Source organism: Miscanthus floridulus, chromosome 13 (genome assembly GCF_019320115.1).
Source record: "Miscanthus floridulus cultivar M001 chromosome 13, ASM1932011v1, whole genome shotgun sequence".
In the NCBI taxonomy this organism is placed as follows: Eukaryota; Viridiplantae; Streptophyta; class Magnoliopsida; order Poales; family Poaceae; genus Miscanthus; species Miscanthus floridulus.
The window spans coordinates 54,901,500-54,973,588 of record NC_089592.1 but is presented as its reverse complement, the minus strand read 5'-3'; the positions used below and the strand labels follow the sequence as shown (position 1 = coordinate 54,973,588).

At 43.4% G+C, this 72,089-nt stretch overlaps 1 protein-coding gene across 1 annotated transcript; it reads right to left on the bottom strand.

The window, feature by feature from the left end:
- Positions 1-58,746: 58,746 nt before the first annotated feature.
- LOC136500953 (uncharacterized WD repeat-containing protein C2A9.03-like) lies at positions 58,747-65,183 on the bottom strand. Its single transcript, XM_066496433.1, has 10 exons — positions 64,974-65,183; positions 64,652-64,846; positions 64,352-64,519; positions 61,612-61,698; positions 60,368-60,502; positions 60,166-60,270; positions 59,984-60,075; positions 59,795-59,900; positions 59,632-59,718; positions 58,747-59,529 (listed from the first exon to the last, which is right to left on the bottom strand). Exons 2-10 carry the CDS (start codon positions 64,790-64,792, stop codon positions 59,116-59,118), a joined length of 1,335 nt encoding a protein of 444 aa, XP_066352530.1. The 5' UTR covers positions 64,793-64,846; positions 64,974-65,183; the 3' UTR covers positions 58,747-59,115.
- Positions 65,184-72,089: the final 6,906 nt, after the last annotated feature.

Below are 72,089 nucleotides of genomic sequence, written 5' to 3'. Positions count from 1 at the left end.
AACACTGGCTCCGGTGTGACCGGACGCTGGCTCAGAGTCCAGTCAGTTCATTTGACCAAGGTGAAAGCGTCTGGAATTGATCGGATGCTATGAGGTCATGTCACCGGACACTGAGGGCCAGCGTCCGATTGACTCTAGTAAGGTCCCAAAGAAGGAGAATCCTGATCAAATGCGTCTGATCAATGTTGACCAGACGCTGATCAGGTTCTAGGTTACTGACTGGACGCTGCTCAGTAAGTGACCAAACTTTGGGGGTCCAGCGTCCGGTCGATATCAGTAAGGTTCTAGTGAGGGGAAAACATGACCAGGACACGTCCGGTCAACTCATAAGCACTAGAGCTCAGGGTATACTGACCGGTGCATTCGATCAACATGACTGGAGTGTCCTGATCACCCCACAGAGGCACATAACAGTTCATTTTTTAGCCGGTGTTATAAATACAACCTCTGCTCATGTGTGGGGGTACTTTTTGCTCATTCCAACAGCTGAGAAACACCTTAGAGAGTGCCAAGAAGAGCAAGGTCCTAGTGAGGTGATTGAGATTTGAGAATCCCAAAGAGAGCCCTCATTAGTAAAGATCAAGAGTAGCAAAGTGTGCATCCACCTTCTCATTAGGCTTGTCATGGTCAAGTGAGAGTTCATGCTTGTTACTCTTGGTGATCGCCATCACCTAGACGGCTTGGTGGTGATTGGGAGTTTGGTGATCACCCAACGGAGCTTGTGGGTGACCCAACTCATGTTGTGAGTAGTTGTGGGTGATTCACCGCGATGGAGTGTCAAAGAATCAACCCATAGAGAGCACTTGATCCTTGCATAGATCAAGGGGTTGCCACACCCTTGCGTGGGTGCCCCAATGAGGACTAGTAGGGAGTGGCGACTCTCCGATACCTCGGCAAAACATCGCCGTGTTCCCCCTCTCTATTTACTTTGAGCATTTACTTTGAGCAATTCAATTCATGTCTTTACATTCATAGAATTACCATGCTAGAGTAGGATTGGAACTTAGGTTGCAAGTCTTTTGTGTGGTAGAACAATTAGAAACACTATCTAGGCACAAGGGGTTAATTGGGCCTAACCATAGGATTTAATTATTGCAAAGAAATTTAGAATTAGCCAAATTCACGCCCCCCCTCTTGGGCATCTTGATCCTTTCAATTGGTATTGAAGTCCTCAGTGCTCACGTATTTAGGCTTAACCGCCTAGGGCAAGATGTCTCATGGGGATGGACCTCCTCCTATCTTTGAGGGAGATGACTTTCCTTATTGGAAAATTCGCATGGAGGCGTATCTAGAGGCTCTAGATGTTGGTATACTTAGAGCCACCTCACAAGGCTTCCCAAAACCTTGGGATGCTACTAACCTACAAGGTGATAAGGTGAATTACTGAGAAGTGGAATGCAAAGGCTCGAAACACCATCTTTAGAGGCCTTTGCAGAGATGTGTTCAATTAGGGTGAGGAACCACAAAGACGCCCATGCACTATGGTCGGATGTTTGTGCGCTCCATGAGAGAACTAAGAGTGAGCATGAGGAACGCTATCATCTTGTCATGAAAAAGATCAACTCTTTTGAAATGCTTCCTAAAGAATGTGCTAATGAAATGTATTCATGTTTGAATGTTATTGTAGAGGAAGTCAATGGGCTTGGACTCACTCAAATACAACCATCCGATATTGTAAGAAAGATCTTGAGTGTCCTCCCCATTGAAAAATATGGGCATATTGTGACTGTGCTACATCAAGGTGATCTTTCCACCTGCTAAACCGACACAAATCTTAGGGAAGATCAATGCTCATGTGATGTTATATGCACATCACGCCACAAGATGGCTCATCCTCTACCAAGAAAAAAGATAAGGACTTAGCATTCAAAGCTAGCCAAGAGAAGGGCAAGGCAAGACTTGAGTATGAGAGCTCAAGTGATGATGAAAGTCTTGCTCTCATGGTGAAGAAGACCACCAAGATGCTAAAGAAGCTCAACAAGAGTGGCATCAAGTTTGATGGCAAGAAGTTCTTCACTAGCTCTAGAAGGAAGCCAATCTCCGAAATGGATTGCTACAATTCTGGAGAACTTGGTCATCTAGCCCACCAATGCACAAAGCCCAAGAAAGACAAGTTCAAGAATAAGAACAAGGGTAAGAAAGATGACTCAAGCAATGAAGATGAAGATGAGAAGAAAAAGAACAAGCCATACAAGAAGAGAGATGGCAAGAAGAAGGACTTCCACAAGAAGAAGAAGAGTGGAAAGGCTTACATCATCGGTGATTGGCTCACGGACATTGATTCATCTAGTGGATCATCCGATGATGATAGTGACAACAAGAAGGTGGCCGCCATTGCTATTGACTCATCATCTTCACCGCCACCACCACCATCATCCTCTACACACCTATGCCTTATGGCCAAAGGTGAACAAAAGGTATCACATGATGATGATAGTAGTGGTGATGATAGTGATAGTGATAGCGATGATGATGAATATGAGTCACCTACTTATGATGATCTTGCTAAATTGCTAAAGAAATACACTAAGATCATTATAAAGACTAGAGCTAAAAATGAAAAGCTTGAGATTAAGAATGATTCTCTTTTAGCTAAATGTGAGATAGCCGAAAAGGCTAGTGTTGAGCTTAGAGAAGCAAATGATGCTATGTCATCCAAACTCTAAGGAGCTCAAATCTTCTAAGAAAGAGCTTCAAGATAAACATGATAACTTGAGTGGGTGCACAAAGAGCTCATCACTAGCCATAACAAGCTAAAAGATGAATATACTACTCTCAAGATTAATCATGACAATCTTGTTATTGCTCAAGAATTTTTACCCAATGAGCCAAATGATGCTACTAACGATGTTGTTAAGATTGATATAGCTACATCATGTGATGATTTAATTGATGAGAGCATTGAGCAAGGATCTAGTGGCAAAGGCAAGCAAGTGGTTGAGTGGCAATGACTATGATGAGTATGTCAAGCTCAAGCATGACAATGAAAAGCTAAAGAAAGAGTTTGAAGAGTTCAAAATCCACAACACCATTGTGCTAGAAACTCTTGATCATGATGGTGACTTGATTCTTGAGAATGAGAAGCTAAAAGAAGAAAACAAGAAACTCAAGGAAGAGAGAAACAATGTTGCACTCAAGGAATACTAAAAGTAGTGATGCACTCAAGGAAGAGAACAAGAAGCTCAAGTTGAAAAAAGAGCATCTCAAGATTGGATTGAGCAAGTTCACTAGAGGCAAGTATCTTCAAAGTGAGCTTCTAATGAACATCATCATGAAGATGGATAGAAGTGGTATTGAGTACATGGTACAACAAAGAGAAGAAGGCTCAAGCTCAACAACAACAATCAAAGCCAAAGCCAAAGCCAAAGAGATGCTTGGAGTGTGGACAAGAAGGCCACTGTGCTCATGACTGCCAAACTCCACCACCACAACCCTTGCCCAAGCATGCTAGACCCTTTGCCTTCAATGCTCACTACATGCTTAGAAAGGATTCTAGTGGAAATATGAAAGTGATGTTCTTAGGACCTCCAAATAAGAATAGGCCTAAGAAAATTTGGGTTGCAAAGTCACTTGTTGAGAAGGTGAAGGGCCCTCAACAAGTTTGGGTTCTTAAAGCTTGATCTCTTGTGTGTAGGTGAACTACAAGACCGGTGGAAGTCATTAGGTTATTGATAGTGGTTGCACACAACATATGACCGATGATCCTCAGTATGTTCACCTCACTAGATGAAGAAGTAGATGGGCAAGAAAGAATCACATTTGGAGATAACTCAAAGGGCAAGGTCAAAGGATTGGGCAAAGTGGCAATATCAAATGATCATTCCATCTCCAATGTGCTATATGTTGCTTCTTGGAGTTTCAACTTGCTATCCAGTTGGACTAATTGTGTGATCTTGGCTTCCAATGCTTGTTTACCAAGAAGAAGGTTGTTGTATCCAAGAAGTATGATGATCATGTGATATTCAAAGGATTTAGATACAACAACCTATATCTAGTGGACTTCACCTCCTGAAGATGCAAACTTAAAGATGTGCCTATTCACCAAAACAATACTTGGGTGGCTATGGCATAGAAGACTTGCTCATGTTGGGATGAGCTCACTCAAGAAGCTTATGAAGAATAATTTGGTGAGAGGATTGAAGGATGTGAAGTTTGAGAAGGACAAACTTTAGTAGTGCATGTCAAGCCGGCAAGCAAGTTGCAAATACCCATCCAACAAAAGATTTCATGTCAACCGCAAGAGTGCTAGAACTCCTCGACATGGACTTATTTGGACCAACAACATACAAGAGTTTGGGAGGAAATCTTTATTGTCTTGTGATTAGTTGATGACTATTCAAGGTATACATGGGTATTCTTCCTTCATGACAAATCCGAAGTTGCATCTTGTTTCAAGAAGTTTGCCAAGAGAGCACAAAATGAATTTGAAGTGAAGCTCAAGAAGATAAGAAGTGACAATGGGAAAGAATTTGACAACACAAACATAGAAGCTTATTGTGATGAAAGTTGGAATCAAACATGAAGTCTCTACAACTTATACTCCTCAACAAAATGGTGTAGTTGAGAGGAAGAACCAGACATTGATCACTCTTGCAAGAACAATGCTTGATGAGTACAACACCCCTGAAGCTCTATGGGCAGAAGCAATCAACACCGCATGCTATGCATCAAACCGCCTATTCCTTCAAAAGTTCCTTGGCAAGACACCTTATGAGTTGCTCAATGGAAGAAGCCGGACGTCTCTTTCTTTAGGGTGTTTGGTTGCAAATGCTACATCTACAAGAAGCGGCAACACCTAGGGAAGTTTCAAAGACATTGTGATATTGGTTTTCTTGTTAGGTTACTCATCAAAGTCCAAAGCATATAGAGTATTTAATCATGCCACCAGGTTTGGTTGAAAAAACATATGATGTGAAATTTGATGAATCTAACGGCTCCCAAGGAGCACATGAGAATCTTGATGATATAGGTGATGAACCATTGAGGGAGGCTATGAAGAACATCCTGGTTGGAGACATCAAGCCTAAAGATGATGAAGATGATGTACAAGTGATTGATCCACCTTCTTCATCAAGTGTGCCACAAGATGGTGAAAAAGATGGGAGAGTGGAAAATGAAGATACTCATGTCTCCCATGAACAAATGGTGGTACAAGCACAAGATGTTGATGCTCCACAACCTCCCCCTCAAGTGATCCATAGAAGAAATACACCTCTACTTCAAGATCATCCACAAGATCTCATCATAGGGAGTCCATCAAAGGGTGTAATGACTCGATCTCAAAAACTTGCTTCATTTATTGCTCATCACTCTTTTGTCTATTGCTTTGAGCCTACTAAGATAGAGGAAGCTCTTCAACATCCGGATTGGATCAATGCCATGCATGAAGAGTTGAATAACTTCACCCGCAATGAAGTTTGGACTCTTGAAGAGCGGCCAAAAGGTGCAAGAGTCATTGGAACAAAGTGGGTGTTTCCAAAACAAGCAAGATGATCAAGGTGTTGTTGTGAGGAACAAGGCAAGACTAGTTGCAAAGGGGTTCTCTCAAGTTGAAGGTTTGGATTTTGGAGAGACCTTTGCCTCGGTTGCAAGATTAGAAGTCATTCCGTATCCTCCTTGCATATGCATCACATCATGAAATAAAACTTTATCAAATGGATGTGAAAAGTGCATTTTTAAATGGCTTTATTAATGAACTAGTCTATGTTGATCAACCTCCCAGGTTTGAGGACCCTAGATATCCTAATCATGTTTATAGGTTGTCCAAGGCACTATATGGTCTTAAGCAAGCCCCAAGAGCTTGGTATGAGCGTGTAACACCCTAAATTTTACAACAATTGAAACTAGAGAAAAATTGATTTACTAAGCATTTTTGTGAGCATTTAAATTTAGGAAGAATAATAAAGTTTACCAAATTAAAATTTAATATAGGTTAACAACAATGAATTTGCATTCATGCTGCTGCATATCAATTTTTGGAATGGTTTGATTTGAACTCAAGTTTGAATTCGATTTGAATTCTTGCTTTCAAAATTGCTTTGGAAAGAAATTGGAAAAAAAAAGAGAGTAGAATCCCTCCTCCTTCCTCTTTTTGGCCCGAAGGCCTGCTGCTGCCACAGCCCATAGCTTTTCCCGCGCCGGCCTGCGCCTCTCTCTGCTCCGCTCGGCCCACTCCAGAGCCGGCCCACGCTCTTTTCCGCTTGGGCTGAAGCTAGGTCTCCTCGGCCCAGCCGCTCCCGCTGGCCTGCACGCCTTCCTCTACTGCTGTCCATTCGGGCCCACAAGTCAGACACGCCCCCTTCCTCTAGCTCATAATCTGGTTGGGCTCCTCCTCCGCACCGGTGCCGAAGTCCGCTCCTGCCACGACCCGTGGTGCCATGACGCCCAAGGGACTCGCGCCCATAAATAGCGCCAAGCCTCCTCCTCCTTTCAATCACATCTGACGCTCATTTTTTTTCGCCCAAGCAGCCGTAGCCGAGCTTCGCTCGAGCGCAGCCGCCGATGTCCGCTGCCACCGAGCGCCATGCCATCGTCGCTGTTTCCCGCCCCTGTTTTCTGGTTCGGGTGAGATCCCCTTTCCCTCCTCTCTCTCCCTATACTTTTATTTCATTGAATCGTGCCCTTGAAGCCGTGTACCACGAGCACCAGAAGCTGCCCATGGCACCGCCATTGTTCAAGCCGCCGTCACTGCTCCGGCCGGCTGGATTTTTCTTTTTCCGCCAGATTAAATCCAAAGCCATCGATTTCTAATCCAATGGCTCAGATCTAAAGATACCCTTTTGATGCCGACTTTGCAGATACACCCTTACAATTATTCTTGGCTTAACCTACGGTCCTTTGCGTGTTTTACAGTTTATGTTTCTTTCTTTCGAAAGCGTATTTTCGTTTGGTTGGACTGAAATACGTTTTCAATTATTTACAGTTTTGTCATTCAACTTGTTTTTGCCATAATTTCTCTGTTTTAACTCTGATTTGATCTGTTCAAGTTGCGTTAGGTTCGTAATTAAGTAATCTACATGTTTATGTTATTGTAAAGTAGATTTCCAACTTTCAAAATTCAAGAGCAGATTTAATCTATTATTTTGCTAAAGGAAAGCTTGTTTAATCCATAACTTTTCTGTTTTAGATCTGATTTTCGTGATCTTCGCGTCCGTGTGTTTGTAGCGAGACGTAGATTCATTTTCCAAACTTTTCATATTGATTCTTTGCTGTTGGTGTACTGTTCTAATCTGTAGCCTTGTTTGCTTTGCATGATTGCTCCTGGATGCTTGTATGTTGATGTGGTTATCGAGTATAGACGGTGAGCAGTTCTCGGGAGGTCAAGGGTACGACTTTGACGAGCAGGACCAGCAGGAGTACGTTGCTCAAGGAAAGTATAGCATGGGATCATTCTTGTTTCCTATTCACTTTAATTCATTAAATTCATGTTGCATGTGTCATCTTGATAGGGATTTCCTAGAATTGAACTACTACCTTGTCACCTATGGGTTATGCATTTGGGTAGCTTTGCTAGTGCTCAATTAAACCATGATCTTATAACTTGACTAATGGTATATGCAATAAACATTAAAACGTGACTTTTAGCAACATGGAAACAGGGGGCTGGAGTGTTTAGCTACTTTCTAAATGCTTCAGATTCCTCTCCCTAAGGACTTATCTATAAGTGATCATCCAAGACTTACAGTACAGCTATGAGGGCTACATGGCTCTGGCTTTAGCTCAGTATGAGGACCTTTTCTAGCTTGTTAGTGGTTACCTTCATTGGTGTAAGAATGGCTTGACTGAATCAGGGTATAGAGCAACCTCTATCTCTATGTGTATAGGCTGCGTGTCAATGTGCCATCGGGAAGGGGGGCTCTACATCTGTTTGCCTGAGTGAATCTAATGGCCCTAACTTGTTAGACAAACCTTTGAAAGGCTTCATAGTGACCCTGCCTGCTCACCTTAGGAAGTGTTTTGGGAGTTATAAACCTGAGCATATGGGTATCACGACTCACAGTGAAAGTGTACAACCTCTACAGAGTGTAAAACTAGTATATCAACCGTGCTCATGGTCACAAGCGACCTTGGAACCCTTATGGAATAGATGATCACTAAGTAATATCTGTTTATGCTATTCATTACTCATGTCTACATTTGATCATGTGTTTTGCATTGGGTATTGAAAACAACTTGTTGCTACCCTTAAGCTAAAATTGCGACAACTAAAAGCTAAACGCTGTTAAACCTGTGTCTAGCCTTTTGAGCCTCATGAACCCCGTGTTACACTTGTTGAGTACGACATGTACTTACGCTTGTTTATTTTTATTATTTGGATAAAAATCCTAGATGGGTAACAGATGACTATGAGTATGATGATTTTCCTGAGGACTACTAGACTTGTGGTCAACCAGTCGATGTCCCTGTGAATTGGAGCTTCCGCAAGAGATCTTTTTATTATTTCCATTATACTTATATAATAACTGTCGTAGAACCGACCAATTTATAAGAATACAAGTACAATGGCAATCCGCAAGCGGTCGCACTGTCATACTTGAACCCATATAAACCCGGTAGTCCATCGAGTACCGCAACGGGCCTCGATAAATGATTTACAACAACCAAGATCGTACCGGATTCAACATACGTGCCACATATTACATAAAGTTCATAGATACTTTTCATCATCAGAGTACGAATAAAAGTTATTACAAATCGAGTTTGATAAATAAAGCGGAAGCAAATAAGTTCGAAGATAAAGTTTCCAACATAGTTTGATATAGTGCCAAGCCAGATCACGGTCCACAAAAGCAAGGATAGGAATTAATAAAGAAGCCTTGCCTAAGGCTTACTCCTCATCCATGGCGGGATAGAAGCAACTCTTGCAATAACCATGATACACTAGTGCCATCTGCAACAATGGGAAAAATAAACCCTGAGTATGAGGAGGTACTCAGCTAGACTTACCCGTCATGAACCAGAAATAAAATGACTCCAAGGATTATGCAAGGCTGTATAAGTGGACGTAACTCGACAACATTTTTGCGTAAAAGCAATTGAGTCATGGTACAGTTACAATTTATTTATCAGGTTAATTATAACTATCCATTTCTAGATTAGCAACTATCATGTGCCAAACATGTGGTATATCATTTAGAAGCATACAATAGTAACCATAGCAGGTATTGTAATTCTATATTCATCCAAACCATCATGTTTCATAACATAGTTGCTATGATGTTGGGACTAGCCAAGTTTCTCACTATCCGGGAGAGACGGTGATTCGAATCGATTTCAACCAGCTAGGAATTTATTCCTAACACAAACCCAGGTCTACCAGCCACGATAGCCTTAGGTCACCTTTGGTACAACTCCGGTACACATTTTGCGGGTCCGTACTACGCCGCACAATCTGGAACACCAGATGCCAGGATGCTCAGGCCAAGCTTCCCTTGGGCTTAGTCTGATCGTTCCCCAGAAGGAGCGCACAACAGAACGGTTCCCGGCCTGAGTTGAATTACTCGGCTTCGCGGTCAGAACGAGTTATCCGGCCAGCTAAGTGAGAGGCATGCATTCAATCTTGTTAGAAGCACCAACAATGGTACTGGTCCTTAATCGACACAGACGAGGGATAAATCCACACCCAAGACCTCCATGTCTTGTTGCTTCTCTATCGAACTTCCCTGTCCTGGTCTCGATTTACTTTTACCCCATGGTTCTGTTCCATGATAGCAGATATAGCCAACCGTGCTCCGATATCCACCTACATCTCGTAGGTGACAGGACATCACCCGACTTCTACCGGTCTAAGCATGGCTAAGCATATATTCGATCCTGGACCTATACCAGGTTAAAGGGTTAATATCTGGACAAGGAATTTACATGCATCAAGTGGTTTCATTCAACTCTTATAACCTAATGCATCAATCATAAGTACAGTAAGTAAACATTTGTAAATTACTGGGAGACTTATAATGCTTCGGGGCTTGCCTCACAGAAAGGAAGTAGGGCGGTGGTTAGGACACTCTGGAAGCTCCTTCAGGGTTCTGCTCCACGCCTTCGGGAGCTGCGGCTTGCGGATCCTCCTGCTGGTTCCCTTCCTCTGCTTCTTCGAATTCCAGCAATGTGATCTCTTCCTCCGATCCTAGATGCATGAGTATGGCATAAGTATTATGAATGCATAAATGTTAACAAGTGCATCATGTTTATTGAGTAGGTGCATATCTCTTCTCGATTATTTAATTAACTATTTCTACAATGCATCGATTATGCCCCAAACAGTAGCTACTTGTTTCACTCATAACTAGAGTTCTACTAATCCTGAATACAGTGATCCTAGGACTTTCTGGAAAGCTTATCAAATTCTCTACAACTTTGTTATTAACCATTTTTACAGTACACATCATTTTCAATATGCAACTCCTCAAACTATAGAATCTGTCCGCAAACTATTCAACATGCAATATAAAGTAACACTACTTCTACTTCATGTAATCATTCCAAATTTGACAACTTAAAATCTACCAACAGTGTAAGCATACCAAATACATTTTATATAATATAATGGTGAAGTTCAAACTATTTATTTAAATGCCTTTATTATTTTATTTAGATATCTAGGTTAAATAATAAACATATATCAGATGTACTTCATAAATTCTCACAAATTTACAGTGCCTTACCAATGCTATCAAAGGACTACTATAAAATTTCATGTCATTTTACCAAGTAGAACATCTTATACAAAAATGACAAGGAAGCAAGGCTTGAAATAGCATAAATGGAAAATACTATTGAAAAGTGTCAAGCAACAGATTTCCTATTTTTCCTAGCATCCATATGGTACTAGGATTACTTCCAACAATTTTCATGAATTTTGGACTCATAAATAATTTATAAAAATTCATGCAAGGATTAACTATTCATAAAATAAAAATCTATAACTCTAAATATACACATGCACTGATCCTCAAATTTTTACCAGAGTTCATACATGACAAGAATAGCTTACCACAAAAATTTCATAATTTTTGGAGCACAGGAACTCTAGATATAAAATAAACAAATTTGAATGCATTTAAAAGCACATTTCAAATCCCTATTTAAATCCCCAAAATTTTCTACTGTAAATGTTAAAAACATATTTTTCCTAAATACTACACTTCCTAATGAGCACTACCAAATTTATTTCACAAATTTAGGAGCTACCAAACTAAAGATACAAAAATCACAAATCCTACTTGAATCTAGAATTTTTGAACTAGCCCTCAACACTGCTATCGCTGACCGGTGGGACCTACGTGTCAATTGGACCCACATGTCATCGAGACAAAATAGAGCAGGGGCGCTGCGAGACGATGGTGCGGCCAAAGCTCGCCGACAGTGAATTCGCCGGCGGTGACACCTTCACTACGTGATCTACGTGACCTAGCGCACCGGTTGAGCTACTCGGTGGGACCTCTCGTCGGGGCTATGCACGGCGGCGGTGCCTCATGGCGACTCGGCGGAGTGGGATGACGGCGCTACACCGGTGGAGGCCACAGTGAAGCAAGCTCAAGCACTGACGAGCTTCTACGGACTCAGTCGAACCTAGCGCACAAGAAATCACAACAAGAGGTGTATGGTGGCCTCCTAGCCACGGTGACAGACTTGGCGGTGGAGCTCCGGCGAGCTCGCGCACGACGCTGGCGCTTATCGAGTGCTATTAGCAGGGCACGAGAGGAGGCAGTGGGTTGTTGGGGTGGCGAATGGAGTGCTGCGGTGGTGAATGGAGTGGCTAGGCGCGAGCTTGCGCACGGCTATGGCAACGGCGGAGCTGCGGGAGCTCGGCGGCTGCTGCTGGCGCTGCAAGACGACTGAAGGAGGAGCGGGGAAAGCGAAATGAGGGCGCTGGGCATTGCGGGCGGGTGCTGGCGTGTTGAAGCCGTGCTTCGGCTTGCCTTGGCCACGCTGGGCAGAGCGCTGGCGACGCTGCGGCCACGCTCCTGCGCCACACGGCGATCATGGCCTGAACCGGTCGGCCACTGAAGGTTTTAATTTAGTTCGTTCAGTGAACCGAAACCGTGCCTGACGACGGGTTTTCACATTGAACAAACTCTTAATCCGTGGACTTCTAGCCAAAACTTCCTAAACTGAATTTGTAGACCTATGTACCAGCTACAATACTTGTTCAAAGCACTTGTTCTAATTCGCAACAGAAACAGAGTAAAATCATGCTCAAGGTCGGCTTGTCAGGCTGTCAGTGTTCATGACTTAGCACAAATTTCATAAGTGTTGAAATCATGATTTTGCTTATTTTCGTGGGGCCTATTCAAGCATGTTAGAAGCTAAATCAGTCCATGACCCAAAAATAAAAGTTGTTCCTTATGTCAAACACTACAACTTTGCTTTAGTGATCTCCTTCATGCAAGGTCTCTAACACCTAGTTCAACTTTGGTCAAACATGTCACTTTTAAAAGATGAAACACATCAAAGCATGGCTTAATGACCAAATTAGCCCTAGCCCTAAATACCAAAGTTGTTCATGATGATATCCTAAACATGTTTAAGCTATTTGCAAGGTCATTCAATCATTTCACATAGTAGTCACTCATAGGGCCATTTAAAGTAATCACATGAAACATGACTTAAAGGCTTGATTATGAAAAGTGACTTTCATGAACAATGCTCCTAATTGCTAACCCAAGTGTGGTTACATGTTTTTGTGACTCACAACCACCAAGTACATGTTTTCATTCATGATCATTTGCATATACACATGGAGACATGAAATAACGAGAAAGGTTGCATATGATAATGAAACATGTGATAACAAGCAAATGTTGTAGATGTTTCAATCAAATGTTTCAATTGTAAATGCTTGTTTATGAATGCGTGATGATCATGCTCATGTTATGCAAGTCAAGTTATGCAAGGCTAACACCCGAGGTGTTACAGCCCCTCCCCCTTATAAAAATCTCGTCCCGAGATTTGCAAGACCTACCATTCTTGGAAAAAGGTGGGATAAACTTCTCGTAGATAATCTTCTCTTTCCCACGTAGCATCTTGTTCACTATGATTGTTCCACACCACCTTATAGAACTTAATAATCTTACTCCGTGTTACTCTCTCCATCTCCTCTAATACTCGAATTAGCTTTTCTTCATAGGTCAAATCCGATTGAAGCTGCACGTTGGTGGGTGCAATAGCTTCTTCAGGTACTCGAAGACACTTCTTTAACTAAGAAACATGGAACACATCAAAGATTACACTCATCTCTGGTGGAAGTTGTAACTTATACGCAACATTTCCTTTTCGTTCCAAAATTTTGTATGGCCCTACATATCTTGGTGAAAGCTTCTTTTTCATCCCAAATCTTTTCACACCTTTCATGGGTGATACTCTCAAGTATACATGGTCACCCACTTCAAAAGTCAGTGGTCTTCTTCTTCTGTCGGCATAACTCTTCTGTCTTGATTGAGCTGCCTTCATGTGTCGTTGGATGATACGTACTTGCTCTTCGGCTTCATTGACAAAATCAATACCAAAGTATCTCCTTTCACCTGGCTCAATCCAGTTCAAAGGAGTTCTGCATTTTCTGCCATACAAGGCTTCAAATGGAGCCATTTTGATACTCGCTTGATAACTGTTGTTATAGGAGAATTCAGCTAAAGGTAACCATTTCTCCCATGAACCTTTTGAAGATATGACACAAGCTCTAAGTAAATCTTCTAGGATTTGGTTCACTCGCTCTGTCTGTCCTGAAGTTTGCGGATGATAAGCTGAACTTTTGATTAGCTTGGTTCCCAAAGCCTGGTGTAAGTGCTCCCTAGAAATGAGCTATGAACTGTGGTCCTCGATCTGAGATTATAGTCCTGGGTACTCCATGTAGTCTCATGATCTGGGAAACATATATCTCAGCGTATTTCCCGACTATATACCATGTATTCACAGGTATAAAGTGTGCTGACTTAGTGAGACGATCAACAATTACCCATATGGAATCGTGACCTTGTGGCGTCATTGGAAGGCCTGTGATAAAATCCATGCTGATTTCCTCCCATTTCCATCCTGGAATAGGCAATGGCTGAAGTAATCCAGCAGTTTTCATATGGATAGCTTTTACTCTACTGCAGTTATCACACCTAGCAACATAGGCTGCGATCTCTTTCTTCATCTTAGTCCACCAAAAATGGGTTCTTAAATCTTGATACATTTTACTACTACCCGGATGGATAGACAATTTGGACGAGTGAGCTTCCTCTAAAATTTGATTCCTTAGCTCACGGTCTTTTGGTACCACTAGCCGGTCCTCAAACCATAATACACCTCTTTCGTCCAATCTAAAATGTTTGGTTTCCTGCTCTTGTATTTTTCTCTTGATGTGACTTATTCCTACATCTATCTGCTGTAGCTCTATGATTTTGCCCTCAAGTGAACAACTGATTATGATATTGTGTAGTACAGCAGGGTGTAGCAAGTTGAATCCATCTTCCAATAATGCTTCCACAGTGTTGCAATGGGACTTCCGACTGAGTGCATCGGCTACTACATTAGCTTTACCCAGATGGTAATGCACTTCTAAATTGTAGTCCTTAATCAATTCTAACCATCTTCAGTTGTCTCATGTTTAGCTCTGGCTGGGTAAAGATATACTTGAGACTTTTGTGGTGAGTATAGATATGACATACATTGCCCAACAAGTAATGTCTCCATATCTTTAATGCATGGACAACGGCTGCAAGTTCCAAATCATGTGTAGGGTAGTTGACTTCATGTTTTCTCAATTGCCGAGAAGCATATGCAATTACTCTTCCTTCTTGCATAAGCACACATCCTAAACCTATTCCTGATGCATCACAAAATACATCAAACGGCTTTTCAATGTCTGGTTGTGCTAGCACAGGTGCTGTAGTCAACAAAGTTCAGAGGGTGTGAAAAGCTGTTTCACATTCTGGTGTCCATTTGTACTTCTCATCTTTCTGAAGTAGTCTGGTCATAGGCTTAGCTATCTTTGAGAAATCTGGAATAAACCGACGATAGTACCCTGCTAACCCTAGAAAACTCCGAACTTCATGAACCGAAAGTTGGGGCTTTCCAATCCATGACCTCTTGTACTTTTGATGGGTCTACTGAGATTCCATCTCTTGATAAAATGTGACCTAAGAAAGGTACTTTGCTCATCCAAAATTCACATTTGCTAAACTTGGCATATAGCTTATGCTCCCTCAGTTTGGATAGGACAATCCTCAGATGCTCTTCATGATCTGATCTCATTTTCTGAATAAATCAATATGTCATCGATAAACACGACCACGAACTTGTCAAGTTCGGGCATGAATACCGAGTTCATCAGGTACATGAAATAGGCTGGAGCATTTGTTAGTCCGAAAGACATAACCAAATACTCGTATAAGGCGTACCTAGTGGAGAAAGCAGTTTTAGGTATATCCTCCGGTATGATCTTTATCTGATGGTAACCTGGATCTCAAATCAATTTTGGAAAATACTTTTGCCTTTGCTAACTGGTCGAACAAGATGTCGATGCGGGGCAATGGATATTTGTTCTTGATGGTCACAGCATTGAGTGGTCTGTAATCTACACACATTCTCAGTGACTTATCCTTCTTTTTCACAAACAAGGCTGGGCATCCCCACGGAGATGAGCTAGGTTGGATAAGACCCTTATCCAATAGATCTTGCAATTGAACCTTAAGTTCTGCTAACTCATTGGGTGGCATTCTATAGGGCCTTCTGGATATGGGTGCGGTACCTAGGCACTAACTCAATCTTAAATTCCACGTCCCTATCCGATGGTAGACCTGGTAATTCTTCTGGGAATACATCCAGAAACTCACAAACCACGGGGATATCACATATTGTGGTGGTTTGGATAGCATAGGCTAAATGTTGGGGTTCGAAATCGCGGGAGAGTGGTACTAGAAAAGCATTCCCTCCCGTGGGTTCTCTCAACATGATAGTACTGGGTGCTAGTGTCAATAAGAGCACCATGATACTTCATCCAATTCATGCCTAAGATTACACTTATCGACAACCCCGGCAATATTATCAAATCTGTTGTGTACTCCCTCCCTTGTATCGAGATGAGTACATTTTTGACTATCTTTTTGGTAGTAACAGTTCCCCCTGGCTGAACTTATGTTAAAACCCCCTTTGCTTACTTCGATTATTTCTTGATCATGTCTAGATGCAAATGCTTGACTCATAAATGAATGAGAAGCTCCCGAATCAAATAAAACAACAGCGGGATGCTTGTTGACGAGAAACATACCAGCCATGACAACTTCTCCGGCGGGCACTTCCTCCACAGCGGTATAATGCACTTGCCCCTGAATGTGCCCTGGCATTCACCTACCTCTGATTGTTCTGATTTGGGTTGCCATCCCTCTTGGGATGGGGGCACTCCTTGGACCAATGACCCAGTTGGTTGTAGTTGAAACATGGTTGATTACTTCTGAATCCGGTGGAGCTGTCCTGATTGCCATTTCCTTTTGGTAAGGCAATAGTGAATGCCTTACTGAATGGTTTCTGTGGCCTATTATTCTGAGTTTTCGGTGGTGGGGGCCTGAACTTGGGTGCAGGTGGACGGAATTGTGGCCTAGCTGTGAAAGGCGCTTTTGACTGGAAAGATCCGGATGCACCGGCCTCATATGTCCTTTTGCGACCCTTAGCAACTGCATGCATGTTGTTGTGGTTTTCTTGGGTCAAGGCATCACTAATAAACTCATTGTACATGGCACATCTAGAATTTGCCATAGTCTTCATCAGTTTGGTACCCAAACCTCGCTTGAAACTCTCTATCTTTTTCTCTTCAGTATCCACTGAAACTGGGAGCATATCTTGACAAGTTGTTGAATGCGTGCATATATTCTATGAGTGACTTCATTCCTTGAGTGAGCCTCATAAATTCGGCTGCTTTCATGCGCATCAGGCTCGGGGGAATATGGTGTCCCCTAAAAGCCAGCTTGAACTGTTCCTAGGTCACTCGCGCATTAGCAGGTAGAGACGACAGGAAGTGCGTCCACCAGATTCCTGCTGGTCCTTGCAGCTGATGAGAAGCATATTCAGCTTTCAGGTGCTCCGTGACCCTTAGCAGACGGAATTTCTGCTCAATGGTATTCAACCACTCATTGGCCTGCAGTGGTTCCTCAGCCACTTTGAAGATCGGAGGCTTCGTGTCCAGAAACTCCTTGAATGTACTATGCTGATTTGGCTCGGCCCCTGGTTGATGTGGGTGGCCACGAGCAGTGTTTTGCGCGATAAGGCGCAAAGCTTCTTCCATTGTCCTCTGGCTCCCTAAGAACTAGGTAAAGAATTCCTGAGCAGACGGCGGCGGTGGGGGTGGCAAGTCATCATGGTTGCCATCCTGGCTGCCACCAGCTCTAGCACGGGTGCGCGTCATCTGCGAAGTTGCAACAATAAGCGATTATTGGTTGATGTCAAGAGATTGCAGATGAATTAAGTACTCATGCCAAACTAAAGTTACTAGAGAAAATTCTCAAAAGCACAATAAAAACAAAGGCATAACAATTCATTCCCGCAACATGACATCACCAATTTGACCACTTATCATGCTCATAACGCAAGAAATTTTAAGTCGTGATTACCGACAAAAGACTGGAATTGCATTGATGTTCAACCAAACGTGCGATTAATCAACATTACATGATAGTCGGGTTACTAATGCCAAACTTCGAACTACAGGTCCATTACATGAATAAAGGTGATACATTAGTCCTTCCACTAAGTGCTAAGCGATCTAATCCTCATCATGATCACTATCGAGGTCAGACGTAGGATCATCTCCTTCCTCAGGTTCTACTTCTTCTTCAGGCTCCACTTCTTCTTCTTCCTCGTACCCTTCTAAATCCATTTCTATGGCTCTAGGTGGGACATAAGGGTGGAGCTGATTATTTCAGTAGATGAACCTCTTCATGTAGATTATCAGTTGTATTCTTCCGCATTGGCCAGCTGCTGTCCTAGCTCAAACTGTCGAGCTCTCAGGACATCTTCCCTAGACCAAGCTGCATTTCGCTGGTGAGTTAACCGAGTCATCTCTTTAGTGAGCCTCTCAATCTCGGCGTCGTGCTCCCTCTGAAGCTGACGTCGGTCCTCGCGGGCATGACCAAGAGCACTAGACACACGTCTGAGGCTACCTTCTACTCCATCTAACACTCTCATTACTATGAACATGGCGCTCATGGAAGGGTTATCACTGTTCTAGCCCTTCTGCTGCACCAATCTCCAAAGATCTTCCTCTTGCCTACTGCCACGAGTCAGTGGAGGGGTTACCTCTCGGAAAGACTCCAGCCAAGGCTGGCTGCCAGCTCCTAAGGAAAACGATCCATGATATTCCTCAAGATCCCAAAGGCTGCCCTGCCAGCTGCTTCTTCAGCAGTCCTGCCTAGTTGACTCATAACACCAGCCTGTCCACTCAGAATCGTCACCTCGGGGACAAACAACTGGCCTCCACAGTAACTAAGAGACCTTCTCCCAACCGCTCATTCACCCAGAAGTAGCGGGGTTCCATTCCATCAGGATAGCCTACATAGCTGAGCACTCTCCACAAGAGTGTAGGCATCCCAAACTCTCCAAGAAACATATGACGTTGATGGGTACGTGGAGCAAGCTGACTGGCTGGGAGCTCTAGCCTCCGGTGGGCTTGCTGAGCAGTCTGCTTGGTGCGTGCCATCTGCACCATTAACATGTACCCTTTTGGTGAGACAATGCCATAATGGATAAGAGTTACATAACCGAGTAAGAATTTTATAAGGGGAGGAACAATGTAGTTATGTGAATGGCAATTTAACATGATGCATGCTCGTGCCGTACGTCCTCACAAACTTAGGAAAAATTTGTTTCTAACGGTAGACACTGGTGGCATACATACGTTCTCTCATAAATAGCGTAACTAGTCGAGCTACACGTTTTGTTGTTAGTGTACCTGCATAAAATTTCATTTCAGCCCTAAACCAATAATGAAATATGCAGAATGTAATTATAAATACTTCCATATATGTATACCCATACATATACTTCCGTATCAATCTACCCGACAATAATTTAAACCCACAATTAAATACATACCATATACACATGCAAGCATGCATACATAGCCGTACCAAAGCTAACTCTTCCCGACCGCACTCTCACATCTTGCGGTCATACACTCATCATCTTACCTTGGCGTAGAGGCATTTGATCCATACATTACCACTCAAGTGAATGGCATCCATACAATAGCACGCCATATGGACGACGAAGTAAAAACCCCCATGTTAGTACTTAAATAGCCACCTAATAGTCCTTAATTTGGGCATAAGGAAAGTGATCATTGGCACACTTTAGATTTCAAATACCTATTATATAACTATTAGTTGCTAGAGATGGGTTTTTGGAAAACAAAAACTTTTGTTTTAAATACACTTGTGACAATTAACGTTGAATCTTGCTCTGATGCCAGCTGTCGTAGAACCAGACCAATTTATAAGAATACAAGTACAATGGCAATCCGCAAGCAGTTCGCACTGTCATACTTGAACCCATATAAACCTGGTAGTCCATCGAGTACCAGCGACGGGCCTCGATAAATGATTTACAACAACTAAGATCGTACCGATTCAACATACATGCCACATATTACATAAAGTTCACAGATACTTTTCATCATCAGAGTACGAATAAAAGTTATTACAAACCGAGTTTGATAAATAAAGCGGAAGCAAATAAGTTTGAAGATAAAGTTTCCAACATAGTTTGATACAGTGCCAAGCCAGATCACGGTCCACAAAAGCAAGGATAGGAATTAATAAAGAAGCCTGCCCAAGGCTTACTCCTCATCCACGGCGGGATAGAAGCAACTCTTGCAATAACCATGATACACAGTGCCATCTGCAACAATGGGAAAAATAAACCCTGAGTACGAGGAGGTACTCAGCTAGACTTACCCATCATGAACCAGAAATAAAATAACTCCAAGGATTATGCAAGGCTGTATAAGTGGACATAACTCGACAACATTTTTGCGTAAAAGCAATTGAGTCATGGTATAGTTACAATTTCTTTATCAGGTTAATTATAACTATCCATTTCTAGATTAGCAACTATCCTGTGCCAAACATGTGGTATATCATTTAGAAGCATACAATAGTAACCATAGCAGGTATTGTAATTCCATATTCATCCGAACCATCATGTTTCATAACATAGTTGCTATGATGTTGGAACTAGCCAAGTTTCTCACTATCCGGGAGAGACGGCGATTCGAATCGATTTCAAATAGCTAGGAATTTATTCCTAACACAAACCCAGGTCTACCAGCCATGATAGCCTTAGGTCACCTTTGGTACAACTCCAGGTACACTATTTCGTGGGTCCGTACTACGCCGCACAATCTAGAACACCAGATGCCAGGATGCTCAGGCCAAGCCTGCCCTTAGGCTCAGTCTGATCGTTCCCCTAGAAGGAGCGCACAACAGAACGGTTCTCGGCCTGAGTTGAATTACTCGGCTTCACGGTCGGAATGAGTTATCTGGCCAGCTAAGTGAGAGGTATGCGTTCAATCTTATCAGAAGCGCCAACAACTGGTATGGTCCTTAATTCGACACAGACGGGGATAAATCCACACCCAAGACCTCCATGTCTTGTTGCTTCTCTATCGACTTCCCATCCGGTCTCGATTTACTTTTACCCCATGGTTCTGTTCCACGATAGCAGATATAGCCAACCATGCTCCGATATCCACCTACATCTTGCAGGTGACAGGACATCACCCAACTTCTACCGGTCTAAGCATGGCTAAGCATATATTCGATCCTGGACCTATACCGGTTACAGGGTTAATATCTGGACAAGGAATTTACATGCATCAAGTGGTTTCATTCAACTCTTATAACCTAATGCATCAATCATAAGTACGTAAGTAAACATTTGTAAATTACTGGGAGACTTATAATGCTCCTGGGGCTTGCCTCGCAGAAAGGAAGTAGGGCGGTGGTCAGGACACTCCGGAAGCTCTTCAGGGTTCTGCTCCACGCCTTCGGGAGCTACGGCTTGCGGATCCTCCTGCTGGTTCCCTTCCTCTGCTTCTTCGAATTCCAGCAACGTGATCTCTTCCTCCGATCCTAGATGCATGAGTATGGCATAAGTATTACGAATGCATAAATGTTAACAAGTGCATCATGTTTATTGAGTAGGTGCATATCTCTTCTCGATTATTTAATTAACTATTTCTACAATGCATCGATTATGCCCCAAACAGTAGCTACTTGTTTCACTCATAACTGGAGTTCTACTAATCCGAATATAGTGATCCTAGACTTTCTGGAAAGCTTATCAAATTCTCTACAACTTTGTTATTAACCATTTTTACAGTACACATCATTTTAAACATGCAACTCCTCCAACTATAGAATCTGTCCGGAAACTATTCAACATGCAATATAAAGTAACACTACTTCTACTTCATGTAATTATTCCAAATTTGACAACTTAAAATCTACCAACAGTGTAAGCATACCAAATACATTTTAGATAATATAATGGTGAAGTTCAAACTATTTATTTAAATGCCTTTATTATTTTATTTAGATATCTAGGTTAAATAATAAACATATATCAGATGTACTTCATAAATTCTCAAAAATTTACAGTGCCTTACCAATGCTATCAAAGGACTGCTATAAAAATTTCATGTCATTTTACTAAGTAGAACATCTTATACAAAAATGACAAGGAAGCAAGGCTTGAAATAGCATAAATGGAAAATCCTATTGAAAGGTGTCAAGCAACAGATTTCCTATTTTTCCTAGCATCCATATGGTACTAGGATTACTTCCAACAATTTTCATGAATTTTGGACTCATAAATAGTTTATAAAAATTCATGCAAGGATTAACTATTCATAAAAGAAAAATCTATAACTCTAAATATGCACATGCACTGATCCTCCAATTTTTACCAGAGTTCATACATGACAAGAATAGCTTACCACAAAAATTGCATAATTTTTGGAGCACAGGAACTCTAGATATAAAATAAACAAATTTGAATGCATTCAAAAGCACATTTCAAATCCCTATTTAAATCTCCAAAATTTTCTACTGTAAATGTTAAAACATATTTTTCCTAAATACTACACTTCCTAATGAGCACTACCAAATTTATTTCACAAATTTAGGAGCTACCAAACTGAAGATACAAAAATCACAAATCACACTTGAATCTGGAATTTTTGAACTAGCCCTCAACACTACTGTCGCTGACCAGTGGGACCTACGCGTTAGTTGGACCCACATGTCATCGAGACTGAAATAGAGCAGCGGCGCTGCGAAGACGATGGTGCGGCCAAAGCTCAGCCGATAGGTGAATTCGCCGGCTGGTGACACCTTCACTACAGTGATCTACGTGACCTAGCGCACCGGTTGAGCTACTCGGTGGGACCTTTCGACTGGGGCTACGCACAGGCGGCGGCACTCATGGCAGCTCAGCGGAGCGGGATGACGGCGCTATGCCGGTGGAGGCCACGGACGAAGCAAGCTCAAGCACTGACGAGCTTCTACAGAACTCAGTCGAACCTAGCGCACAAGAAATTGCAGCAAGAGGTGTATGGTGGCCTTCCAGCCATGGTGATGGACTTGGCGGTGGAGCTCCGGCGAGCTCGCGCACGACGCTGGCGCTTACCGAGTGCTATCAGCGGGCACGGGAGGAGGCAGTGGGTTGCTGGGGTGGGCAATGGAGTGCTGCGGTGGTGATGGAGTGGCTAGGCGCGAGCTTGCGCATGGCTATGGCGATGGCAGAGCTGCAGGGAGCTCGGTGGCTGCTGCTAGCGCTGTGAGATGACGAAGGAGGAGCGGGGAAAGCGAAATGAGGGCGCTGGGCGTTGCGGGCGGGTGCTGGCGTGTTGAATGCACGCTTCGGCCTGCCTTGTCCACACTGGGCAGAGCGCCGGTGACGCGCGGCCACGCTCCACACCATGCGGCGACCACGGCCTGAACCGGTCGGCCACTGAAGGTTTTGATTCAGTTCATTCAGTGAATCGAAACCGTGCCTGACGACGGGTTTTCATGTTGAACAAACTCTTAATCCGTGGACTTCTAGCCAAAACTTCCTAAACCGAATTTGTAGACCTATGTACCAGCTACAATACTTGTTCAAAGCACTTGTTCTAATTCGCAACAGAAATAGAGTAAAATCATGCTCAAGGTCGGCTTGTCAGGCTGTCAGTGTTCATGACTTAGCAAAAATTTCATAAGTGTTGAAATCATGATTTTGCTGATTTTTGTGGGGCCTATTCAAGCATGTTAGAAGCTAAATCAGTCCATGACCCAAAAATAAAAGTTGTTCCTTATGTCAAACACTACAACTTTGCTTTAGTGATCTCCTCCATGCAAGGTCTCTAACACCTAGTTCAACTTTGGTCAAACATGTCACTTTTAAAAGATGAAACACATCAAAGCATGGCTTAATGACCAAATTAGCCCTAGCCCTAAATACCAAAGTTGTTCATGATGATATCCTAAACATGTTTAAGCTATTTGCAAGGTCATTCAATCATTTCATGTAGTAGTCACTCATAGGGCCATTTAAAGTAATCACATGAAACATGACTAAGGCTTGATTATGAAAAGTGACTTTCATGAACAATGCTCTAATTGCTAACCCAAGTGTGGTTATATGTTTTTGTGACTCACAACCACCAAGTACATGTTTTCATTCATGATCATTTGCATATACACATGGAGACATGAAATAACGAGAAAGGTTGCATATGATAATGAAACATGTGATAACAAGCAAATGTTGCAGATGTTTCAATCAAATGTTTCAATTGTAAATGCTTGTTTATGAATGCATGATGATCATGCTCATGTTATGCAAGTCAAGTTATGCAATGGCTAACACCCGAGGTGTTATAATAACTATGTCTTATTCATGATGTAATAAACATTGGTGATGATACTATTCATAATTTGTCAGGCTTATGTGTGTGACTGATCTCTAGGCACACATAAGGTTTTGCACCCCATTTTATCCTTAAAATTGGGTGTGACAGAGCACCTTCAAGACTTTCTTATTGAGAAGGGCTTCACCATTGGGAAGGTCGACACCACACTATTCACCAAGAAGCTTGATGGGCATATCTTCATTTGTCAAGTGTATGTCGATGATATCATCTTTGGATCAACAAATGAAGATTCATGCAAAGAGTTTGGTGAATTGATGTCGAAAGAGTTTGAGATGTCAATGATTGGAGAGCTCACATTCTTTCTTGGTTTTCAAGTCAAGCAAATGAGAGAAGGGATTTTCATCTCTCAAGAGAAATATACTAATGATCTTCTCAAGAGATTCAAGATGGATGAATGTAAGCCAATCAAGACACCAATGCCAACCAATGGACATCTCAACCTAGATGAGGGAGGTAACCCTGGTTCATCAAACTCTCTACCGCTCTATGATTGGTAGCAGCCCACGTCACCATGCCTCTGCCTATCCCGCACCAGAGCAGCCTGAGCCACTGCAGCTCTCCACACCGCCGCTAGTGGCCTAGCCTCCATGCCCAGCGCCGCCCTGCTCCCCATGCCTCTCTGTTCCCCACTACCATGCAACCCTAACACCACTGTCGATCCCCTGTTCTAGTGCCCTAGCTACTGCTACCCTCGGCCATCGATTCACCACATTGCTTTGCCAATCCTCGCCGACCAGCAACCCTAGCCGATTTGGTGTCCCCCAATCCATTCCTCTTCTCGCTGTTTCACCAGTTCATCAAGTAGCAAGCTAGTCGTTTCAATTTTGTATCTAAATTGCTTGCTTCCTAGGGTTTTGCATCTTTAGATATATTGTATTTATTTATATATCCTTTCTATTCCATCATGCAGCGAGTCGGTTTCATTGAGGTGTCAGTGGCAGTTGTCAATCAACTCAGGGGCCAAGCTCATGAGTACGGATCGAGGCTAAGCCTCAAAAGTGTCAGCGATAGTTGATCTTTATCAGAGGCAGTTGTTTCTTTATCAGGGGCAGTTGACTCATCTCAGATCTTTCAGATGGCTCAGACGAAGAATGTCGGAGGTGGTTCGAGTGATGAGGATCTGAGGCCCCCACCTCGCCAGCCTATAGAACCTAAAGGCAAGGCGACCAAGAAGCTAGTAGTCAGGAAGCGCAAATATCTAGATGCAGACACAGCAAGAGCCGCCACAGTTGCAGAGGCCGCAGAGCGTACCGAGAGAGGAGGCGCTCGCAGTGGAGTCCAGATTGCTAATCCACTTTCACCAGAGGCGATGGCTTCACTTCAATGAGTTGAGTGCCTTCATGGTGGTCCAGCTGGGACCCTCATGATTGGAGGACGGCGTGTTGCCATTGATGAGGTTCAGCCTCAGGGGGAGCCACAGTAGCAGCCTCGGCCCACACAGTAGACTTAGGAGCCTCAGCTAGCTCAGCAGACTCAGGAGCCACAGCCAACACAGCAGTCTTAGGAGGGTGAGTAGGTCTAGCAGGCCAAGTAGATAGAGCCAGCACCTCAGCCTCAGTTACGCCGCTCTGGTCGTACTTGTGTCCCAGTTTCACCAAGGCCAGTCACTCAGCGGAGGGGTTCTCATCCACCGCCTCGACCACAGGGTCCGCCTCCCATGACCCATCTTGACCTGAGGGCCGCCATGGCCAAGCAGGTGCAACAGCTGAGGTTCATTAACTTTGAGGTATGGTTTCCACCTAGGTGGGATGAGAGAGCATCAGAGGGATTCTATACACCCCTATAAGAGGATTTCTATAATGCCTATCTGAATAGTGGAGCAGTCTTTAGACCACAGAGAGTATGCAACATAGAGTCTATTATTGAAGCAGTTGAGAGCACATTCACCCCTACCTTGCATATCTGTCGGGGCTGACAGATCTAATTAGATAGACTGAATTATATGTTCCATCTTGGGTTCGTCAGTTCTATGCATCTCTCTAGATTGACTGAGCACCAGGGTTAGGGAGATTCTCAGGCTTTAGGAGCAGCTAGTTAGGCTCCATGAGGTGTGCTATGGATAGACTACACCCCCCTAGACGCCCTCATGGTGGCATGGTACCCCTACAGACTTGGTACGTCACTGCTTCACAGAGCCTTTTGGCAAGGGTTCAAGGTGGAACCCCAGTGATCTCACATCCACTACTCGCGTGCTTGAGGCTGTTATGAGGAGGACTTTACTTCTAAGGATGGGATATAGAGAGGGATTGACTCGGATTCAGCTATGGCTTCTCAACTCTCTCATGTAGCAGACAATTTTTGATATCTAGGATCTCCTTCTGTCAGAGATGGAGGACACTATAGCTGAGGGCTTCTGAGGTCACACATAGCTACCCTATGCTCACTAGGTCATATTTCTTATCCACAGAGCTATTTTTGTTAAGTTGCCTGAGATGATTGCTGAGTACAGCGGTGCCATGATAGAGTTCCCTGCTTATAACCTATCTCAGATGATTCGCCATAGTACACCATAGGCACCAAGTCAGCCATGCTATTGTCCAAAGGTGCTAGAGACTGTAGTCGAGCAGGATGATATTATTAGGGCTATTGCAGCTACAGAGGAGGAGCTGGCTCAGCAGGAGGGGTTGGTCACTAGCGAGCCCAGTGACAGTTCTGATGATGACTACCAGCCCATTCCATAGATGCCTCCACAACAACATGATGCTGAGGCTGGTAGCTCTAGTTCAGCACCACCTACCCCATAGACTGACCCCACTCTTCTTGCTATACTTGAGCGGATGAGGCAGGACTAGGCTAGATAGGCTTAGGAGACAGCTGCTACACTTGCTCAGTTCTAGAGTCGGCAGGATGAGTTCCAGCGCCAGCAGCTAGTTATTCAGTAGCAGACATAGGCTCTACATCAGCAGTAGCAGGCTATGCATTAGCAATAGATCCTCATGTAGCAACAGCTTCTTAGATTCATGCAGCATGTTGTGACAGTGATTGGGGCCCCACCGCCACAAGCTTCGCCCTAGCTTGGTCAGCCTGCTACCACTTCGATGGCTCTAGCGTTATAGCCCAGTGGGCTTCAGAGTTAGGGATAGCCACTAGCATAGTATGCTTCACCGACAGAGCAAGTGTCCCAGTGGTTTGCTTCGCCAGTGATAGCCCCATAGTTCACTCCACTTCAGACGGGCTTCACACTGGCACAGATGTCGTCGCTGCTTTAGCCAGACACTTCAGTCTCCAGGAGTCTTGGAGCCTCCTTCAGTGAGTTGACAGGGCAGCCCACTCCTCCATACCTACATGTTCTAGGTCCTTCTATGGCTGCACCTATCATAGCGACAATAGAGATGCTCCGCTCCTCCATGGCATCATCAGAGGCTGGCTGCTTCAGTTATACCAGCTCAGCCTACAGCAGCACCAATTCCTGATCCGACCCAGACTGCTTTAGCATCACTACCAGCTACAGAGGGTCAGGCAGCCCAGAGCTTAGGATCAGACGATGATGGAACCTAGTTCCACCTTGCTCCTCGTACCTCAGTGCTCGGCTTGTCTGCTGCAGCCCCACCGATCGACCCATAGGTTTTGGTGTTTGACGCCAAAGGGGAGAGGGTTCGAGTATGTTAGACTTAGAGGAGCTACTTATCTAGGGGGAGCTTAGTTATTATATTAGCTTATCTATTATATTTGGAGTTTTTATGTGTGAGATACACTATTATGCTTTTGTGTGTGTGATATATTATGCACTCATGTTTACTACTATATCTATGTGATAGTGATATCTACGTGATCATGATATATGACATATATGCTCTCTACTTTGAATTCTTTATATGTCATATCACTTGTGTTTTGCTCATTTGCCTTTGCTTCCGCGCTTTACTCTGATGCAAATGAGCTTTATAACTTGTACTCATGCATATTTCATATCTTTTGAGTACATCATGATGGCTTGGGTCATATAAGCTTGTCTAACACTTTTGTTCTTATTGCCAAAAGCTTATATGAACCAAGCATGTCAAAAACCTCATCTCTTTCACATACTCGAGGTAGTATTGTCATCAATCACCAAAAAGGGGGAGATTAAAAGCATCTAGGCCCCTAGTTCGGTTTCGAGGATTAATGACAATACGTGATTACTATGACTAACATGTGTTTTGCAGAAATAATTGAGTTAGGTCATGGTAATGGAGATCGATTGGGCAATCATGGTTGTCATGCCCCTATGATGGAAATCGTTTCGGTTTTCAAAGGATGGATGATAAGGTTAAGGATGGACTAGTTCTAAGTGTCAATTGGAGTTGGAGAGACACTTAGAGTAGTTTAGGACTTTGTTTTTCCTTTGGCCGTACTATTAAGGGGGGTATGAATGGATAGCTTGACCTAGGTGAGTCTAGTGAGTTAGGTGTGGTGCACACTTGTTAAAACTAGCACTAGGTAGCTCCACAATAGCCCTTTGATCCAATGGAGCAAACTTCATTCACATATGTTCAAGAGTTGGAAGTGAATGGAGGGTCAAATACTGACCGGACATTGGCTCTAGTGTGATCGGACGCTAGGCTCAGAGTCCGGTCAGTTCATTTGACCAAGGTGAAAGCGTCTGGAAGTGACCGGATGCTGCGAGGTCATGTCACCGGATGCTGAGGGCCAGCATCCGAGCGACTCTATCTAATGGAGCAAACTTCATTCACATATGTTCAAGAGTTGGAAGTGAATGGAGGGTCAAATACTGACCGGACATTGGCTCTAGTGTGATCGGACGCTGGCTCAGAGTTCGGTCAGTTCATTTGACCAAGGTGAAAGCGTCTAGAAGTGACCGGACGCTGCGAGGTCATGTCATCGGATGCTGAGGGCCTGCATCCGAGCGACTCTAGTAAGGTCCCAAAGAGGGAGAATCCTGATCGGACGCATCTAGTCAATGCTGACCGGACGCTGATTAGGTTCTGGTTACTAACTGGAAGCTGCTCAGCAAGTGACCAAACTCTACGGTCTAGCAGTCCGGTCGACATCAGTAAGGTTCTAGTGAGGGGAAAATGTGATCGGATGCATCCGGTCAGTGTTGATCGGATGCTGCCAGTGTCTGGTCAACTCATAACCACTGGAGCTCAGGGGTATACTGACTAGGTGTGTCCGATCAACTATGACCGGAGTGTCTGGTCACCCCGCTAGAGGCACAAAATGGTTCATTTTTTAGCCGGTGTTATAAATACAACCTCCGCTCATGTGTGGGGGTACTTTTTGCTCATTCCAACAGTTGAGAAACACCTTAGAGAGTGCCAAGAAGAGCAAGGCCCTAGTGAGGTGATTGAGATTTGAGAATCCCAAAGAGAGCCCTCATTAGTGAAGATCAAGAGTAGCAAAGTGTGCATCCACCTTCTCATTAGGCTTGTCATGGTCAAGTGAGAGTTTGTGCTTGTTACTCTTGGTGAATCAGCCATCTCCTAGACAGGTTGGTGGTGATTGGGAGTTTGGTGATCACCCGGCAGGAGCATGTGGGTGACCCAACTCACAGTTGTGAGTGGTTGTGGGTGATTCACCAGTGACAGAGTGTTGAAGAATCAACCCGTAGAGAGCACTTGATCCTTGCATGGATCAAGGGGGAGCCACACCCTTGCACATGGGTGCTCCAACGAGGACTAGTGGGGAGTGACTGACTCTCCGATACATCGGCAAAACATCACCACATCCTTTCCTCTCTATTTACTTTGAGCATTTACTTTGAGCATTTACTTTGAGCAATTCAATTCATGTCTTTATATTCATAGAATTGCCATGCTAGAGTAGGATTAGAACTTAGGTTGCAAGTCTTTTGTGTGGTAGAACAATTAGAAACACTATCTAGGCATAAGGGGTTAATTGGGCTAACCATAGGATTTAATTATTACAAAGAAATTTAGAATTAGCCCTAAAAGGATCAAGATGCCCAAGAGGGGGGGTGAATTGGGCTAATTCTAAATTTCTTTGCAATAATTAAGTCCTATGGCTAATTCCAACTCTCGATCGTATGTGAATAAAGTTTGCTCCATTGGATCTTTGGCATTTGTAGGAGCTACCTAGCGCTAGTTTTAACAAGTGTGCACCACACCTAACTCACTAGACTCACCTAGGTCAAGCTACCCATCCATACCCCCCTTAATAGTATGGCCCAAGGAAAAACAAAGTCCTAAACTACTCTAAGTGTCTCTCCAACTCCAATCGACACTTAGAACTAGTCATCCTTAACCTTGTCGTCCATCCTTTGGAAACTAAAACAATTTCCATCATAGGGGCATGACCACATCGATTGCCCAATCAATCTCCATTACCATGACCTAACTTAATTGCCTCTGCAAAATACACAGTTAGTCATAGTAATCTTGTATTGTCATTAATCACCGAAAACCCAACTAGGGGCCTCGATGCTTTCAATCTCCCCCTTTTTGGTGATTCATGACAATACCACCTCGAGTATGTGAAAGAGTTGAGATTTTTAACATGCTTGGATCATATAAGCTTTTGTCAATAAGAACAAAGGTGTTAGTCAAGCTTATATGAACCAAGCCAACGTGATGTACTCAAAAGATATGAAATAAGCATGAGTACAAGTAATAAAGCTCATTTGCATCGGAGTAAAGCAGTGGAAGCAAAGGCAAATGAGCATAACACAGGTGATATGACATATAAATAATTCAAAGTAGAGAGCACACATGTCATATATCATGGTCACATAGATATCACTATCACATATATATAGTTCAATGCATGAAAGTAAGCACACGATGAATGCATATGTATCACACATAAAAACTCCAAATGTAATATATAAGCTAATAAGATAACTAAGCTCCCCCTAAATACATCATTCCCCCTAAGACTAACATACTTGAACCCTCTCCCCCTTTGGTGTCAAACACCAAAACCTACGGATCAGGTTGGTGGGGCTGCAGCGGACAAGTCGAGCGCTGAAGTACGAGGAGCAGGCTATAACTAGTTGGCATCATCATCTAATCCGGAGCTCTGGGCTGTCTGACCCTCTATAGCTAGCAGTGTCGCTAAAGCGGTCTAGGTCTAAGCTAGAACAAGTGCTGCCTGTGACTCTGCTAGTATGCCTGTAGTAGGATCTAAAGATGCAACTGAGGAAGGAAGCCTCTATGTAGTCACGGCGACGGGAGCTGCTGTAGAAGGACCTGGGGCATACAAATGTGGCGGTGTAGGCTACCTTGTCAACTCACTAAAGGAGGCTCCAAGACTCCTAGAGACTAAAATATCTAGGCTCAAGCAGCGATGATGTCTGTGCCGGTGTGAAGCTCAGTCTATAATGGAGTGAACTGTGGGGCTACCACTAGCGAAGCGAACCACTAGGGCACCTGCTCTGTAGGAGAAGCATACTATGCTGGTGGCTATCCCTGACTCTGAAGCCCACTAGGCTATAATGCTAGAGTCATCGAGGTAGTGGTAGTCTGACCAAGCTGGGGCGAAGGCTATGACAGTGGAGCCCCAATAGCAGTCACAACATGCTACATAAATCCAAGGAGCTGCTGCTGCATGAGTATCTGCTACTGATGCATGGCCTACTGCTGCTACTGCTGCAGAGCCTGAGTCTACTGCTAAATAGCTAGCTGCTACTGCTAGATTGCCTAGTTGCTGCTGCTAGAACTCATCCTGTCGAGTCTAGGAACTATGCAAACATTGCAGTTGTCTCCTGAGCCTGGCAGTGCCTAGTCCTGCCCCATCCGCTCAAGTATAGCAAGGAGGGCGGGGTCTGTCTGCTAGGTAGGTGGCACTGAATTGGAGCTACTGGCCTCATGATCATGCTGACATGCAGGCATCTAAGGAATAGGCTGGTAATAATCATCTGAGCTATCACTGGGATCGCTCTTCTCCTGCTGAGCCTCAAGCTGCTCCTCCTTAGTAGCTGCAATACCCCTGATGATCTTAGTCCTACTAGGCTGCAGACTCTGGCACCTCAAGACATCGACGCGGCTAACTAGGGTGCTATAGGTGTACTGTGCATGATCATCTAGGTCATGTTATAGGCAGGAAACTCTGTGGTGGCACCATTATACTCAGCAAGCATCTCTACGGCCTCACTATGACTACCCTATGGATAAGCCATGTTATCCAGTGAGCATAAGGTAGCTACCTATGTCCTCTGAAACCCTCAGCTATCATTGTCCTCCATCTCTGACAGAATAAGATCCTAGATATCAAAGATTGTCTGCTGCATCAGAGAATTGATAAGCCAAAACTGTATCCGAGTCAAGCCCTCTCTGTATCCCATCCTGGGAAGTAGTGTCCTCCTCATAATAGCCTCAAGTATGTGAGCAGTGGGATTTAGGTCACTAGGGTTCCTGCATGATCCCTCTCTAAAGGGCTCAGTGAAGCAGTGGCGAACCAAGTCCATAGGGGGCACATTGCCACCATGAGGGAGTCTGGGGGTGCTGTCTGGCCATAGCACACCTCGTGAAGTCTGACTAGGCTGCTCCTAAAGTCTTAGTATCTCCCTGACCCTCTGACTTGTTAGGTGGTAGTCTCTTCCTCTCAATGCGAAGTGAATATATCTATGCTGCGGGTCAATCTAGAGGGAAGCATAGAACTATCGAACCCAAGATGGAACATATAGTCCGGTCCGTCCAATCAAACCTGATAGCCCTCGGCAGATATGTGAGGTAGGGGCGAATGTGCTCAGCCAGCTGCTGCAACTATAGAGTCAATGTGGCACACCCTCTAAGATCTAAAAACTGCCCCACTATTGAGATAGGCATTGTAGAAATCCTCCTGCAGTGGAGTGTAGAAGCCCTCTGAAGCTCTCTCATCCCTCCTCGGCGGAAACCATACCTCAAACTCAACAAATCTTAGCTGTTGAACCTACTTGGCCAGTGGTGGCCCTCAAGTCAAGATGGGTCACTAGAGGCAGACCCTGTGGACTGAGGTGGTGGACTGAGAACCCCTCCTCTGAGTGACTGGTGTAACACCTCGGGTGTTTAAATACTAAAACATGCCATGTCATCATATGTATTGCAAAGCATTTGGCATTTAGTGAAAATTTTGATATGCATACACTAAAACAAGTTTACCTTTATGTGGTATGTGTTGAATTGTATTATTTGAATCAAGTTCAAATTTTGGTTTGGATTTGAATTTTCAAGAAAACCCTGATTTTCAGCATTTAAATCCTACCCTGTAAATTCATTTCAAAATCTAAGCATATTTTGGGGTTGAGCCTAAAATCAAAAGTGTAGAGCTTGTCAAGTTATACAAAGTTTGTTTTTGGAGTTTTCAAAGTTGTTATGAAAAATTTGAAGTAATTTGAAAAGGCGTAATTCCTTAAATGTCCCCTATTTGAATTCAAAAATTCATTTCAAAATGTAGACTGAATTTGGGGGTGGTTATAAAAGCAAAGTTGTAGACCTTTGGATTTTGAGCAACTTTTATTTTTGGAGATTTTTGAGTTGTTATACAAATTTGGGAGTAATTTGAATTTTACAATGAATGGCATTTCTATAATTATGTGGAACAGTGTCACGACCACCGCCCCACCGCCGGCGTCCTTCTCCGGCCTTCCAGTCACGTCTGTGGCTGCCCTTGGCTTCAGCACTGGCATGAGCTGGTCACTGCGTGTCGCCTCCTTGCTCTTTTGGCCGCTCTATAAAGATTAGACGACATCACCGTTCTTCATTTCGCTGCTCTGTTTTTCCCGTCGCCCTTGCTCATCTCCGGCGAGCCCTCGTTGTCGAACCAGCAGCCTGTGTCGTTGCACAGCTAAGCCAGTTCTAGCTTTGCCCTACTCCTTGCGCATCTATCTAGCCTAGCTTGGGTCATCTGATTTCATCGGGAAACCACTGTGAGCACCCTTCTTCCTCGCGGCCGGACAACCTCACCAGAGATCCCATTTCACCACGGCTAGTGCCCTCCGGTGAGCCGTTGCCCTTGACAATTATACCTATGGCTTTGTCTCAATGCCATGGTGCTTAATCCCTTGTTGCTTGGTTGTTTTGCCTATTGCAGTCATTGGAACACCGTCACCAACGATCCTTGCTCTGTCCGTGATCACTGTGGACGTCGACCCACGTCGCCGTTGCTCCTCCGGTCTCGCTCTATGCTTCAACACTGTTCGGGGTGAGCTATTAATGCTTCCTAAGCCATTTATTTAATTGCTACTAGTCTCCTTTTGCCAGCATAGCACCGTCGTGCTGTCGCATCCGCCATGGCCGACGTCAGCCTTGAATCATGATGTAATTGCTTAAGCTAGTGCCTTCAATCGATGCGCCTAGTCATGGTGATTGTGTTGGTGTCTTCCCTGTCGCTGTTGGTCTCACCATCAGCGAGTTTGCGTCGGTCAGCGCCGTCACCGTCGTAGTCAAAGCTAGAGGTTGAAGATGACAAGTGGGACCCAATGTCAGTGACTCATCGTTCAAAATGAATTTTCTGTTTTTCAGATTTATATGAATAGTGTCTATTTTTGTTATGTTTGTGTAGATTTATTTAGAGCTCCAAAAATTATGAAAATTTTTATGTGACCTCTCTATGATGTATAATATTTAGTAAAAATATGAAATGTTATTTTTCAGCACTTTTTGAATGTGATAAAAATTGCTCAATTAATTAATAAATGGGTTTCCATTGATTTTTCTAGGCTTAATTAATTATCCAAAAATTATGAAAATGGTTTTGCCACTTAGTTATCATGTGATAAATATTTACAAAAATTTTGAGCTCAATTGGAATAAGTTGATTTATTTCATCATTTTGAATTAAATAATTAATTAATAAAAGCAAATAGTAACCTTTAATAATCTAGGTTTTGTTTGAAATTTTGGATTGAGTGATGACCTTGAATCATTAGTTGGTAATGATCCTTGGCAATTGATGTATGTGTTACAAAAAAGATTTAGTTTGTTTGACTTGCAACTGTACCGCGAAGGAAAGTTGTATTCGAGTTGTTAATTTTTGCATCCATCATCGAGCATCATGTTTCGTATCCCGCATCATGTTAAACATAGCATTGTTACTACATGTAGTGAACGAAGGTGAACATGTGGTAGTTAATCAAGTTGCAGGAGGAGGTTAATTCCATCTGTTGAGGTCGGATCGGATACTTGTGGAACGTCGCAGGAACCTAACTTTTCCACCAACGAAGGCAAGCCCCGGATGCATTTAACCCTACCTTGTGTTTTACAAATTTTATCGCTTTTGCTTTTATATACTGCATTAAGTGATTAGGAGTCAAGTGGAAACCTAATTGGTGCATTACCAACCTAGTTTTTCCATATCTACCTTGATTACCTATTTTATTCGTAAATGTCTAGATATGCTTAGTCATGCTTAGTCGGGTGATTACTTGTCACCTGAGAATTTTAAATGGATCTTTGGTTACTTATGTTATCATGAGATATGAGCATGGAAGTAATAAATCTAGACCGGGTGGACTCGGTGTGTGAGAGCCACAAGACATGGAGGTCTTGTGAGCGGCTTCTTTCCGCCTGTGTTCGATTAAGGTCTGTCCAGTTGTTGAATTGCATGAGATAAGACTTTGTAGTACTAACCACATACTCCAGTAAGCCTTAACTCGGCTATTCTATTATGAGAATGGCTACTCACTGCACTAGGAAGTGGAGAGATGGCGGGAATAGCATGTACCCACAGTGGCAATGGGCTGGATTGGTAGAGTACTGTATTCTCAGGTGGCATAGACCCGTTCTTGTTTTAGAAGATCTGAGGGTAGGTTGATATATGTAAGTCGGGGACCTGCATATGTCAGTGTGGTCTAGAATCCTCAACTGGTTTAATAATCATTTCGAATCATCAGTTGCTCCTCGGTTATGGAGACTCAACTCACTATTCATCATCGTAGTTAATAACTGAAACTTGAGCTGGATTTGAGAAAGTGTTTGATATGAGGGTCATGATCTCATTACAGATCATGGTAGGTTCATATATGGTTCTGATGAAGTTTAAATGTTGAAATACTAAAATTTTGCTAAAGAAGCTTTTACGCAAAAGAACTTTGATTATTGCTAAAACCAAACCTTGAATCCCTGAGCCTACATCCCTGAGTCTTCTCAGTTTTTATTTCGGTTAAGTCCTATTGAGTACTTTTTGTACTCAGGGTTCATTGACCCTTGTTGCAGGTGAGGCTCATGAGCAGGTCTATTTTGGACCTTGCTGCATGACTGTTGTTCAGGTTGATGACGATAAAAGAATGTGTGATGCTTGGGTAGGATGTTTATTTTGTGTGTTATGTTTATGTTAATTATGCCACTCCACTACTACTATGGTTTGTAATAATTACCGAACTTAGTTTGTAAGGTTTGAAATAACTAGTTTGTAAATTAAGTTATCAGTAAGACTTCTGCTATTTTACTCTGATGTATATATTTGAATAAATGTTGTAATATTGCAATGACTCTGTAATGTGATCCTGCTCAGAAATCATGGATGATTCGGGGTTCCCCGAGGACACCCGATAGACTTCTTAAGTTACCAAGAACATATGCATAGTTGTCAAAGGTCGTTGGACAGTGACAAGTGCATAGTGGGTCCTATAATTTAGGAGGTCCTGCCATAGAATGATATCAGAGCGATCGTTACAAAGTCTTTGTTGTATTGTTTTAAAAAACTTCAAAATGATTTGGGACAAATAGATATAACTTGTTAATTTGGTCCAAATTGCTTCTGGCTTATCTTATTTCATTCTCACCATTCCTAAATTGATTCAAAAAGGGTTTGTGTGGTGGAGTAGTAATTTTATTATGCCCTATATAAAAATAACTGTGGTTATGTACCTTATAATCTTTGATGTTTTTGTTTGTAAGAACTGATTCATGCATCATGATTAATTCACTTGTTACTTCCTTCACCCTGAGTCTGGGTTGGGTAGTGAGTTTGGGTTGAGTTATGTAATCCATCTAGGCTGCTCTTTAGATTTTGATCTGATGGTCTTAATTAGATTAATCTTACTTCCTACAGTATGGCTCGCACCAAGGTAACGCCCCATAAGTCTGTTGGACCTAAAGGAGTTCCTCATCACCAACTTGCCCCTAGAAATGATGGTGCTAGCAGTAGCAGCTCTAGGCCTAATCCCCAGGTAGAGATACAGAGGCTTTCAATAGAGTTAGCACAGGCTACTAGGGATAGAGCCTTGGATACCATCCGGCTGGGCAAGTTAAAGGAGCAATTGAAGTGTAGCACCACTGCTCATAAGAACTGTGAGCGTATGTTAGTTCGTATGGTGGAAGGAAGAAATGAGGCTTGGTATAGGGAAGATGTAGCTAGAGCTAGAGCGCATGAGCTAGAATTTTATGTAGAAGATTTAGAAGAACATAATACTACTTTGCATGAAGAAGTCCATAGGATGAGCAACCTCCTAGATCCAAATCATGAACCTCAAGCTGATGCAATGGACCCCGGTGTCATCATTACTGATGATGATGAACTTGAAGAGGAAGAAGAAGATCCAGAAGAAGTAGTGATGGTTGATGAAAGTGATAATGAAGGCAGAAATGTTTTCGGAATGGATACCGATCACGAGGCTTGATGTGGTCGAGGAGAAGAGTAGAGTTGTAAAATAGGAGATCTAGTTAAGTTAAGTAGTCTTGTTTAGGTGCGGGCTTGTATTTAAATAAGTAAACCCAATGTAATGTGCTTGTAGTGAGCTCTTTTATATCTCAATAAAAGCTTGTGAGTAAAGTTTGGTTTGTTATAAACAGATGCCTCGTACTCATGCTTTGGATATTCCTGGTTCTTCGCATGAAGAGGGTGGTGTTCCTGATCCACCACCAGTTCTGCCAACTTTAGCTAATGCTATAGCAGCACTGGTCCATGTGATCATAGAAAATGCTCGATTGCTTCGAGAGATAGCTCAGAGTAATCAGAATATGGTGCATAATCAGAATATAGTGCAAGGAAACTATGGCCACAATCATAATAGGCAGGAGGCTACATATGTTGATTTTACAGATACAAGACCCCTAGTGTTCACTAAGGCAGATGAACCACTAGAGGCTGATGATTGGCTTTAGGACCATGGAGCAGAAATTTGATCTTATTCCATGCACGGAGATGTAGAAACCTGTGTTTGCTGCCCAGCAACTTAGAGGTGCAGCAGGTGCCTAATGGCCAAATCTAGTGGCTATGCAACCAGCTGGTATTCCAATAACTTGGGTTGAGTTCCATACTACCTTTAGAGCTCATTATATTCTAGAAGGGGTGATGGCCATGAAGTTGGATGAGTTCCTTGCTTTGAATCAAGGGGATCAAATGGTTATGCAATATGTGGGTAGATTCAATCACCTATCACAGTATGCATCTGAACATATCAATATAGATGCCAAGAAAAAGAAATAGTTTATGAGAGGACTGAATACCAAATTACAGACAATGATGACTGCATGTGCCAATGTTACTTATCATAAGGTAGTGAATATTGCAATTGCTTCTGAGGAAAAGTATCGGCAGCATATGGAGATCAAGAAAAAGAAGAGTGTGCCGTCTGGATCTTTTGGTGGTAATCAAAAGAGGCAAAAGATAATATATCATCTAGTCAACCATTATCGTCCTCCTTATCGTCCGCCGCAGTCCCAAGCCGGGCAACAGTCAAATGTTCGTCCTGCTATAACCTACCCAAATTCACAATAGACCAATGCTCCTGGTGGCAATGCTCCAACATCCCAGGGTCACAATTATCCATGTTACAATTGTGGAAGGACCAGTCATTTCTCTAGGGAATGTCTGTATCCTAGGCAGGCTAATCAAAATTATCAGAAGGCCCCTGGCAATCAACAACAGGGTCAAGCACAGAACAAGAACCACAATCAGAATGCTCAGAAGGGCAAAGATGAAAGGAAGACAGGACGGGTGTTCTATATTCAAGCTGTAGAAATTCCAGAAGGGGAGCCAGTGATGATGGGTATGTTTCCTATCGCCGATCACCCTACTGTTATGCTTTTTGATTCTGGTGCATCTCATTCATTCATCAATAGAACCTTTGTCGTAAAGCATGCAATTCCAATTAGGGGAAACAAAGGAAAGTTTCTTTATACAGTCGCCCAGGGGACATCTGTGTACTAAGGAAATGGTATACTAGGTACCCATAAACCTGGGTGGGCATATTTTTCCCACTACCATGATTATTCTCAAGGATCAAGATATAGATGTGATCTTGGGAATGAATTGGATGTATCAGCATAAGGCTGTTATAGATGCTTTGAATAGGACATTAAGGGTCAGTTTGCCTGATAGTAGTTCTTAGCTTCTTATCCAACTTCCAACCTTAAGGAGATTAGTGGAAAGAGTTTGTGCAACTTTTGTCAAGGAGATTAGAGATATCCTGGTAGTTTGTGAATTCCCTAATGTTTTTCCTAAGGAATTACCCGGTCTACCATCCAGATAGGGATGTTCAGTTTAACATAGAGTTAAAGCTTGGAATAGCTCTAATCTCTTGGAGAGCTTATAGGATGCCTCCCAAGGAATTAGCTGAGTTGAAGACTCAGTTGCAAGAGTTGATTGAGAAAGGATTTATTCAACCTAGTTCATCACCTTGGGGATGCCCTGCAATTTTTGTGAAAAAAAAGATGAGACCTTGAGGTTATGTGTTGACTATTATCCGTTGAATGAAGTGACCATTAAGAATAAGTATCCCTTACCTCGGATAGACTTGCTTTTTGATCAACTGGCCGAAGCCAAAGTTTTCTCCAAGATTGATTTAAGGTCAGGCTATCACCAAATCAAGATTAAACCTAAAGATATTCCCAAAACGGCATTTACCATGAGATATGGATTATATAAATACATGGTAATGTCTTTTGGTTTAATAAATGCCCTAGCTCATTTCATGTATCTGATGAATTCAGTGTTCATGCCTGAGTTAGACAAGTTTGTGGTGGTGTTTATTGACGATATCCTAGTTTATTCCAAAACAAGAAGGAACACGCGGAACATCTCAGAATTGTCCTGACCCACTTAAGAGAACATCAATTATATGCCAAATTCAGTAAGTGTGACTTTTGGCTTAAGGAAGTACAATTTCTTGGGCATGTCTTATCAGCTGAAGGAGTTGTTGTTGATCCAAGCAAAGTTAAGGATGTGCTTGATTGGAAACCGCCAACCACTGTTCATCAGGTTTGGAGTTTTCTGGGAATGGTGGGATACTACCGTTGTTTTATTCCAGATTTCACTAGAGTATCCAAGTCCATTACTGGGTTGTTGAAGAACCAAGCCAAGTTTGTTTGGTCATCTGAATGTGAAGAAGCTTTCCAAACTTTGAAGAGATTGTTAACCACTGCACCAGTATTAGCCCAACCTGATATCAAGAAGTCATTTGATGTTTACTATGATGCTTCGGGTATTGGTATTGGATGTGTATTAATGCAAGAAGGCTGAGTCATTGCCTATGCTTCTAGACAACTTAAGCAACATGAAGAGCACTATTTGACTCATGATCTGGAGTTAGCAGCAGTTGTGCATACTCTAAAGATTTGGCGGCATTACTTGCTTGGTAATACATGCCATATTTATACAGACCACAAGAGTTTAAAGTATATCTTTACTCAATTGGATTTGAACATGCGACAAAGAAGGTGGTTAGAATTGATTAAGGATTATGACTTAGAAGTACATTACCATCCTAGTAAAGCAAATGTAGTTGCAGATGCCCTCAGTCGAAAGAGCCATTGCAATTGTCTGACAGTAAGAACAATGGGTTTGACTTTATGCCAAGAGATGGAAAAGTTGAGTATAGGGGTAATTCAACAAGGTAGTTTGACCAATATAACTGTTGAAGCCACTATTCAAGACCAGATTATTGTTGCGTAGAAAGAAAATAAGGGTATAGCCCATATCAAAGAAAGAATCAAGAATGGGAAAGCAGAATGCTTCAAAGTAGATGATGAGGTGTGTTATAGTTCAAGAATCGCTTAGTGGTACCCAAGGTTCCTAAGTTGTGATAGTCAATTCTTGAAGAAGCACGTGCTACTAGGCTATCTATTCATCTAGGAAGTAATAAGATGTACCATGGCTTGAAACAAAGGTTTTGGTGGACCAAAATGAAGATAGAGATTGCTAGATACATAGCAAAGTGTGATACTTGTCAAAAGGTGAAAGTTATACATTTGAGGTCTGCTGGTGAATTACAACCATTACCTATTCTATCTTGGAAGTGGGAGGACATAAGTATGGACTTTATTGTTGATCTACCCAAGACATCAAAAGGTTTTGATTCAATATGGGTCATTGTAGATCGACTAACTAAGTCAGCACATTTTCTTCCAGTCAAGAGTATATATCCTACTATCCAGTATGCCAAGATGTATCTAGCAAGAATCATAAGTCTACATGGAGTACCAAAGACCATAGTGTCAGATCGGGGTACACAGTTTGTCTCTAGCTTTTGGAAACACTTACATACTTCGTTAGGTACCAAACTACTGTATAGTACAGCTTATCATCCACAAACCGATGGCCAGACTGAAAGGGTCAATTAAGTACTTGAAGATATGTTAAGGTGTTGTGTTCTTAACTATTCCAAGAAGTGGGATGAATGTTTGCCTTTGGCTGAGTTTTCATACAATAATAGTTATCAGGAGAGCATTAGAATGGCTCCATTTGAAGCACTCTATGGTCGTAGATGCAGAACATCACTGAGTTGGTCTGAGCTCGGGGAAAGAAGATTCTTTGGAGTTGACCTTGTGAAAGAAACAGAAGATAAGGTTAGGAAAATACAAAGTAATTTGAAGATAGCTCAGTCCCAACAAAAGAGTTATGCAGATAAACGACGTAGACCATTAGTGTTTAACAAGGGAGATTTTGTACATCTGAAGGTATCACCAATGAAGGGAGTTACCCATTTTGGTGTTAAAGGCAAATTGGCACCTCGATATATTGGGCCATTTCATATTTTAGAGAGGTATGGAAAAGTGGCATATCGCTTGAAGCTACCCGAACATCTTTTCGCTGTACATGATGTGTTCTATGTTTCTCAATTGAAGAAGTGTCTCCGAGTGCCTGAGCAGAATGTTGAGGTTGAAGGAGTGGAACTTGAACCTGATTTGACCTATTCCTGAATATCCTATCCGAGTTCTAGATCAGAAAGATCAGTGTCACACGAAGAAGGACAATCAAGTTTTACAAGATACAATGGAATCAACATTCCGAAGAAGAAGCTACTTGGGAATCCTGAAGATTACTTGCTAGAAAAATTTCCAGAGTTTCTAGCGTCAATATAGAGTAATGTTAGTTGAGCTCGGTTGTTATAAATTGTGTTTTGTAAAGGAACCTCAGCTGTTATATGGACAAATTTTGGATGTTTTTGGACTGACACGTTTCCTTTTCCATTACTTACCCTATGGCTTTGAATCTCGAGGCAAGATTTCTTTTAGGGGGGAGGATTGTAACACCTCAGGTGTTTAAATACTAAAACCTACCATGTCATCATATGCATTGCAAAGCATTTGGCATTTAGTGAAAATTTTGATATGCATACACTAAAACAAGTTTACCTTTATGTGGTATGTGTTGAATTGTATTGTTTGAATCAAGTTTAAAATTTGGTTTGGATTTGAATTTTCAAGAAAACCCTGATTTTCAGCATTTAAATCCTACCCTAAAAATTCATTTCAAAATCTAAGCATATTTTGGGGTTGAGCCTAAAAGCAAAATTGTAGAGCTTGTCAAGTTATACAAAGTTTGTTTTTGGAGTTTTCAAAGTTGTTATGAAAAATTTGAAGTAATTTGAAAAGGCATAATTCCTTAAATGTTCCCTATTTGAATTCAAAAATTCATTTCCAAATGTAGACTGAATTTGGGGATGGTTATAAAAGCAAAGTTGTAGAACTTTGGATTTTGAACAATTTTTATTTTTGGAGATTTTTTAGTTGTTATACAAATTTGGGAGTAATTTGAATTTTAAAACAAATGGCATTTCTGTAATTATGTGGAACAGTGTCACGACCACCGCCCCACCGCCGGCGTCCTTCTTCGGCCTTCTAGTCATGTCTGTGGCCGCCATCGGCTTCACGCTGGCATGTGCTGGTCACTGCGTGTCGCCTCCTTGCTCTTTTGGCCGTTCTATAAAGATCAGACGACGTCGCCATTCTTCATTTTGCTGCTCTGTTTTTCCCGTCGCCCTTGCTCATCTCCGGCGAGCCCTCGTCGTCGAACCAGCACCTGTGCCATCGCAACTAAGCTAGTTCTAGCTTCACCTACTCCTTGCACATCCATCTAGCCAGCTTGGGTCGTCTAATTTTGTCGGGAAACCGCTGTGACCACCCTTCTTCCTCATGGCCAACAACCTCACCAGAGATCCTGTTTCACCGTGGCCAGCGCCCTTCGATGAGCCGTTGCCCTTGACCAGTGTACCTATGGCTTCGTCTCGATGCCATGGTGCTTAATCCCTTGTTGCTTGGTCGTTTTGCCCACTGCAGTCACCGGAACACCATCACCGACGATCCTTGCTCCACCGTGATCACCGTGGATGTCAACCCGCATCGTTGTTGCTCCTCCGGTCTCGCTCTTTGCTTCAACGCGTTCGGGGTGAGCTATTAATGCTTCCTAAGCCAATTATTTAATTGCTACCAGTCTCCTATTGCCAACATAGCACCGCCATGCTGTCGCATCCGCCATGGCTGGCGTCAGCCTTGAATCATGTTGTAATCGCTTAAGCTAGTGCCTTCAATTGATGCGCCTAGTCATGGTGATTGTGTTGGTGTCTTTGCTATCGCTATTGGTCTCACCGTTGGTGAGTTTGCGTCGGTCAGTGCCGTCACCGTCATGGTCAAAGCTAGAGGTAATGATCCTTGGCAATTGATGTATGTGTTACAAAAAAGATTTAGTTCGTTTGACTTGCAACTATACCACGAAGGAAAGTTGTATTCGAGTTGTTAATTTTTGCATCCATCATCGAGCATCATGTTTCGTATCCCACATCATGTTAAACATAGCATTGTCACTACATGTAGTGAACGAAGGTGAACATGTGGTAGTTAATCAAGTTGCGGAGGAGGTTAATCCGTCTATTGAGGTCGGATCGGATACTTGTGGAACGTCGTAGGAACCTAACTTTTAAAATCAACGAAGGCAAGCCCCGGATGCATTTAACCCTACCTTGTGTTTTACAAATTTTATTGCTTTTGCTTTTATATACTGCATTAAGTGATTAGGAGTCAAGTGGAAACCAAATTGGTGCATTACCAACCTTGTTTTTCCATATCTACATTGATTACCTGTTTTATTCGTAAATGTCTAGATATGCTTAGTCATCCTTAGTCGGGTGATTACTTGTCACCTGAGAATTTTAAATGGATCTTTGGTTACTTATGTTTTCATGAGATATGAGCATGGAAGTAATAAATCTAGACCGGGTGGACTCGGTGTGTGAGAGCCACAAGACATGGAGGTCTTGTGAGCGGCTTCTTTCCGCCTGTGTCGATTAAGGTCTGTCCGTTGTTGAATTGCATGAGATGAGACTTTGTAGTACTAACCACATACTCCAGTAAGCCTTAACTCAGCTATTCTATTACGAGAATGGCTACTCGCGCACTAGGAGTGGAGAGATGGCGGGAATAGCATGTACCCACGTGGCAATGGGCCAGGATTGGTGGAGTACTGTATTCTCAGGTGGCACAGACCCGTTCTTGTTTTAGAAGATCCAAGGGTAGGTTGATATATGTAAGTCGGGGACCTGCATATGTCGTGTGGTTTGAAATCCCCAGCTGGGTTAATAATCGGTTCGAATCGTTGTTGCTCCTCGGTTATGGAGACTCAACTCACTGTTCATCATCGTAGTTAATAACTGAAACTTGAGCTAGATTTGAGAAAGAGTTTGATATGAGGGTCATGATCTCATTACAGATCATGGCAGGTTCGTATATGGTTCTGATGAAGTTTAAATGTTGAAATACTAAAATTTTGTAAAGAAGCTTTTACGCAAAAGAACTTTGATTATTGCTAAAACCATACCTTGAATCCCTGAGCCTGCATCCTTGAGTCTTCTTAGTTTTTATTTCGGTTAAGTCTTGTTGAGTACTTTTTGTACTCAGGGTTTGTTGACCCATGTTGCAGGTGAGCCTCATGAGTAGGTCTATTTTGGACCTTGCTGCATGACTGTTGTTCAGGTCGATGACGATAAATGAATGTGTGATCCTTGGGCAGGATGTTTATTTTGTGTGTTATGTTTATGTTAATTATGCCACTCCACTACGACTATGGTTTGTAATAATTATCGAACTTAGTTTGTAAGGTTTGAAACAACTGGTTTGTAAATTAAGTTATCGTAAGACTTCCACTATTTTACTCTGATGTATATATTTGAATAAATGTTGTAATACTACAATGACTCTGTAATGTGATCCTGCTCAGAAATCATGGATGATTCAGGGGTTCCCCAAGGACACCCGATAGACTTCTTAAGTTACCAGGAACATATGCATAGTTGTCAAAGGTCGTTGGATAGTGACAAGTGCATGTGGGTCCTATAATTTAGGAGATTCTGCCACAACTAGCCTCGGTGAAACTGGGACATGAGTATGACCAGAGCAGCATAACTATGGCTGTGGTGCTGGCTTGGTCTCCTCGGCCTGTTAGGACCTACTCACCCTCCTGAGACTGCTCTGATGGCTGTCCCTCCTGTATCTCCTGAGCTGGCTAAGGCTCCTGAGTCTGCTATGGCACCTGCTATGACTCCCCCTAAGGCCGAGGCTCCTTAATGGCAAGACGTCGTCCTGCCATCATGACAGTCCTAGGTGGACCACCATGAAGATGCTCAATACACTCAAGTCTGCCTTGCGCCTCTGGTGACAGATGATCTACTATAACAACTCCACTATGAGCACCTCCTCTCTCGGCATGCTCTGTGGCCTCTACAACTGCAGCGGCCCTCGTTGTATCTGCATCAGGATACTTGCACTTCCTGACTGCCAGCTTCTTGGTCGCCTTGCCTTTAGGGTCTACAGGCTGGCGAGGCGGGGGCCTCCGATCCTCATCACCGGGACCACCTCCAACGTTCTTCGTCCGAGCCATCTGAAAGATCTGAGGAAAAACTACCACTGACAAAGCAACAACTGCCTCTGTCGAAGATCAACTGCCATTGACACTTTTGAGGCTTGGCCTCGATCCTTACTCAGTGAGCTTGGCCTCGAGTTAACAGACAACTGCCACACGATCTCAATGACACCGACTCGTTGCATGATGGAATAGATGGATATACAAATAAATACGATATATATCTAATAGATGCGAAACCCTAGGAAGCAAGCAATTTAGATACGAAATTTGAACACGGGGCATTGCTACCTGATGAAACCGGTGATCCGATGAAAAGATGAGCGACGCCGTGGGGAACCACCGAATCTAAGGATAGGGTTAGCGGTGAAGCGACGGCGCTTGGAGTGAAGTAGCCTCGATAACGCTAGGGCACACAGGGGCACTGCGGTGCAGGGTGGTGATGCTATGCAGCAGCGGTGCTTGGAGCATGCGGCGGCATGGGGTGTGGATGGCGCAGGAAGGCGCTGTGGGAGGCAGCGCTGGAGGATGGCAACCGGCGGCACTATGATGGCTCTATCGTGCTTTGGTGCAAGGACAGGCGATGTGCGGACGACGTAATGTGGGCAACAGGGAGGTAGTGGTGGTGCAAGGGCAAATGGTGGCGTGCGAGGTAGCTGGCGGCGGTGCTGGAGCAGGGGCAGGGAGGTAGGGCAGGAGAGGCGGCAGCGCGTGGGCTAACAGCGGCAAATCCAGCGAGTTGGCGGCTAGGGCAGAGACGCCAACGTGGAGGCGCTGGAGCGGTGATGACGGCATGGTGTGAAGGTGGGGTAGGGAAAGATGGCATGTAGATTAGGTTATAAGGTGACCCCCCATGACTTAGATAAGGAAATGGAGGAAAGAAACCATAAGCCATACATTTTCTTCTGACCAGACGCTCTGGTGGTAGCTACCGGACGCTACCACCCAGCATCCGGTCAATTCCAGAGAGGTCCAAATCATCTGGAATCATGACCAGACGCGTCTGGTGGACACCGACCGGACGCAGCCAGAGTCCGGTCACCTAGCCTTGATGTCTTCATCATCGACCAGACGCTAAAGCACCTTCTGACCAGACGCTGGAAAAACATTGTTTCAGCGTCCAGTCACTCCTTCGGCAATAGGTTCACCTCCTGTGAACTGACCGGACGCTGGACATCAGAGTTCAGGTGCAGCGTCCAGTCACTCCTTCTTTAGCAAATCTTCAAAGTCCTTCATGCTGCCTGTTCCCAATCAAGTCCCAACTCCAATAAGATCCAAATAAACACCAATTGGGACTGATGTGAGTGACCTCTCTCAAACCCTCAAGTTTTTCAAAATATTCTGTCCTTAGGCTATAATTCTTTTTAAGAAAATAGGCGAAAAGAGGGCGATTTGAAGACAAATGACAAAACAACATTCATGCATATGCAATACTTGAATGTAAATCTAGTTGCTTGTCAAGTTTGATCCAAGGTTAAGCTTCTTCACACGCTTTTCGGCGGTTATCTTAACCATGTTAGACAAGCCCCATATGCAATATAAAGCATTAAAACATGTTGTATATTACAATGCAATGCAAGGGACAACACAAGCTCAATTTTTAGTGAAGTTACTAAAATCAAGCACATTTAGTTCATTCCGCAATCTGCAAAATGTTACCTCATCTAGCGGTTTAGTAAAGATATCCGCCAATTGATCCTCGGTCCTTACACCTTCTAGTGATATATCATTTTTAGACACATGATCTCTTAGAAAGTGATGGAGGATATCTATGTGCTTGGTGTGAGAGTGTTGAACCGGATTATTTGCAAGTTTTACTGCACTTTCATTGTCGCACAAAAGAGGTACTTTATCTAGAACTACACCATAGTCTAGCAAAGTTTATTTCATGTAAAGTATTTGTGCACAACAAGCACCCACGGCAATGTATTCCGCTTCGGCGGTGGACAAAGCCACACTATTTTGTTTCTTGGAGGACCAAGACACAAAGTGATCTACCAAGCAAATGGCACCCTCCGGATATGTTTTTTCTATCAACTTTGCATCCGGCATAATCCAAATAGGAATAGCCAATTAATTCAAATCTAGCTCCTTTGGGATACCAAAGGCCAATGCTTGGTGTGTGCTTAAGATACCTAAGGATTCTTTTTACGGCAATTAAATGAGTTTCCTTAGGCTTAGCTTGAAATCTAGCACACATACACACACTAAACATGATGTCGGGCCTAGATGCAGTTAAATATAACAAGCTACCAATCATAGAGCGGTAGAGAGTTTGATCAACCGTGTTACCTCCCTCATCTAGGTCGAGATGTCCATTAGTTGGCATTGGTGTCTTGATTGGCTTACATTCATCCATCTTGAATCTCTTGAGAAGATCTTTTGTATATTTCTCTTGAGAGATAAAGATCCCTTCTCTCATTTGCTTGACTTGAAAACCAAGAAAGAATGTAAGCTCACCAATCATGGACATCTCGAACTCCTTCAACATCAATTCACCAAATTCTTTGCAAGAGTCTTCATTTGATGATCCAAAGATAATATCATCAACATACACTTGACAAATGAAGATATGCCCATCAAGCTTCTTGGTGAATAGTGTGGTGTCGACCTTCCCAATTGTGAAGCCCTTCTCAATGAGGAAGTCCTGAAGGCGCTCATACCAAGCTCTTGGGGCTTGCTTAAGCCCATATACTGCCTTGGACAACCTATAAACATGATTAGGATATCTAGGGTCTTTAAACCCGGGAAGGTTGATCAACATAGACTAGTTCATTAATAAAGCCATTTAAAAATGCACTTTTCACATTCATTTGATATAATTTCACTTCATGATGTGATGCATATTCAAGGAGAATACAAATGGCTTCTAATCTTGCAACCGGTGCAAAGGTCTCTCCAAAATCTAAACCTTCAACTTGAGAGAACCCCTTTGCAACTAGTCTTGCCTTGTTCCTCACAACAACACCTTGATCATCTTGCTTGTTTCGGAACACCCACTTTGTTCCAATGACTCTTGCTCCTTTTGGCCGCTCTTCAAGAGTCCACACTTCATTGCGAGTGAAGTTGTTCAACTCTTCATGCATGGCATTTATCCAATCCGGATCTCGAAGAGCTTCTTCAACCTTAGTAGGCACAATTTGCTCATGGGAGACATGAGTATCTTCATTTTCTACTCTCCCATCTTTTTTCATCATCTTGTGGCACATTGGATGAAGAAAGTGGATCAATCACTTGTACATCATCTTCATCATCTTTAGGCTTGATGTCTCCAACTGGAATGTTCTTCATAGCCTCCCTCAATGGTTCATCACCTACATCATCAAGATTCTCATGTGCTCCTTGGGAGCCATTAGATTCATCAAATTCCACATCATATGTTTCTTCAACCAAGCCGGTGGCATGATTAAATACTCTATATGCTTTGGACTTTGATGAGTAACCAACAAGAAAACCAATATCACAACGTCTTTGAAACTTCCTAGGTGTTGCCGCTTCTTGTAGATATAGCATTTGCAACCAAACACCCTAAAGAAGGAGACATCTGGCTTCTTCCCATTGAGCAACTCATAAGGTGTCTTGTCAAGGAACTTTTGAAGGAATAGGCGGTTAGATGCATAGCATGCGGTGTTGATTGCTTCCGCCCATAGAGCTTCGGGGGTGTTGTACTCATCAAGCATTGTTCTTGCAAGAGTGATTAATGTCCAGTTCTTCCTCTCAACTACACCATTTTATTGAGGAGTATAAGTTGCGGAGACTTCATGTTTGATTCCAACTTCATCACAATAAGCTTCTATGTTTGTGTTGTCAAATTCTTTCCCATTGTCACTTCTTATCTTCTTGAGCTTCACTTCAAATTCATTTTGTGCTCTCTTGGCAAACTTCTTGAAGCAAGATGCAACTTTGGATTTGTCATGAAAGGAAGAATACCCATGTATACCTTGAATAATCATCAACAATCACAAGACAATAAAGATTTCCTCCCAAACTCTTGTATGTTGTTGGTCCAAATAAGTCCATGTGGAGGAGTTCTAGCACTCTTGCGGTTGACATGAAATCTTTTATTGGATGGGTATTTGCAACTTGCTTGTCGGCTTGACATGCACTACAAAGCTTGTCCTTCTCAAACTTCACATCCTTCAACCCTCTCACCAAATCATTCTTCATTAGCTTCTTGAGTGAGCTCATCCCAACATGAGCAAGTGTTCTATGCCATAGCTACCCAAGTGTTATTTTGGTGAATAGACATGTCTTCAAGTTTGCATCTTCGGAGGTGAAGTCCACTAGATATAGGTTGTTGTATCTAAATCCTTTGATTATCACTTGTTCATCATCCTTCTTAGATACAACAACTTTCTTCTCGGTAAACAAGCATTAGAAGCCAAGATCACACAATTGCCCAACGGATAGCAAGTTGAAGCTCAACGAAGCAACATATAGCACATTGGAGATTGAATGATCATTTGATATTGCCACTTTGCCCAATCCTTTAACCTTGCCCTTTGAATTATCCTCAAATGTGATTCTTTCTTGTCCATCTACTTCTTCATCTAGTGAGGTGAACATATGAGGATTATCGGTCATATGTTGTGTGCAACCACTATCAATAACCCAATGACTTCCACCGGTCTTGTAGTTCACCTACACACAAGAGATCAAGCTTGAGGAACTCAAACTTGTTGAGGGCCCTTGACCTTCTCAACAAGTGACTTTGCAACCCAAATTTTCTTAGGTCTATTCTTATTTGGAGGTCCTAAGAACATCACTTTCATCTTTCCACTAGAATCCTTTCTAAGCATGTAGTGAGCATTGAAAGCAAATGGTCTAGCATGCTTGGGCAAGGGTTGTGGTGGTGGAGTTTGGCACTCATGAGCAAAATGACCTTCTTGTCCACACTCAAAGCATCTCTTTGGTTTTGGCTTTGGCTTTGATTGTTGTTGTTGAGCTTAAGCCTTCTTCTCTTTGTTTGCCATGTACCCAATGCCGCTTCTATCCATCTTCATGATGGTATTCATTAGAAGCTCACTTTGAAGATATTTGCCTCTAGTGAATTTGCTCAATCCAATCTTAAGATGCTCTTTCTCCAACTTGAGCTTCTTGTTTTCTTCCTTGAGAGCATCATTGTTCTTTTCTTCCTTGAGCTTCTTGTTCTCATCTTTGAGCTTCTCATTCTCAAGGATCAAACCATCATTATGAACAATAGTTTCTAGCACAATAGGCTTGGTGGTTTTGAGTTCTTCAAGATCTTTCTTGAGCTTTGCATTATCATTCTTGAGCTTGACAAACTCATCATAGTCATCGACTTCAACCACTTGCTTGCCTTTACCACTAGATCCTTGCTCAATGCTCTCATCAATTAAATCATCACATGATGTAGCTATATCAATCTTAACAACATTGTTAGTAGCATCATGTGGCTCATTGGGTAAAAATTCTTAAGCAATAACAAGATTGTCATGATTAATCTTGAGAGTAGTATATTCATCTTTTAGCTTGTTATGGCTAGTGATGAGCTCTTTGTGCACCCACTTAAGTTTATCATGTTTATCTTTAAGCTCTTTCTTAGAAGATTTGAGCTCCTTGAGTTTGGATGACATAGCATTATTTGCTTCTCTAAGCTCAACACTAGTCTTTTCGGCCTATGTCACATTTAGCTAAAAGAGAATCATTCTTAATCTCAAGCTTTTCATTTTTAGCTCTAGTGTATTTCTTTAGTAATTTAGCAAGATCATCATAAGTAGGTGACTCATATTCATCATCGCTATCACTATCACTATCATCATTATGAGCATGATCATCACCACTACTATCATCATCATGTGATACCTTGCATTCACCCTTGGCCATAAGGCATAGGTGAGTAGAGGATGATGGTGGTGGTGGCGGTGAAGATGATGAGTCAATAGCAATAGCGGCCACCTTCTCATCGTCACTATCATCATCGGATGATCCACTAGATGAATCAATGTCCATGAGCCAATCACCGACAATGTAAGCCTTTCCACTCTTCTTCTTCTTGTGGAAGTCCTTCTTCTTGCCATCTCTCTTCTTGTATGGCTTATTCTTTTTCTTCTCATCTTCATCTTCATTGCTTGAGCCATCTTTCTTGCCCTTGTTCTTGTTCTTGAACTTGTCTTTCTTGGGCTTTGTACATTGGTGAGCTAGATGACCAAGTTCACCACAATTGTAGCAATTCCATCTCGAAGATTGGCTTTCTTCTTGAGCTTGTGAAGAACTTCTTCTTTTTGCCATCGAACTTGATGCCACTCTTGTTGAGCTTCTTTAGCATCTTGGTGGTTTTCTTCACCATGAGAGCAAGGCTTTCATCATCAACTTCATCATCACTTGAGCTCTCATACTCAAGCCTTGCTTTGCCCTTCTCTTTGCTAGCTTTGAATGCTAAGTCTTTTTCTTTCTTCTTTGTAGAGGATGAGCCATCTTGAGGTGTGATGTGCATATACATCTCATGAGCATTGATCTTTCCCAAGATTTGTAGTCGGTGTAGCGATGGAAAGATCACCTTGATGTAGCACTGGTCATAATATGCCCATATTTGTCAATGGGGATGACACTCAAGATCTTTCTTACAACATCGGATGGTTGCATTTGAGTAAGTCTAAGCCCATTGACTTCTTCTACAAGAACATTCAAACGTGAATACATTTCATTAGCACTTTCTTTAGGAAGCATTTCAAAAGAGTTGAGCTTTTTCATGACAAGATGATAGCGTTCCTTATGCTCACTCTTAGTTCCCTCATGGAGCGCACAAACTTCCGACCATAGTGCATGGGCGTCTTTGTGGTTCCTCATCCGATTAAACACATCTTTGCAAATGCCTCTAAAGATGGTGTTTCGAGCCTTTGCATTCCACTTCTCATAATTTACCTCATCGCCTTGTAAGTTAGTAGCATCCTGAGGTTCTGGGAAGCCTTGTGAGGCGGCTCTAAGTATACCAACATCTAGAGCCTCAAGATACGCCTCCATGCAAATTTTCCAATAAGGAAAGTCATCTCCCTCAAAAATAGGAAGAGGTCCATCCCTGTGAGACATCTTGCTCTAGGCGGTTAAGCCTAAAAATGTGAGTACGAGGCTCCGATACCAATTGAAAGGATCAAGATGCCCAAGAGGGGGGGTGAATTGGGCTAATTCTAAATTTCTTCACAATAATTAAGTCCTATGGTTAGCCCAATTAACCCCTTGTGTCCTAAAAAGTATTTCTAATTGTTCTACCGCACAAAAGACTTGCAATCTAAGTTCCAATCCTACTCTAGCATGGCAATTCTAAGAATGTAAAGACATGAATTGAATTGCACAAAGTAAATGCTCAAAGTAAATAGAGAGGAAATGACGCGGTGATGTTTTACCGAGGTATCGAAGAGTCGCCACTCCCCACTAGTCCTCGTTGGAGCACCCGTGCAAGAGTGTAGCTCCCCCTTGATCCACGCAAGGATCAAGTGCTCTCTACGGGTTGATTCTTCAACACTCCAGTCGTGGTGAATCACCCACAACCGCTCTCAACTTGAGTTGGGTCACCCACAAGCTCCGTTGGGTGACCACCGAACTCCCAATCACCACCAAGCCATCTAGGTGATGGCGATCACCAAAAGTAACAAGCATGAACTCTCACTTGACCACGACAAGCCTAATGAGAAGGTGGATGCACACTTTGCTACTCTTGATCTTCACTAATGAGGTCTCTCTTTGGATTCTCAAATCTCAATCACCTCACTAGGACCATGCTCTTCTTGGCACTCTCTAAGGTGTTTCTCAGCTGTTAGAATGAGCAAAAGTAACTCCACACACGAGTGGAGCTTCTATTTATAACATGGGCTGAAAAACAAACCGTTATATGCCTCTGTGGGGTGACCGAACGCTCCGATCATGTTGACCGGACGCTCCGGTCAGTACACCCCGAACTCCAGAGTTTACAGTGTGACCGGACGCTGCCAGCGTCCGGTCAGCACTAACCGGACGCGTCCGGTCACGATTTTCCCTCTCTGGAACCTTACTGGAAACGACCGGACGCTGGCTCTCAGCGTCCGGTCACTTGACCTTCCAGCGTTCGGTCACACCAAACGATTTCACTTCAGTCAAATGAACTGACCAGACTCTACGCCAGCGTCCGGTCACACCGAAGCCATCGTCCGGTCAGTATTTGACCCTCCATTCACTTCCAACTCTCGATCATACGTGAATAAGTTTGCTCCATTGAATCTTAGGCATTTGTAGGAGCTACCTAGTGCTAGTTTTAACAAGTGTGCACCACACCCAACTCACTAGACTCACCTAGGTCAAGCTACCTGTCCATACCCCCCTTAATAGTATGGCCAAAGGAAAAACAAAGTCCTAAACTACTCTAAGTGTCTCTCCAACTCCAATCGACACTTAGAACTAGTCATCCTTAACCTTGTCGTCCATCCTTTAGAAACCGAAACGATTTCCATTGTAGGGGCATGACCACCTCGATTGCCCAATCGATCTCCATTACCATGACCTAACTTAATTGCCTCATCTTGTATTGTCATTAATCACCAAAACCCAACTAGGGGCCTAGATGCTTTCAAGCCCAATTCACCCCCCCTCTTGGGCATCTTGATCCTTTCAGGTATGTTGCAAGTGGTTCGTATTGGTGTTGCAAAAGTAGGTCGGGATGTTGCAAAAGTAGACCGGAGTGTTGCACATGTTACAATGGCTATACACATATATTTTAAGTGTATGTTCTAAATGTTTCATGTGTATCAGACATATGTTGCAGGTATTTTTATCTAGATGTTGAAAAAGTAAATCTGAAAGTTATATATACATGCATGTTGCAAGCATATTTTTCAAGTGGTTTCAAGTGTTTCATATATATGAAGTGTTTCATTTAGATGTTGCATATGTTTGCAATGGTTTTCAAGTATTTTTAGGTGCTTTTTTAAGTGTTTCAGACGCACGTTTCAAGTGTTTCATCTGTTTTCTTTGTATGTTGCAACTGTTACATCTGGATATTTCAAAAGTAGATCAGGGTTCCACATGGGATGCACATGGAAAGCGACTGGCGACGCGAGCGACGTCTAGGACACGGGCCCGCTGCTGAGGTACTCGCTTGCAAGCCCAACGCGCTGGGGTGCCCACTAAGCAGGGTACCGTCTAATGCTAGCCCTGGATCGGACGTCCGAGCACTAGCAAGTCTGTTTTTTAACAAAACAGAAGTACATCATTCATTATTAAAAAAGAGAGAGAACATTGACGGAGCTACCCTAGGGGCGGGGTGGGGCGGCTGCCCCAGCCACTGGAGGCGTCGCCTCAGACCCTCGGACCCCTCTTCTTCCTTGGCTCTGGCTGCCGAGTGCCCGAGCTGTCGAGCAGAGGCCGGCGATGCTGTGACGAGCGAGCCGCAAGCAGCCAAGAGCCGAAGAAGATAACCGGTTCCTCTTGTGGACCTGTTTTTTTACTTTAGATTAGCCCAGCAAGGGCCCAATCTGGTTCCCTAAATTCCCAATCCACCAACACAGGCATCCGCCCATCGATCAGCTGCTTCCCCGTCCTATGTCCGCATTGACGCAAACGCGAGCCGCCAGCCGTGGCCCGCCACGGCGCCACCCCCGTTCACCGGTCGCCGCCATCCCGCCAGCCCACTCACCAACCGCCCCTAGGCTTCAGCGCGTCCCACTGCCCGTCCGACCGTCCGCCCACCTCGAGGAGTGGCCCACCGGCCACCAAGGAGCAGGAGGTAGGCAGCTAGCGAAGTAGTAATGCAGGGAGGAGGAGAGGAGGGGGCGTGAGGTAGCGAAGTAGCTAACTGTTAATTTATTCTGCAAAGTTGAGGTAACATCTTGTGTTGTTCGTCATCCACCTTTTCACCATAATTTGTGTGATTCTAGTTTTTTCTCTATAATTCGTGCAACCATGGTATGTAAATATGGTATCTAAATACAGTGCGATTTGGACCATAAGCTTTCCCTTTTTTCGTTCATCTTCGTGTTAAAACTCGCCCTACCTAAAATTTTTTTTCGGCTCCGTCATTGAGAGGGAAACAACACACATAGCTAAGTCTTTGCATATACATTCGTCATCTCGGCGCATCTTGTTCCAAAATGCCATGTCTTTCGTTTGCTATCTATCTATATCTATAAAGGCGAAACGTATCTCTCATTTATCACCCAACCGATCAATCCATATATTATTCTAGGTCGAGGAGAGAGATTGAGAGAATTTGAAGGAAGAAGAACCATGATTCATGTCCCCCATGTTCGTCGTCTGGTGCTGCTGCGGAGCCTTCGCGGGTGGAGCGTTGCCGGAAAGCTACTGGCAGTTAGCTAGGACCACAGCATGGACCTGGCATGGATGTCCATGTACAATGAAGGCCTTAATAGTAAATAGCCATGCAGATATCCAAGGCCTCTAGAAATAAATTAAACATGGTGACTGGCAGTGAGTCTGTGACTGTTGGCAGTCATTGTATTGCACATGAGGGAATACTAATAGTTAGGAATACGACTGTTGCTTGAAAAACTACTATATTTCAGACATCTGAAATATGGCATATCCCTAAATTAAAAAGCACTATAAGTTTCTTTTAGTAAGATTTTTGTTGGCGCTTCTCTACTGGTTTAAATAAAAGCCCTACAAAGCATGCACACGCGAGAACAACTTGTGAAGCTAAAATAAGCAAAAAATAATAAAAAAAATAAAACGGTGGAGCCCAAGCCATTTTCTCTACAAACCGAAGCCATAAAAATATATCTTTTTCTCCAGAAACTGAAGCAAAAACAGTGGAGATGCTCTTAGGGATACGGAATATAAAGAGTTCTCTTTTGTTTGGGATTTGGAGTTGATAATGGATACACATATTATAGAATGTATGAGATATTGATATCCATCTGTATCGAAAATAAGACTCAAGATATCCAAGATATAGGACATGTATTAAGGCTTTTTTCGGCTGGTCTATAAGCCACTTGTGCTGATTTATACGACTAATTTGTTGGGAGAGAAAAATACTGTAGCATGATTGATAAGCCGGCTTATAAGCCTAATTATCCATATTCATATACCCACCCTAGTGTTAAACACATTTTTTCCCCGGAGAAACGGGTAACTATCCATTCCAAGCCGACTTTTGCGACTGCGAGAGATGCATTCACACTGCACATGTTCCTCCACGTCTCTCAATACCTTCAAGCGTTGGTTTGAAGCTCGTATTGCATCTGGTGCACCCACCGAAACTGCCAAGATTCGCACATCTCTAGGCAGGTGCATGAATCAGCAGCCGCAGCTGCAGCCACAGCCACACAGGGAGCTGGACCTCAACGTACAGAAAAAAAAAATTATGGGGTTCCAGGTCTCGGATTCTCTGCTGTCTTCTACCTGCTCTGCTCTCGGCCTTCTGCTACTACGAGCACGCTAATCTAATCTTTATCCCCTGCGTCGGTTTTGTCGTTGATCAAAACAATGCTACTGGCAGTGCAGCTTGTCAAGCGGTTGCGGGTTGATGCATGCATGCACATGCGCCCACGGATGCCGCATCTGCAGTGGGGAACGAAGATGTCCGCCACGATCCCTTGTTACGGAGATAATTTATTTATTTATTTAGTTGGGAACGAAGGACAGCCAAGAACAGCCTGCTGTGCTGTTGCTGCAAGGGATTGTTGCTCTCTGGCTTGCACATTTCTGTCCAAAAAAGAACGGAGTCCATCTATCTTACGGGCATGTTCGCTTTATTGAAAAGCTTGTGATTGAAAATACTGTTCGTTAATTTCTTGTGAGAGAAAAATACTATTTGATTCGCTAAAATAGTACGGCTCATAAGATAAGCGAACAGGTCTATGTCCGTGCCAAATTTTCGATATTCAATTTGGATCTCCATCCATATTTTCATTCGTCTGTCCTTCTAATGGACGGTCTCCTTCTTCCTCACGGAGCCGACGACGCGACGCCTGTGTTATGTCCGAGCAACGCACTGTCGTCCTTCCCTAGCCTAGCCATCCTCGCCAAAGCCCCGTTACGTCGCCGTCCCGCCACCACCTCCATCGCCGTCGCAGGCCAATCGTCCTTCCTGATCGCATCACTAACCCAAACTTGCCCAGTGCCTCTATCTGGCCCACCAACAGCGCTAGCGGGCTCAATCCACTAAGGGCCTCCTCGCGGCTTCGGCATATCCGTGGCCATGAAGCCCATAAAAACTCGTCCATTTCATAGATAGAAATGGTCCGGCAGGCTGTAGCCAACTAGCCATGGCAAACAACAACTTGCTCCAGAAGCGTTTCAAAAAAAAAAAAAATCCAGTAGCTGGATGCCACTGTTCGGCCAACCAACCACCTCAGCACCAAGACAAAACCTTCCTTCTAAATCCCAACCCAACTTTCGTAGCTCCCCAACTTTTCGTAGCTCGATCTCGTCAGAGGTGGATGTGAATCTCACCGCGGTTGCAGGGAACAAAGGAGAGTATGTCAAAGACGAATGCAAAAGCTCAAGCAGCGACGCTTGGCTAAGAGCCTGTTCGAATATAAAAGCTAATTGCTAGCTACCTAAAAATTAGTTTAAATTAGCTCTAGTGTATCCAAACAAGACTACTCGTAGGAGGGCTAATTTTTTGACCAAATCTGACTACTTGTTAGCCAACTATAGCTAATTTAAGCTAATGTTTAGCCTAAACCAGTTACTAGCTGTGTTCGCCAAGAAAACGAACTGCGTATCCTGTAGTACGCCTGTCGCCTGTCACATTTCCCCTTCGACGCATTCGTCAATGGACAATTAACCACCGACCACCGTGCTTATGCAATGCAAGGACCAACAGCGCCATACAAGGTGCTGGTAGTCTTTGATTGCAGTCGTGCAGAGCTCCCGATTCGAATAGAAACATAAACTTCAACCTACTACATGTTATCATGTTCCACCATGTTCAGTCAGACGATGAATGGGGAGATAATCTCAAGACACGAACTATGTACATTGTTAGGTGTCGAGAAACAGAAAGGCTATACATATGCTACCGCCTTCAGTTCCACAAGTCAAGCGACAAACCCAGATTAGATTACTAGCAACAAGGAAAGAAACCCCCCAGAATTTTATACACTTATGCATCCCGGTGCTGCACCCAAAAACTAAAAGCAGCAAACGCTTCCATGAGATCCTCCTCTGTAGGACCATGCACGCATGCACTCCTTGCAGCACACAGTGCAACAACGGGGTCCAACAGCTGCCAAACCAAATTTCTGCTCCAGTGGTTGGTATCACCACAAGGAGTTCAAGTAGTGATGTTGGTGCCTCTTGCTGAACTCGATCATGCCTCCGTATGTCTGGTCCGCAAGGCCCACATAGAAGGCCTCAGTGTCCGGGCTGAATGCTAAACCTCCAATCTCACCAAACAAGTCAATCTCGTGAGATTTGCTGTAGTCCGCATAAGCATCGTATATGTGGACAAAATCAACAGGCTCTGCTGTTGCGAGGAAACGCCCGTCTGAAGAGAACTTGACACACCGAATTGAGCCCATCCTTCCACCAAGCACAGCTACCGACTGCGATAGGTTCCTGATGTCCCATAGCCTGCATGTAGTGTCTTGACTCCCAGTTGCCACGATATTGCCATCAGGATGCCACGCAGATGCAAATGAGTAATCCAAGTGACCCCTAAGAGAACCAATTGCCTACACAATATATGTGAGTGTTGAATATTAGGATCAACCACATACTGATATAGCCCCGTGCCCTGGAAAACTAATAGAAGGAAAAACAATCCATTCACTTACCTTGCCACACTTGGGATCCACTACACAACCATCCTCATGATCTCCCAGGACAGCAAAGAGTTTCCCATTTGGGCTCACAGAAACACTCTGTTGGAGAAGAAAACTTAGCAGCCAAATAAGAGGATAAAACTACAGTGCATAAAACAGTTAAGGGCCTACTTACATTCACAGACCAAGGGAAGACATAGTGCTTGAGGAGGTCAAAGTACTCGGTGTCAAAAATCCTAATGGAGCAGTCATTGTTAGCAGCCACCAACCTTCTAGATCCGCTGAAATATACATTTCATAAACAAACTGTTAACTCAAGTAAAAATGAACAAGATAACTGACTCAGAAAAGCATCGAATCTTACCTGGGATCCTGATAGATATCTAAAGAGTTAGTGATTGCATTTTCATCATCTGTAACCCTTGTGCTGTAAACAACCCCATCATCATCCAAGCGCTAGTAAATACCAAAAACAATATATCAGATTTACTGCATGAGTTACTAGACTGACCACAAAGTAGGAGAATATTTGTGCAGTAGGAATACCTTGCATATAAGCTCCCCTTGAAAGCCACCAACTACCAATAAATTACTATCCATGGCCATTGTTGTGACCTGGACCATTGCCACTGACTGTGAACCATGCCCCCTCTATGCAACAACAAAAATGGATACTTTAGACCAAACCAAAAAGAATATGAAGCTGCACAGAAATATTGAACACCAGAAAATATAAAATGTTGTATACCTGTTTTGGGACGATGCAATCATCAGCATTGATTAGCTCAGTGCTTGTCTGCTCCAGTGAGGACCAGTGTGTCACTGATTGATCATGCATTGTATAAACATCATGTTTGGTTGTTGCCCATACTAGGTTCCGTAGCTGTGAAACACAACACATCATGCAAAAAAAATCATTGAGAATGTGATATGTGGATTTGCTCTTTGAGCTTTCAGTGTGTGTAACAAGCACTAATGTAAACTTGAATAAAAAAGAGTTCTTCCATTTCCCCTTAGGCAAATGCTACAGCACCCCTTGCATGTCGACCAAAAACATGAATTGATTGGAAGGATTAGGAAACCCCATACAGAAGCAAAAATCTCATAAACAGGCAAACAGTTTGGCAACATCTACAGCATAACCTTTTTTTGCATAAGTGTAGAACCATAGACTTGCTAAGAATTACTCAGATCTTTTATATATGACGTTGGTTAGTTTAAATGTGAACTAGCTAACATCATATATAAAAAGTTGGAGGGAGTAGTAAAGACCGTAAAGGCAAAAGAAGTTTCATAATAAGTTATGTTTATCCTTGTACACAAGTAGGCAGTTTATCGGTTATAGCATTGTAGGCAGCAGTATACTAATGTGCATAGGATAAATGCACATAAATTCTTTGTATTCAATAAGATCTTGTTAATATCTCATGAATAATGGAAGTCCCAGAAGTATCAAACATATTTCATTGAGCTACTTTTAGGACAGTTCTAGGAAAATCTTGCCTGTATGCTCAACATAAGGACAACTAGAAACAAGTTTTCCTTGGACCAAAATTTTTTGGTTCTAATAAATTCAAGCAAAATCTACCACATAAGTAGTTCAAAATTGTAACTCTCTTTTACATACATAAAAAAAATACTTTCCTAGATTCAGTTGAAACCCAGAATGTTCAGTATCCGAGAAAGTAATTTTAAGTTATCCTCCAAGTATCAAGGTAAGGTTGGCAAACTGGGTAAAAACTAGTTTCAGTGAAAGCTGTTTTACTTATCCATGAGATTGAAACAAGACTATATTTCTCTTCCACATCTATATCTTCTAAGATGACAGCCAAGAATCATTAAAAAAATGGCCACACAAATAGGATAAGCCTCGCGATGGACCAACCTTCCAAGGACAAATCATTCCTCAAACCAAACAAACCCGTAAACAACATGCTTGATGATAACTTTGCTCAAAAAGTTGGACTGTAATGCAACAGAGGAAAATCAGACCTGAAAATGTACAATTGATGGCCGAGCACGCCTTGTGTTGTAGTGGAAATCATAGTAAGGGTTATCCTTCTCCACTTGTTTGCACTCCTGAGAGATCAAGAAAGAAACAAAAACAGATTGTAAGGAGCTAGAGAAGTTACATTTCAATAATAAAGACTGAACAGTGCTGCATTGAATGACACTGAATGCATGTACGAGTTTCAGCATAAATCATTTGGGGGTGAACAGATGAAACCTAGTAGAACAGTAAATATATCTGTCCATCTGATGTCCATGTGACCACTAGCTGTAAATAAGAAAATCATGGGAACCAGTCTAACAATTGAATAACCAGGAGTCAGTGTACTTGCTTCCACCTAGTGATCTAGGGAGAACTACTTTCTATCACCTTACAAATATTACTGAACACCATGCAAGCAGAGGATACTAGGGTAGTATGAAATGTAACTGAAAAGATGGGGCCTCTGACATGAAAAATGAACTCTCAAAAACAAATCAGCATGTAACACTTTCATATTGCTGTTAATGCCCTGGGCAGCACTCATGTAATGATCTGAAACTGCTCTAACAGATTTACCTTTAAGTAGGTTGATCCATAGCCCAAAGAAATGGCGGACTAGCAGTACCCCAAGAATATTAAATTTCAAAATATTCACAATAAGAAAATGGTGACTGTTATCCTTGGTCCATGCAAAATAGCTGATTCAACTAACACATTTGGCCCATTACTATGTGACATGAAATAGTTGATTAGCACTGTAGTGAAGATCCCATTCTTGTTTTTTACAACCTGGCCCTTTCCACTTCTTGAAATGGAGCATGAATGCCAGGGAGGGATTATGATCCCTCTTCCCTGTTTTGTTCATTAAGTAACTATAAGTCAATGACAATCGGGAATATGATTTGAAATTTTTTATGTTAACATGTTAAGAGATTTGCCATTCCATACTGTACTGGAAGTGGATATTAGCTACTTGAGATTGGCAATCAATTAGCCAACCAGATACTCTCACATAGAAGTGATAACTGATGGTCTTTGACATCTAAGTAGCATTTCTGGAATTTAATAATTTGTACAGCTTAGATTAGGTCAACTAAAAAGGTTCACACAACCTCAACCCATCGATTTTGGATCATGATGTATGCCCCCACCAAACCACCACCCGGACCATAGTAGATATGAAAAGCTAGCACCCATCCCCATCAATGAGCAGCATGAGCACATGCACCCAACCAAACCCACCTTACCTAAAGTTCATCCATGCCTTCTGCTGCCCACCAGGAAGAAAAAAAGAAAGACAGAAAGAATGGAAAAAAAAACTGAACTGCAAGATAAAATTTGGACATAGCTAACCATGACGATCAGCCCCATGAACTATAGCAGCGAATGGTAGTGTTTTTATATGGTTCAGACATGAGATCAGCAGTATAGTGTAACACAGTGATAAGTAGTGATGGTTAGTATGTTTTCAAGAGTTTTTTTGCGAACCAAAACAAAATAATATGCATCTCAAAGAAATAACAAAGCAGATACTACATAATTATAGATGGATAGATATTCTTATTCCCAGAACCGGATAACCATGGATATGACCTTTGACACGTCATTCTTCCTAATTTGGTGATCTTTATATAGTCTTTTGTATTCGATTATAAATGTGTATTTTGTGTTTGAGCAAAGCAGTGCAAGCTTATGATCATATTAAACTTGTCATTCATATCTTCCTAATTCCATGATCTCCATCTTTCAATAGTCTTTTCTAGTCAAGTATTTGCCAGCTACTAAATCATTATGAACACCATCTTGTCATTTTTCCTAACAAGCGAGATCACAGGTTGAACCATCAGTTTGCACGTTGTAGTGTTATGGGAGTCAGAACTGCCATCACTGATTGTCAATGTAATTAAAAAAGATTAGGTGTTAGTCGCACATTCACTCTTGTACCACAACTATCATATGAATGAGTTCGAAGTAGTGACGGGGCCAAAATACTAAAACAAAGCTGGAATGCTTATGGTTATATTGACAAAGTACCAAATATCCAAATGTATAAAAATTGGATCACTGAAAAATATCTGTGGAATTTAATTGCAACCAATATCTGTGGAAACTACTCAAACGTTGTTCTCTTAACGCACTGGAAATCCACTGTTATCTAAACCCACCAACTAGCCAAATGAATGATTCTTTTTTTTTTAACTTAAAAAGAATGATTCTGTTTCATCAAAGAAATTGGTAGGGAGAAAAGGAATCAGAAACATAGATTTAAGAATCCAGAGCCCTACTAAAAGGGGCCTTCAATGTCATATCTATCCCATTCCACATACAGAAATAAATAATAATGTAGTGTTAAATGCCATGTCGGGAAGGGAATACGTCAGCAAATTAAACCACTAAAAAGTTGAGGCAACTAAATATTAGGTTAGATATGTTGAAGAAATTTGTGTACATAAGACATTTGATTATCGTAACTTGGCTTGTGATTCGCATGAAAAGGCAACACAAATGCAAAAAAGGAGAAGATCAATATCCCTAAAGTTTTTCAATGGTTGTCATGTAAAACAAAACATGAAGCCAACGAAGTACACAGTATATAACCACGCCTGTACCAGAGACTCATGACTATGTGGAAGCAACCTAGGAGTATTACGAATAACTGAGTTGAACACTGTGCGGTTCAAACAAGAATTTGGGTGGACATCGATTGGGGGAAATAGGAATCGGGCAAGTGTTGAGTACCTGCAAAGCATCCTCCCGTGCGTAACTTAGGTTCTGGTAATTTTTGTAGTTCTTCATCTTCATCTCCCGGTACTTATCCCTACCGAAGAGCATCTTCTCCCACGGGATCCCCTGCATGTCCTTCCCAGCAGCGACGTCGGCGGCAGAGACGTCGGGCAGCATGTTCTCCTGCAAGACAAACGAGACATTCCTCAGGGGGGAAAAAAGCCCAACGAGAAGAGGGGATCAAAATTTCACCCCCAACAAAACAGGAGTCCCCAAATGAAATCTAACACACGGAAGAAAACATGGATAGCAGACCTGGTCGTAGCTGACGAGGCTGGCGAAGAGCTGGTTCTGGTTGGCGTCGCCGAAGGCGTTGTTGTCCCCCTGGTCCTCCATGAGCTCCTGGATGCTCTGGAAGATGAACTCGAGGTTGTCCTCCAGCTCGAACTCGTCCATGCCCTCCTCCTCGCCCTCACAGGCAGCCAGGCACGGAGTCCAAATCAACCCACCCTGCGGGGAAGCAAGATCACCCAACCAACCAACCACCCCAAATTTCCCCGGTAGAAACGAAAATTCAGCACGCGGGTTCGGGTGAGGAGACAGGCGACGAATCTAGCGCGGATTCGAGAGGCCTCACCTCGATCAGAGCGGATCCGGATGCGCGCGGGATGGAGCGGAATTGGGGAATTTCTTTTCTGGTGGTGGTGGCCTGGTGGGGCGCGCGCTGGCAAAAGCGCAGGCAGCACGGGGGAGGGGAGGCAATGAGGCGAGGCGGCGGCAGGCGCAGGCGCAAGGCCCAGACGACGAGGCGACGCGGGGGCGGAGCAGGCCAGGGCCAAGCAAAACACCGCCTGCGCCTGGGTGTGGAGCGCGTGACGGGAGCGGGTGGATGGGAACGCACCACCGACCGGGCTCGGGCCTCGGCCCTCGGGGGAAACGGGCGGGCCCCGCGCGCCAGCGGCTGCCTCTCGCGTGCCTTGGTTGGTTTGTTGCACGGTGGGTGTCAGCACGGCAGCCGTTCCCTAATACAGTACATTTTTTTTTGTTGCCTTTTGCCCTTCTCTGGTCCAAGAAAATGCATTTTTTTCCCTGTTGATTGGAGCTTTGAAGCGTGGCTGTGCGGGTGCCATGCCGGTATGGATCTCGCTGGTGGAGTGGTGGTGTATATGTTGTGATTTATGAGCTTGTGAATGGGTGGTCTTTGATAACTAACGCAGGGACGCGTCCCCTGTGGGGATAATTTCGCCGCACGGGACGGGGATGAAGAGAAAATTTGCCCCATGAGCTTTCACGGGAAGAGAGACGGGACGGGATGGGACGGGGGTCGTTACTCATCGGGAAATTCCGTGTTGCCATCACCATCTTTAGTGAACCCAAAATCCCATTTGATGCGGATGTCTTTGACTCTAGCGTAGATTACATAAAGTTAATGAAGTAGTTTGTTCTTTCGTGTTTTTTCCATTGAGGTGAGAATATCAGTGCTTTATAAGTACCATTATATGTTACTTGGATCAGGTTATGTTATGGAGAGGCTAGCGCCCGAACCACGCTTGCTCCGCCTCGTTCGCTTGGATTCACGCGCTGCCCTGTGCTGGCACCGTTTCGCGCGCGCACACATAGGACCACCCCAAAACGCTCAGATGACTCGCCCATGCCCCCCCGGCTCAATCCCCACGCGGAAGCATCGAGCGCCGCTAACCTCCATCGCTTTAGACTCCCTCTGTTGAGCTATCGCGCGGGTCTTTTCCACATCGACTTCGCACGTCCTGCGCCTCCTCCCCGCGTCAATGGCCACGGCATGGCCCTGCCGCCCTCGTCGACACCAACATCGGCGGACGGCGGTCTGCACTTGCAACATGAAACACTTCCTGGACACATACAACTAAAACACATAAAACATTTGGGACTTATGCTTGCAACATATGTGTAGAGCCACTGTAACATATGCAACATCCAAAAAAGCACTTGCAATATATGTCTGGAACAGATGAAACATTTTTAATAGACACTTGCAACATACCTCTAAACACTTGCAACATATGCAGTATCCTGGTCTACTTTTATAATATCCATATGAAACACCTGAAACATACATCTAAAACACTTGAAATATACATTTGCAACATACACTTTCAGTGCAAACATCTCCGTGCTGAGGTCGCGGTGGCGGAGGATAAGGCACGGCGCGCAGCGGTAGGGATAGGCGCATCGAGGCGGAGTGAGCGCGGTGGGGGTGGAGCGTGGTGCAGCGCTGGATGGGTATTTATGTCTTCAAATAAATTTATTATTAAAATATATTCTATACTAATCTAATGTTATTTATTTTATCCCATGAGTGTTAGTACTTTTCCATATAATTTTAGTCAAAGTTTATACCGTTTGACTCCTCGAAATATGAGAATTGCATTCTTTTATGGACGGAGGGAGTATCTCCATTCGACACCATATAAGAAAGATATGATTTTTCTAAGGCAACAAGGGCTGGTACGCTATTAATATACTGCTGAAACTTTGTTTAATTTTTTTAAACATCTTAAAGACCTCAAATCAAAATCTAAAAACTAGAGAGTTGTAGATCTTGTCGAGAGCTATAATTTTTATATAAAAATCATCTTTATCCGAGATAGTATGAAAAAGATACAATTTTTCTAAGGCTGAACTTCCAGTGGACCAAATTTGGTTTAAACTGAATTTCGAAACCGAATTTCAAATTTGGGATATTTCGAATGAAAAGTAGAAAAGTAGAAAATGGTCAGAAAAATTTCAAAACCGTTTTCGTTCAGATTTTTGAATTTGATGTTCCGATTTTCGAACCGATTTGAATTTATCCGAAAATACGAATTCGATCCGATTAAATGTAGAAAACAATGCGGTTCAGTATTAGATATTTTCGTACCATCTTGGAACTACACTATAGATGGGCAATGGGCCGACCCGCCCCGGCACGGCACATCGTGCCCTGCGGGCCATGCCTCTCAGGCGCGACACTATGGGTCACTTTCGTGCGGGGCGGGCCCGATGAGCATGGCCTTTTTAGCAGGCTGGGCCCGCCCAAGGCCCACCAAATTCCAGTATAGAGAGATAGAGGGGAGGGGGCGCAGCCACCGCGGGAGGTGGCGGCGGTCGCCTCGCCGGCGTACTCGCAGCTCACCCCAAGGCGCTCGGTGCTAGATCCACGGCGACGGACAGTAGGCTCAAGGATGCCGCACTCACCGGAGATCTGGCCGCAGGGGGCCGAATGGAGCGTGGAGGAGGTGGAGGTCAATGCCGCCGTGGAGGAGGCCGGGCGTGCAGGGGGCATGGAGCCGATAGGGGCGCCGCCACCTTCCACGATGGGGTGAGGCAGGGAGACGAGGGAGGAGCGCGAAGGATGGGCTCGATGCCGGCAGATGCGCGGGCCAAGGGAGTGTGGGCCTAGGGGTCACGTCGTCGCGAAGGGAGGCATGCGCCGTGCAGCCGCTCAGTGGGGCTAGGGCCGCGCGTGCGGTGTGGTGCTCCTGCGGCTGCGAAGCGAGCAGGAGGAGTGCGGCGCGAGGGAGGGGAATGGGAACTGGGAAGTTAGGGTTATTGGCTTAGGATGGAAGGAGGCGCGGCTATGGGCTCTTAGCAGGCAAGAGGGTCACCGAGCCTTCTTCTAAATGTCAGGTGTCATGCCTAGGATGCAGCCCAAGCACGAGCGTGTGCGTCGTGCTAGGGCTAGCCCGGGCCCATCCAAGATCGGGTCCGTGCCGTGCTTGGGCCGAGACAAAAAGGGGGGGGGGGTGGTTGGGGGGATCGTTCTAGGCTGATAGGCTCTGTCTGTGTGCCCATTTATAAACTACTCCCTTCGTCCGCTAATATTTGCACGCATCCAATTCAAAAAATTTCCCAAAATGATCGGTCGAGATAGCTGGATGTAGAGCATAGTCTGACACAAAGTCTGACGCTCGGCACAGCTGTAGAGCTAATAGAATAAAATAAAAATAGAAAGCAGATCATTCCACCACTTTCTGGCCACTCGTTCTCTTTTCTTAAAAAACAGACGCTCAGCCTTATCTGTTCGCTCCGTCTCTCGATGGTTCCCGTCACCGCTGCAACTATTCCTCTTTTCGTCGCCCGGCTCTTTATAGGGGCAGAATCATCATTTTTACATCTGTCTTGGTGTGCGTGCCCAAACCCAACAAGCTTGATCCTTCGATTCATCAGTTATGTCGCATCGCATGCATGCGTCAGTTCCACCACTTTATTTATTTATTATTTTCGGTTAGTCATCATTCATTCATCAACGCGTGTTCTTGATTTGTTCTTTTCAGTGACATCACACATTGTGGCACCGGTAGGGTCAGTGGCGATGGTGGCGAGCATATCCTCATGGATTCACCGCCGTTGCCAAGGTCCAGTCCTCACTGGATCGGAGCTCACACTAAGCTTCTCCTCTCCGGCCTCTTCCTCCCACTATGGCTTTATCTGTTACGACACTAGCAAAAAGGGATGCGAGCCCTGGCATCATCTCATGGACTAGTGACAACCGTTGCTGAACCACCGCCACGATGGTCCAATGGTCGAGTCATACGATCAGCTGTTGCTCGCAAACCCTAATTCAGGACACTCTAACTCGCTCTCTAAATCTAATAACCTATTGAATGGCTCGACGGTTCACCGCCGGCCAAAGTTCACCGAGCTCATCGCAGAGAATCTCGAAGATCCTGTGCAACGCACTCGAGGCGCGCATCCTGCGCCATAGAGATATGGCTCTGGGCATTGCCAGCGCCATTGCTCTAGCACTGCTCTAGCATGACAAGGACTGACATGGCGTGACCTCAGCCACGTGGTTCCTCTTCTAGGGGAGCGAGAACGACGGCAAGGTGGCGATGGCCCGAGAGCTCTTCAGCACTACGTGAAAAACAGTTTGAAGCAACAGGACAAATTTTTGTAGGGGCGGCTGGTGATGGAGCCAGCCCCTATAGTGACATACTCGAGAGCCACGAGACCAGCTAACCCTACAAATGGAACAACACTAGCCGCCCCTACAAATAGGTCGGATTTGTAGGGGCGGCTCACTCACTAGTGAAAGCTCTAGTTTGGTTTTGGTTAATTGATGAAACCCTAAGTGCTAACCTAGTTTATCAAGATGATCATGAGATAGGTAGCACTACTCCTAAGTGATGAAGCAATGATGAAGATCATGACATTGGTGATGAATCAAATGCTTGAACTTGGAAAAGAAGAGAAGAGAAAAACAAAAGGCTCAAGGCAAAGGTATAAAATGTAGGTGCCATTTTGTTTTAGTGATCAAGACACTTAGTGAGTAGTGATCACATTTAGGATAAGATAGCTGTACTATTAAGAGGAGTGAAACTCGTATCGAAATACGGTTATCAAAGTGCCACTAGATGCTCTAATTCATTACATATGCATTTAGGATCTAGTGGAGTGCTAACACCCTTAAAATATTTGTGAAAATATACTAACACATATGCACAAGGTGATACACTTGGTGGTTGGCACACATGAGCAAGGGTGAAGAAGTTTGAAGTGAAATGGAGTTGGTCACAAAGATGCTGGCGTCGGTCAACTAACCGGATGCTGGATCACCCGGTGACCGGACACTGAAGGGCTACGTCTGGCCGAGTTGTCGGATGGCACAGTGATTAGGGTTAAGCACCGGATGCTGGGCTGTGTCTGGTCAAGCAAGACTGGACGCGTCCAATTGGCAAAAGATGTTTTGGGAGCTTACTAGAACCGGACACTGGGGTCTGAGCGTCCGGTCACTTGTGCCAGGAGCATCCAATCAGTTAATAACCGTTGAGATCTAGCGGCTCAGGTTTAACTCAGAATGACACGTGGCTTACTATCGGGCGACCGGACGCTGGATCCAGCATCCGGTCAACAGGACCTGGAGCGTTCGGTCACCCCGATCAGTACCTAGTGAAGGGGTACAACGGCTCTATTTTGTGGGAGCTTCTATTTAAGCCTCATGGCTTGTTCTAGCTCACTCACTTGCACATTTTCATTGACATAGCAACCATGTGAGCTTAGCCAAAGCCCTCTCACTCATCTCCATCTTTGATTCATCATCATTGTGAAATTGGGAGAGAATCCAAGCGCATTGCTTGAGTGATTGCATCTAGAGGCACTTGGTATTCGTGTTGCGCTGCGGATTTCGCTTGTTACTCTTGGTGGTTGCCACCACCTAGATGGCTTGGTGTAGTGGTGGAGAATTGGCATGAGTTGGTGATTGTTCGTGGCCATCTCCGGTGATTGTGAGGGGATTTGTACCTTGCCTGGCAGAGCGCCGAAAGGTAACTCTAGTGGATTGCTTGTGTTATTGAATTACCTCACTTGTGGGTTGGTTCTTGCAGTGTCCAATCGTGTGGACGAGGTTTGTGCAACACCTCTTAGCCACCGAACCACCAAGTGTTGGTCGACACAACAGGGACGTAGCGTGTTGGCAAGCACGTGAACCTCGGGAGAAAATTGGCTGTCTCTTGCCATTTGGTATTCTCCCAGTGATTGATTTAATATTCACCTTATGATTGGTTCACTCCTCTACACGGCGGTATAATCACCCTACTCACTCATTTATATTCTTGCAAACCTAGTTGTGGCAAGCTCTTTAGTGTAATTAGAATTGAGAGCTTGCTTTGTTATTTTAAGTTCATCTATTGGAGCTCTTTAGAGTTGCAAGATTGAGAGCTCTTAGTGAGTAGTAACTTTGCAAGTTGTGTGCCTAGGAATCATTGCAACTAGAATTGTTGGATAGGTGGCTTGCAACCCTTGTAGAGCTAGAGCAAGTTTATTTTTCGCTATTTGTCATACTAATTAAATTGCTCTAGTTGATTTGTAGATTTTTAAATAGGCTATTCACCCCCCCTCTAGCCATATTAGGACCTTTCAAGTGGTATCAGAGCCATGGTCACCGTTTGATTGAAGGCTTAACAACCTCGGTGTCAAATTATGGCTCAAGTTGTGTTCAACCATGTGGGGTGCAAACCACCATTCTTTGATGGCACATGCTATGATTATTGGAAGAGAAAGATGAGGATGTATCTTGGTTCAATCAATGATCAAGTATGGGAAGTGATCGAGAATGACTATGCTATCATTGATCCTGATGATCCCACCAACCAAGATAAGATCAACAAGCAATGCAATACAATGGCTCTCAACACCATATACAATGCTATTGATTCCAAGGTGTTTGAGCAAATCAAGGATTGTGAAAGAGCAAATGAGGTGTGGAAGAGATTGTAGGAAATATATGAGGGCACACCGGTAGTGAAGAGTGCCAAATTGTATATCCTCAAGGATAAATTAACAAGCTTCAAGATGAAGAAAGATGAGAGCATTCTGGAGATGTTCCATCATTTGCAAGTGATCGATTATCAATGATTTGAAGGCATTGGGAGAGAAGATTAAGGATGATGATGTCTCTCATCGTTTCTTGATGTGCCTACCTCTAAGATTTGAGATGTTGAGATTGCTCATCATAAGAGGAGGATTGAAGGAGATTACCCCCAACCAAGTACTAGGTGATGTCATGACACAAGAGACATATCGTGTGGAAAGGGAGGGGGATGACAAGGGTGACAAGAAGGAAGAAGAGGACAAGAAGAAGAAGAGTGTAGCATTTAAGGCTAGCTCATCATCATCCAAGAACAAGGGCAAGTCCAAGAAAGAATCAAGTGATGATGATGATCTTAGTGACATTGATGATGAAGCCATGGCTCTATTTGTGCGCAAGATGGGCAAATTCATGAAGAAGAAGGGCTAT

Coding starts and splice junctions, on each gene's coding strand:
- LOC136500953 (XM_066496433.1), bottom strand. CDS start 64,792: ATGGACGAGTTCGAGCTGGAGGACAACCTCGAGTTCATCTTCCAGAGC. Junction 60,503..61,611: donor CATCAATTGTACATTTTCAG/GTCTGATTTTCC, acceptor TGTGTTTCACAG/CTACGGAACCTAGTATGGGC. Junction 60,076..60,165: donor AAGGGGAGCTTATATGCAAG/GTATTCCTACTG, acceptor GGTATTTACTAG/CGCTTGGATGATGATGGGGT.